General features: G+C 37.3%; 2 protein-coding genes across 2 annotated transcripts; one reads left to right on the top strand and one right to left on the bottom strand.

The window, feature by feature from the left end:
• The first annotated feature begins 6135 nt into the window (after positions 1–6135).
• Positions 6136–23829, top strand: TDO2 (tryptophan 2,3-dioxygenase). The gene is made up of 12 exons (XM_032862956.1): positions 6136–6253; positions 6476–6581; positions 7836–7926; positions 10253–10323; positions 11493–11620; positions 13221–13407; positions 14654–14761; positions 17782–17893; positions 19084–19141; positions 20696–20775; positions 21526–21616; positions 23267–23829. The coding sequence occupies exons 1-12, from the start codon at positions 6162–6164 to the stop codon at positions 23418–23420; spliced, it is 1278 nt and encodes a 425-aa protein (XP_032718847.1). The 5' UTR covers positions 6136–6161; the 3' UTR covers positions 23421–23829.
• A 2606-nt stretch (positions 23830–26435) lies between these two features.
• CTSO (cathepsin O) lies at positions 26436–49583 on the bottom strand. The gene is made up of 8 exons (XM_032862969.1): positions 49418–49583; positions 41043–41151; positions 40342–40481; positions 38250–38417; positions 36658–36779; positions 31251–31414; positions 30594–30686; positions 26436–28107 (listed from the first exon to the last, which is right to left on the bottom strand). The coding sequence occupies exons 1-8, from the start codon at positions 49568–49570 to the stop codon at positions 28073–28075; spliced, it is 984 nt and encodes a 327-aa protein (XP_032718860.1). The 5' UTR covers positions 49571–49583; the 3' UTR covers positions 26436–28072.
• Positions 49584–72089: the final 22506 nt, after the last annotated feature.

Below are 72089 nucleotides of genomic sequence, written 5' to 3' on the forward strand. Positions count from 1 at the left end.
CATGGCTTTTTGTTTGTTTGTTTGTTTTTCTTTTTCAAAATTATTTGAGAGAGAGAGACAACAGAGAGAAACAAAGCAGTGGAGAGGAGCAGAAGGAGAGGGATAAGCAGAATCCATGCTGAGTGCAGAGCCCAAGGTGGGACTCGATTGAAGCTTCACAATTTTTAAACAAACCTCATTGACTGGTTATCTATGTTTTACCTTCTTCTATCCATGTTTTACCTTCTCATGTGTCTCAGTATTCTCAATAAGCTACTTCTCTGCTTGATACATGAACTTTTAAAGGCATCTTTGACTCTGTTGAACAAAGGGTGATGAAAAGATGAGATTCTGTTCGTTGAGAAATAGTTGTGTCTTTATTTACCTGGCTTGAAGCAAAAGTCAAGAGGAAGAACACACAGCACTACTTGTCTCGAGGAAATACGACCTAATAAGGAAGACAGGCAGAAAACCCAAAGATAACAATGACATGGGATTAAGTCTAAGAATTTAAATACAAAGTGTTGTTGTGTCACTGAAGAGGTGGTAATTATGTTACCTAGGGTACATCATTTTTTTAAAATATATTGTTTTTATTTTTACTTTTTAAAAAGATTTTATTTATTTATTTGACAGACAGGGATCACAAGTAGGCAGAGGGGCAGGCAGAGAGAGAGGAGGAAGCAGGCTCCCCTCTGAGCAGGAAGCCTGACTCGGGGTTTGATCCCAGGACCCTGAGATCATGACCCGAGCTGAAGGCAGAGGCTTTAACCCACTGAGCCACCCAGGTGCCACTACGTAGGTTACATTAGAAAGAGGAAGTGATATTTAAAATGTCTTTTAAAGAATGGGTAAGAGTTCAGTAGGTGGAGGGGCAGAGAGATTACTCTAAGTGAGGAGAATTTAGAAGATTCCAGAACTTAGTATCTCTGCTTTGGATTTATTTCAAGACCTTTGGGTGGGAAGTGATAGAGAATGAAAACTGAAAATTATACAGTCTAAGAGTGTGAAGTCTTGGGTTCTCTGCTAATAAATTAAGGCATTATGTATATTTTGTTGAATATTTAGATACAAGTTTATTGCAGTAGCATCAGAATTTGCTTCCTTCTTCTTTTTCAAAGAATAGACTTGTCTATTTGAGCATTTTGCAAATTTTCCAGAATCAAAACCCCCTTTAATAGTATTTTTATGCACAGTATTAAATATTACTTTAATGTTAATAAGATGAACCATATGAAATTGCTGATATCAACCATTTGGACTTAAAAAAGCAGTAATTTCAGATGATTCAAACTATATTATGGCTACTGTACTTAAGCTTTTTCATCATTTCATTGATTTTATTTGGTCAATTGATTATAAAGTATGTTCTTAATGCTTTCAAAACTTATTTATGAAGATTTTATCATAGTTTGTTTCTGTACAAGTCATACTAAACAGATAATGTTAAAATCATTTCTCATTTATATTACATTCATCTAAAATTATATTAAATTTGATAATGAAAAACATTAATTTGTGACAAATTTGAAATGACAACGTATCTAATTTGACCTGGGGTCAAGAATAAATGTTACAATGTCAATTGGAGTTTTACAACACTTTACATCATCAAAGTGAACAAAAACCAGTTTTTATAACCTTGAATTTGAAACTACTACAATTTACTGGGATGCCTGGGTGGCTCAGTTGGTTAAGCAACTGTCTTCGGCTCAGGTCATGCATGATCTTGGAATCCTGGGATCGAGTCTCACATTGGCCTCACTGCTCAGTGGGGAATCTGCTTCCCCCTCTGAGCCTCCCCCTTCTCGTACCCTCTCTCTCTCTCTCTCTCATTATCTCTCTCTTAAATAAATAAATAAAATCTTAAAGAAACTATTACAATTCACATTTGAAATATCAATGGAATTATTTTTTTAATGTCCATGGTTTTTAAGAAATAAGGAAAATAAGGAAATAAAATATGAGTTTATCTGTAAACATTTTCCACAAATATCACATTCCATAGTCCAGGATAACAAAAAGGTCACCTGGTTCACAGCTCTTTTCTGATACTTTTGCTTTGTGAGATACAGTTTTCTCACCTACACAAAGGCTTAAGGCCACCCTTACATAAACACATCTCCCAATGTATTCTTTTTTCCCCTTGGAAACTAGTTACCTTAAATCCACATGAGTAAAGAAATAATCTCCTAATTGATCCATAATTAACATTATGAGTACCCCTTCCCTCGAAATTAGTGTCCTAATAGTTTCTTGTTTGTCTTTTCTTGGATCTGTCCTAATAATAACAAGCAAATATCACTTATGCATGGCCATACTCAAGTTTATAGGATTGACTTTGGAAAAAACTTCTGTTGTATAACTAAATCCCAGTAAAAGGATTTAATTCTCTTCGGGCTGCCTTCTTTGAGAATCAAACAAAACAGCAGCAACAACAAAACAGCATCAACAACAAATGACTACTTTATACAACAAATGGTAACTCACTGTATCAAACAAATGAATGGCTTCTTGAATGGCTATGTTCACAGAAACTTCTTAGCTGGGAAATTAAAAAATATTTTGAAAAATAAAAAAGTAACTATTCAGTTCCTAAATGTATTAGATCTCACAGTGAATAAGAGCTGTATGTATTAGTTTGGCTTCTCCAAAGCAACGCCTGAGACAAGGACCTGGGAGACATTCCCAGGAATAATAGCGAGAGAGCAGGGAGCGTGAGACAGGAAGGGAAAGAAGAAAAGCCAAAGGATTCCTTAGTGAGGTCCGTGCTGTGAATAACTGGGATTCCTCCAGGATATTTGGAAAAGAGTGCAGAGTGCCTTCAAAACTATCTTCTGAAAAATAAGATGCTGGAGCATTTATCCATGAGAACTCCTTTCTTGGCTTACGTTTCTGTGTCTGCCATAACACTTAACTGTTGACTAAGAAAAAAATGTGAACAGTTGGGTTATAGGGCAGGGGTGAAAGTTGCAGGAATTCTAAGATTTGAGGGTTATGGAATAGAAGAACATGTAACATTTTATAACTGGTTACATAGAGACATTTTTTGGGGAAACCAATACTGTGATGGTTGAAGGAATAAAGAAAATTCCTATTCACTTTGCAAATTTAGCCCAACACCTGATCCTGCTAATTCTTGTCTTTGTTTCATCTTCCAGGCTCACTTCTCTATATCCTAATCTTAAAAAAACACAAGGAAGAACCAGAGATGTCTGTTTTGGTTTTAGTAGTCTTAATTTATTGTTTATATTCTTTTATGAGATAAATTTTTTAAAAAGTTTCTTTCTTTTTTTTTTTTTTTTTTTGGAGAGGGAGAGAGAGGTGTCAGGGAGGGAGGGAGGGGGAAACAAAGAATTTTTAAGCAGGCTATAAAGAGCCCAGTGTAGGGCTCGAACCCACAACCCTGAGATTATGACCTGAACCAAAATCAAGGGTTGGACACTTAACCGACTGAGCCACTCAGGGTGTCTCTCAGGTTTTTATTACTTTTACTTCTAAAACAGATTATGTTGCTCTTAGGCTCAGAATTGGTCATGCTGTGTGTCTTCCAAATAGGCTTATCAGTCCATTTTACCTTTAACATAGTCCTTCTGTAATCGATGTGTACACAGAACTCAATGCATATACAATGAGTGTAGATCTTACCACAATGGTTGCCTTTTACCCATACGTTCTCCTCTATTTAATTGCTATAAAGCCTGAGGCTCTCATCCTTATATTTGATTCTTTGAGTGAGAGTGTATTTCTAGGAAGTTTGTGTAAAATATCTGTACGTAAAATATCTTGGGGGCAGCAAATACTGTATTGGTTAGATGTTTTTCATCTGATCATTAAGGAACAATTTTTTAATCTGAAGTAAAGATCAGATTGAGAAATTGGCTTCTGGGGCCCCTGGGTGGCTCAGTGGGTTAAGCGTCTGCCTTTGGCTCAGGTCATGATCTCAGGGTCCTGGGATCAAGCCCCGCATCTGGCTCTCTGCTAAGCAGGGAGCCTGCTTCTGCCTCTCTCTGCCTACCTCTCTGCCTACTTGTGATCTCTCTTTCTCTGTCAAATAGATAAATAAAATTGTTTTTAAAGAAAAAAGAGAGAGAAACTGGTTTCCAAGTGGCAAGATTTAAGTGTTGGCGAGATGCTGACCATATATTTATATATTTATAACCAGTCATAAATCTTATAATACTTTCAAATGCAAAAATTAATGGGAATATATGTATTTGAGGGCACTCCCATTATAGTTACTGTCTCGGCTAAAGGCAACAATACTTTCTTGGATTAATTTATAATTTCTCTAATGCATTAAATTTAAATCTTTGAAAAATTGGTTCCTGTGTTGCTAACATTAACTGCTGAATTGACACTACTTTGAAAATCCAAGTGGAATCCTATTTCAAAAGAAGAAGAAGAGGAAGAAGAACGAGAAAGAGGAGGAGGAGAAAGGGGGAGGAGGAATAGGAGGAGGAGGAGGGAGGGGGAGGATGAGGAGAAGAAAAGAAAACCGTGTTGCTTTGAAAATATTTAATTTTTCTAATTTTTAGTGAAAATAACATTTCCTTGTTTCTTTCACTAATATGTTCACCACGAGGGGAAGTCCTCTTCTCAGCGCCAAAGACTTAAAGATAGTAGAATCAATTATTTAGCTGTATTCTTTGTAAACACATACCTAGTTGAACAATGATGTGGGGGAAAGAAGAGTTATTAAACATTTCCTGCCACCAAACACCATGGGCCAGGGCCCTAAGGACAGTGACTCCAGCTCTCCCACAAAACCCCCTCTCCACTGTATGAGCAAGGCCAGAGTCACCTGTAAAATCCCCAAGGGAATATGAGGGGTCCAGGGTATGGTTTTGATGATTTCCCAGTCCTCTTACAACACAGCACTTTCTTATGGTCTAGCATTCTGTAAACTGCAGCAAACATGGTCATTTATTAAGAATTTCATACATCCTGGGATCGAGTCTCACATCGGGCTCTCTGCTAGGCGGGGAGCCTGCTTCCTCCTCTCTCTCTCTCTTTCTCTACTTGTGATCTCTCTCTGTCAAATAAATAAAATCTTAAAAAAAAAAAAGAATTTCATACAATCAGGATTTTGGGGTGGGTCAGGATCTTTGAAATTATGATCCGTTTGGAACACTTTCATTTCTTTGGGTAAGGTAGCTGATACTTGGAGAAGTTAAACCACTTTTCCCCGAAGCATATGATTCATCCGTGGCAGAGTGAGGACTAGAAATAAAGTCTAGAATTTTGGTTTAGAACTGAGACCAATAAATAATGTGTTCTAGGAAAATATACCTTATCACTGACATTGTTCAGAACTATGGGCCCTTCATTATTTTTCTTAACATACCTCCAAAGTACCCCAGTGTGGATGACCCCCAGGGTCCTATAATTGCTGTGCTACAGGTAAACAGTAAATGAATGATGTCCATGTAAGTTCCAAAACAATACAGCAGCCTGCAGGGCGCCTGCGTAGCTCAGCAGATTAAGCATCTGCCTTCTGTTCAGGTCATGAGCCTGGTGTGCTGGAATCAAGCCCCCTGTTGGGCTCCCAGCTCAGTGGGGAGTCTGCTTCTCCCTCTTCCTCTGCTCCTCACCCTGCTTGTGCTTACTCGGTCTCTGTATCTCTCTCAAATGAAAAGGTTAAAAAAAATTAAAAAAAAAAACCAGCAGCCCAACTGCTGCTAATTAGATGAGATTTAGGCCAGACGAACAGTAAAAATGAGATGGAAATGGAATTTGTACATGAACCCTGCCTCTGTCACGCTCCAGGTCAGCTGCTGGCTTAGTAGTTACAAGAATATCCCAATCTGAAACTGAGAGACTAAATATTTGTTTTTTTACAAGCTCACTATATTATATATGCTAACACTATGCCAAGCGTGTCCTTGGAATAGAATAACTCAATGTCATTTTTTAAATTTGGCCTCTGTTGATTTATTTAATGTTTGTTATTTTGTATATAAAAGCAGAACTTAGCTAGTCAAATGATTTGGTCTGGCAGAATGCTCACATCTTTTAGCAAACATACTGTCCCCAACACGGATCCTCTCCAAAGTTTACAGAGTTCAGCTTCTGTCCCAGTTGAAACGAGAGCCTACCTAAGAGCACACAGGAGGGCTGATTGGCTGGCTCAGAGAGAGCAGGAGAGATAAAAGGCAGCTGTAGAACATCTGGGAAGGTCAATGATATCATCGCTCCAAAGTCAAACCTCAGTGCTTCACAGACGGTGCGTTTTCACCATGAGTGGGTGCCCATTTTTAGGAAACAACTTTGGGTGAGTATTTACCTCTATTTGAAGCATGGTCAGGATCTTAGAAATGCCAAATAAGAACACTGCAATTTCTGAATTTCAAAAACATTCAAAATTGCCATCCTTCTTCTCTTGTTAAAAATCTCCTTTAAAATCAATTAGCAAGAGAATTTTGATCTTTCATCTTATTAGTTATTATGCTTTCTCAAGATCTCCTGTTTTTCTTCTCCCTTATTAAATCTGCAGAGGGGCTTTTAAAAAATTATCCATAGAAGGCAATGAAGAAGACAAATCACAAACCGGTGTGAATAAAGCCAGCAAAGGAGGACTTATCTACGGAAACTACCTGCATGTAAGTGGTAGAGCTTAGCTTTCACGGTTAGGTGATAAATTCTGCAAAGTGACATTTTCATGTTTTGGATGTTTTGTTTTGTTTTGTTTTTCTCAATCACCAAAAAGTTTTCTGGATGTAAAGACACAGATGTATGCTTTTCAACCTTTGTTAGCATAATTCAGGTGATTCCTATATGAAAATTCACCTCTCTGACAGAGGTACGGTCCAAGCAGAGTGCAGAATCTTAAGCAGAATAGCATAAATGATAAGATAAAGTGGAGATAACTGGCAGACATTGCACAGCTCGCATAGATAGGACATGGTCTGTATATCCCAGCCTGGATCATTGCAAATGTATCCAAAAAGATGATGTTTTTTAAATCCCTTATTGGAAAGTAGAAATGTTGAAGACACATGTTTTCTTGAAATCATTAGTAAATGCAAGAAGGATATTACAAATGCAGTATTTGGAGACCATAAATGTGGCCTGTTTGTCCTCTATATTTTTTAAGAAGTAAAATGTTTAGAGCCTTTGATGCTTCCATTGATGGGTTTCTAGGGATGAGGTGATAAAGAATGTTAAAATATTCTTAGAATAGGCTCTTTGGGGGATAAAAGAGTAGAAGATAAACAGTGAGCTAAGTAACTTACCAAGCTTTTATCATACTCATTTCAAGAGATAAAAGGGTTAGGATTTCTCGCTGAGTACAGTTGTATTTGTTACGTAGAATCCTACCCAATACAAGTTGTTCTGAAAAGAATAAAAATCATAAATTTAACTCATTCTTTGTGATTAAGACTCATGAATTGTTTAAAAGATTGCTTCTGGAGAATTTGGGAATTTGGGAATTTGGGGATTTTTTTTCGATATTGTATTCTACTTATTAAAATTGATTAAAAATAAGATTTACAATTTCAAAATTAATTTTTCTTTTTTTAAAAAATTTTCAGCTTTATTGAGATATAATGGATGTAGAACATTGTGTAAACTTAAGGTATATAACATGTTAATTTGACACACTTATATATGGCAAAATGATTATCACCATAACATTAGCTAACACTTGCATTGTATCACATAATTACCATTTCTTTTTTGTGGTGAAGACATTTAAGACCTACTTGCTCAGCAACTTTCAAGAATATAATAAAGTTTATTAACTATAATCACTGTGCTGTACATTAGATCCCTATAACTTGTCCAACCTATAACTGGAAGTTTATACAAAATTAGTCTGTCTTTTTTTGTTTGTTTGTTTGTTTTGTTTAAAGTTGGAAAAGGTTTTGAATGCACAGGAACTTCAAAGTGAAATAAAAGGAAATAAAATCCACGATGAACATCTTTTTATCATAACTCATCAAGGTAAGTTGCACAAAAGATTGGATGGTAACTATTCCACATGCATTTCCTGATGATAATGAGGAAAGCATGCTGACAGATCAAGGAATCACTTCCTTTAGAAACACTTCAGAATATTTTGCTGCTGGGTAAATTCTCATAAGGCATCCCTCTAGAATTTATAAGTCTTCTTTATGTTACTTCACTGCTAATTGGATCAGGTAGAAGTTTAGCTCTTTCTTAAATCCAAGGGAACTTTCTATCTCTTGGAATTCACAAGGAATTTGCAAGATAAGATGGTACTGTTTTTCAGCTTGGAACTTTAAATCAAAGGATGTGTGGGTGGCTCAGTTGGTTGAGCGACCAACTCTCAGACTCCTGATTTCAGCTTGGATCATGCTTTCAGGGTTGTGGGAGGGAGCCCCACATCAGGCTACTTGCTGGGTGGAGAGTCTGCTGGAGGTTCTCTCTCTACTCCTTTCTCTGCCCCACCCCCTCCCCAAAAATAAATAAAATATTTTCAAGAATTAGACATTCAAATTTATTGTGACTTTACATAATTATATATAGATCTAGTACTAAACAAAAATATGAAATTTATCTAAAGTGTGCATTTATTCTCTCCAGACTTCTTACCTCTGGGCAGTGGTTTTTAATGTAGGAATCCATGATTTCAGGAGTTTGGAAAGTACCTGACTCATTGAAATTGTGCGCAGAATTTCATGAATATGTGTCTTAAAGAGGTCTGTGACCCCAGCATATTAAGATTTACTCTAAAATTGTTGGAGGCATAATAGCGTCCTCTGTCTGACCAGGTCCAACAATTCATACTAGTCAGTGCTCCATTTCTAGACATTTTTTCTTTCCCTACCTGTTCTTTGTGTCTTTTCCTCAACTGGTTGCTTGCTACACTGACTGGTTAAAATGATCAGCTCCTTGGAGTAAAAAGATGAAGGTGGAAAATAATTGAGTTGATGTATTACCTCTCCTGTTTTCATGTTTACATTTTTATTGGTGATTTAGGCTAAGACAAAAATCAATAGAAGAGGAATCATGGCAGGGTAGCACATACTTGGAATCAGAAAATTGTTTAGAATCCTCTCTCTACCACTGTAAATTTATGTGGCCTTGATCAGATTTCTTGAGCAATAATTCTATTTCTCCATCTGTAAAATGGAGACAATTATTTTATCTTCTTATTTATAGAGTTTTGTGAAGATAAAATGAGCTAATGTTCATTGAGCACTTAGCACAAGATAAGCATACAACAAATGGGAACTATCATGATTTGATAAGGAGACTGTCTTCCCATCCTTCAGTTATGACACATGGTCAGTGGGTCATGGAACTAGTCACACAAAGTTAAACCTGAATAAAAAGATACAGAAACTGATTAATAAATATTTGATTTTCTCTTGGTCCAGATATGAAAATTAGATTCCTGGAAGTCTTCTTAAATATAATTTAAAATTATGATCTGATTCCTCCACTTAGCCATAGCCTTTACCCATACAATAGCACCAAATAGAACGCACCAGATATTTCTAAGATTTTTGATATTCTATGCTCATATAATGACTACACTGGCTATTTAGTTCATTTATTCATAAAATGATCACCTGGGGCACCTGGGTGGCTCGGTGGGTTAAGCCTCTGCCTTCAGCTCAGGTCATGATCCCAGGGTCCTGGGATCGAGCCCCGCATCGGGCTCTCTGCTCAGCAGGGAGCCTGCTTCCCCCTCTCTCTGCCTGCCTCTCTGCCTGCTTGTGATCTCATCTGTCAAATAAATAAATAAAATTAAAAAAAAAATGATCACCCAATGTTTATCTTATGCAAGCACTGTGCTAGGTACTCAGGGAGATAGATAAATACAATGAAGTTTTAGGCTATTCACAAGCTTGTCCTCTCCATAATATTCTAAGCATCCAGAAAACAAAATTTTGTCATATTCTTCAGGTTAGTGATTATTAATATCTCAGTATAGAATGGAGATGAGTGTCACTTCTGCTTTCCCATAAACCTCCAACTTCCACACAGGAAATTGGAATTAGATTATGTGCTATATCTTAAAAGACCTAGACAATTTATTTGTTGAAAGAAGTCAAAATAATAATAATGAACATGAAGCATATAGAAAACATGGCTGGCATAGTAAAACATTCAATGAAAGAAGACTATCATAACATTAACACTAATGTTTGTTTATAGTATAAATATAAGATTATATTAGTATTTATTGTTTTAAAATTACATTTATTTCTTTTTTGATGTGTTAACTCTGTCTTTTATATAATTATGGTAAAAAATGCTACCATAACTTTCAAGTGGACAATGATTTTTCTCATTACAGCTTATGAACTCTGGTTTAAGCAAATCCTCTGGGAATTAGATTCTGTTCGAGAGATCTTTCAGAATGGCCATGTGAGTTCTCATGTCACAATGTTGGATTTATACTTTTTTTTTGAGAATGTAGAATACTGTTAATTAGAAAAACTTATGACTAAATGATGGAATTATTACTTAATGGAAACATTTAAAAAACCCTTCTGAGTGGACAAGTGTGTAGTCATACTTTCCCAGTGCCTGTTACCCTAGAGCTACACATTGCTTTAAGATTCAAATTTCAGTTTCAGTCCTCTTGTTTAGAACTCAATTTTTTTTTTTTGCCCTTAAAGAAAGTTGTTATATATGATGGTAGATTGCCAAGATAGCTAATATAGATCCTTTAAATAATAAGGACCAGAATTGTATTTCGTGTGTGTGTGTGTGTGTGTGTGTGTGTGTGTTTTCTTTCAAGAAGTTATTTCTAATGAATACTTGCTATGGGGAGATAGGAACAATGATGAGGAAAGTGAAACAAAAAGAAGAAGAGAGTGGTAGAAGAAAGAAAAAGAGGACACCTGAGTGGCATAGTCAGATAAGGGTCTGCTTTCTGCTCAGGTCATGATCCCAGGGTCTTGGGATGGAGCACTCTCCCCACTTATGTTAATGGCCACTTTGAGGCTCTCGGTAAAAAGCAGATTTATCCAGGTGTTGCTTAATCTTCACCCAGAAGTTGCCTATGTTTCCTCAACCTTTATTCCTCAAAGCCAACTAAGGGAGAGATTTACTTTGACATCAGTGGCTACTGTGTTCCCGAAATTGGCCTCTCATTTGCTTCCATATAATTTTCTCTTTTTAAAGAAATAGAAATGACTCCTCTTTTGCAGACAGTCTTCACACACAACTCAAAGTGGCTATTAATTCAATATATGTTTATGGCAATTTTTAATTCCCACGTTCTTCTTTAAAATAGAGAAAGTTCGGGGCGCCTGGGTGGCTCAGTGGGTTAAGCCTCTGCCTTTGGCTCAGGTCATGATCTCAGGTTCCTGGGATCTAGCCTCACATCAGGCTCTCTGCTCAGCAGGGAGCCTGCTTCCTCCTCTCTGTCTCTGTCTGCCTCTCTGCATACTTGTGATCTCTATCTGTCAAATAAATAAATAAAATAAAATAAATAGAGAAAGTCCATAGAGGTACACTGTTGTTGATAGTCTATTGTATCTCCCAGATAACAGGATTGATTACTTGATGTTTCATTTCTTAACCATCAGGTCAGGGATGAAAGGAACATGCTGAAGGTTGTTACTCGGATGCACCGGGTGGCGGTGATCCTGAAACTACTAGTACAGCAGTTTTCCGTCCTGGAAACCATGACGCCCTTGGACTTCAACGACTTCAGGTATGGACTGGGGGCTTTGTAAGAAGGGTGATGGACATTAAGGAGGGCACATGTTGTGATGTGCACTGGGTGTTACATTGAACACTACATCAAAAACTAATGACATTCTAGGGGTGCCTGGGTGGCTCAGTGGGTTAAGCCTCTGCCTTCAGCTCAGATCGTAATCTCAGTGTCCTGGGATGGAGCCCTACATGGGGCTCTCTGCTCAGCAGGGATCCTGTTTCCCCCTCTCTCTCTGCCTGCCTCTCTGTCTACTTATGATTTCTCTCTCTGTCAAATAAATAAATAAAATCTTTAGAAAAAGAACAGAAACTAATGACATTCTATATAGAGACTAACTGAACATAATAAAAAAAAGTTGTTAACTTAAAAACAAAGAAGGTGGCAGTGCGTTTACCCTTTCATTCCTATGGGGTAAAAGAGGAGCATGTGTTTTGTATAAAAAGCCTGTCCCACTGACACTGTGTCACTACAAACATGAAGGAGTCTTAATCACAAAGCATTTGAGAAGTTAATAAAAATATTCCTTCACTCACTTTTACATATGAACATAATATGATCGATTAATTTCAATTCATTGTTGTGTGCCCTGTTTTTATCTAAAAAGGATTTTATGCTTGATCTTACCCAAAGGTTGAAAAGCCATTAAAAAGAATTTTAGATAACTTATCAAAATGGCAACATCACTGACACAATACATATAACTAAATTTTTTAAAAATTTCAAACTAAAAATAAAAGAGAAACAAGAGTTGACAGGAAACCTGTCAGCAAAAGTGTCAGTTTAAATTATGGATTGAACTATAAATGTTAGCACTGCATTTCCAGGTAGCCAAAGCCATATAAATATGTATTTTTTTTAAGTTTTTTGTACCAAAATCATAGAAGAGCTTTTCTTAAGAACATTGGGTGCATTTAATCATGTAATAGGCAGTGTCTCAAACATGTGTGATAGTCAAGTAGAATGTAGTTTTAAAAAATTGAAGTCTTAAAACCAATTAGATGAAGGAAACATAGAAGGGTATAAGAGTTTGGGTGACTGTGGGGTGGAAGTAATAACATTTTTTGATTGCTTATTTTGTGTCAGGCAATATCTCATTTGTTTTACTGATAATATCTCATTGTGTTCATAATGATGCTAGATAGTGAGATCAATCATGATATCCAAGAATATAAATTTTAGGATGGATTTAATCTATAAAGAATCTTTTAGTACTATAGAATAGGAAATATTGCACAATGTCCATGTTTCTTTATCTCAGGAAAAAATTAGTACACAAACACATAAACACATATGTGTATATATGTATGTGTGTTTATGTATATACATGTGCACATGCATATATGACATTTCCCACACTGTGTACACACTCCCATCTTTAAATTGATTAATTGACAGCAACAATGATGTATAGGGGGCTCAATTTTCTTTCTCCAGGAAGATCAAATCGCAGGTCCAACTCTAGGCAGTGGTGTCCCTGTTCTTGGTGATACCTAAGAGAATAAAACTGAGGACCTTTCAAGAGAAGAAAGCATAACAGTGATTTACAATGTCAACCCTCCTCTTCTTTTTCTTCTCTTGCCTTCCTCCATTTATCCAGAGAGTACTTATCTCCAGCATCAGGCTTCCAGAGTTTGCAATTCCGACTCTTGGAAAACAAGATAGGTGTCCTTCAGAGTTTAAGGGTCCCTTACAACCGAAGGCATTATCGTGATAACTTCAAAGGAGAAGATAATGAACTGCTACTTAAGTCGGAGCAAGAGAAAACACTACTGCAGCTAGTGGAGGTACATACTCAAATATTATCTTTGAAGTCTTACTCCCACGTCTTGTTAATTTAGTTTCTGTTAGATCAAAATTTTGAAACTCAAGTGTTTTGTCACATTCATTGTAAATAAAAGCAGAAGTTATAATAATACTTAAACTCAACTAATTAAAATATTTAACTATAAAGAACTCTCCCGAGAGTTTCAGAAATAGTTATATACTCAGCTGTGTTAATATTTAATAACTTCATCTTATAAAAAATAATTCTTTTAAACAAGCCTACTAAACCACATTTAATTAGTTGATTTTTAAGCTGCGTGTAGTTAATTATTAAATGAGGTTTACTTCTTTAAAATATTCCATTATTGAACAGTTCTATACATTGTGTATTTTTCTCAATTAACTTAAATTACTAAGAGCATAGTCTTCAGAATTTGTTCTCTTCATAACTTAATTCCCTATGGGTCTATAAAAGGTCTTAAAGGATTACTGTTTCTTCATAAGTAAATTATTAAATAAAGATTATATGGTCCTAATTTCCTTCACAAGAGGTTTTTTTTTTTAACCTTTGCAAATTAACATTTTCTTCTAGGGACTTCTACTCTGCACACTAATCCCCTCAGTATTGTAAATGTGGATTTAGGTTAATATGTTGTATCTAATGCCGAAAACAACTCATAAAGACTGAGGAAGAAAGAATCACAAAGCTAATTTCAAAATGAAAAATAGGTTAAATGAGAATCCACAGAGATGCATGAATTTTGTTTCATTTTTACATTAAAAAAATCTTGTATATATTCACTCTCCTGAAGTTAAAGTACATTTTTAAAAAAAGTCTTATGGACTCTTAAAATAATCAAGTTGTTAATTGATTTCAAAGTTGCTAAGTATACCATGCTCCTACATCCTTCAGCTCCTAAGCCATAAGGTATTTTGAGAATAAACCAGAAGACTTCATCCAAACAACATTTAGATAGGTTCATAGATTTATAGAACAAAGTTAGGATTTCTGTAATAATCTATTTCTTAACAAATAAAGAGTAAATACTTACCGATATGATTGCTTTAAAGATTAAGAAGTGAAATATAATAAATTGCTGTTCTTTAAATGAAATAGAAGGGAAAGATAATATTTATATACAAAAAACACGTGATATATGTTTCTCAAAATTAAGAAAATATCCTGTTTCAAGTTCATAGATGTTAGGCACAATGTATTTTACATATTTTAAATTTCATAATTTATTTACTTAAAAAATACTTCAGGCATGGCTGGAAAGAACACCAGGTTTAGAGCCACATGGATTTAACTTCTGGAGAAAGTTTGAAAACAACATTGTGAAGGGCCTGGAGGAAGAATTCACAAGAATTCAGGTATTTATGATGCCATAACTAAATATAAGTTTATTACAGATGAAATATTGAGAATTTAACAAATTTCCAATTTTCTCTTAAACTTCCATTTTCCTTATATCATTTTCCTTTCATAAATGTATCTGTAAGAAATAAATTACATAATAAATTTTATTTTATTTATATATCATAAAAACTAAATTAAGAAGTTCATTATAGATAAGATTTTGTTTTTGGTAAATATATCAGATTAATAAACCTTTTAACTTGTATTGAAAATTGGATATTGTGACCAATTCTAGACAGAAGTAGGCTCACAAAAGACCAGTCAACCAAATATATTTAACCATATAGTTTTCCCAGGACTCACACATATTTGCAGGGCCCTTCTTACTGGCTCTCAGTTTGAATTTCTTTCATCTTAAGAATGTTATTGTTGATTCTTCATTTCTCATCTTCTCTTCATGACTACATTTCTTGAAAGAATTGTTCCAATTCTATATCTGGAAAGGCTGCATCAGGTAGTACTTAAAGCTGGTACTTTTAAGTCAGTCATACTGCATGGATTCAAGTCCCAGCTTCATACCTTAATGACTGACATGGAACTTCTTCTGTTACTTAAACTCTCTTCGCTTCACTTTCACCAATGGTAAAATAGAAAGTAAGAGTATCTTCCTTGTAGGACTATTATGAGCATTAAATTAGGTGAATATCTGTAGGGTATTTAGAACATGGTTAGTATAGGTATTTCTTTATCATCTAATTCTCAACCCAAACCAGTCTGTCTTCTTGTCCCCTCATTCACTGATGGCCTCTAGGTATATAAATCCGATGGCCATTTTCATTTTACTTCATCTCCTAGTGGCATTCAATAATGACTACTTATTCTTTCTTGGATATTTTCTTTCCCCTTGGTTTGGCATGACATTGCCTTCCTTTAATTCTCTGGCCCTTATTGTCTTGATTTGTCCCCTTTACTGGCTCAATTTTCTTCTCTGACTGATAAATGGTGGGATTTCCCAATGCATTGGCTTAGACACTTTTTATTCTCTCTCTGTACTCTCACCACATAGACTCATTCATACCCACTGTTTTAATATCTGCTTCTAAACCATAATTCTCAAACATTCATATCCAGCATAGATAGCTCTTTAAATTTCAAATAACATATTTCACACCCTACTTTATAATTTCCTCCTGGTCCTCTCAAAAACATAACCATAAAACCACACTTAAAAAATTCCCTCCTCCTTCCATGCTCCTATCAACTCAGTCTTCTACAAATTGAAGACATTTTTCCCCTTACAAACCACCTAATTTGTCAAGTCTGCAATGTATAATTGATGGTTGGCACCTCCCTCTTCCTCAATCACTTCTTCAACTTATCACCAAATCCTACCAATTTTACCTTCTGAATAGCTCTCAGGTACCTCCATTTTATCTATCACTCTTAATCAAATACAAACTGCTCTTGTTTTTCACCTGGTCTCATAATTTCTCTAAACTATCCTTTACTTCTCCCCAGTATGACTCCATTCCAATTTATTTTGCATATCACAGTTTGAGCAGTCTTCTCAAAATGCAGATCTGATCACTTTCTGCTTTTGCATGAAATGTGTTTATTCCTCCTTATTGTTTTTTTTAACAGTAGGTATTTTATTTTTTAATTTTTTAAATTTTTAAAAATTATTATTAACGTATAATGTATCATTTGTTCCAGGGGTACAGGTGTGCGAATCATCACACTTACTCATTTCACAGCATTTCCTTCTTATTGTTTTTAAAATAAAGATAAAAACCTTTAACATAACCTTTCTTCAAAGTGATTCATGATCTCATGTGGCCCAACCATATTGAATTTCTTTAAGATGAATTTAGTTCTTTAATTTATCACCACAGAATCTTTTTCATGTTATTCTCTGGGCTTGAAATATTCTTCCCCAGGTAACTCGTTCCATTCTTCAAGTTCAAGGAGAATTTCTTCAGAAAGATCTCCCCCTGGGGCGCCTAGGTTGTGCAGTCTGTTGAGAATCCAACTCTCGATTTTGGCTCAGGTCGTGGTCTCAGAGTTCTGGGATCAGGCTTTTTGCTCAGCAGGCAGTCTGCTTGAGATTTTTTCTCTCTCCCCCCTCCCCGCCGCTCTCCTTGCACTCTCTCTCTCTTTCTCTTAAATAAATATATCTTTACCAAAAAGATCTCCCTTGACCTCTTCACTACTGTAAGTTATCATGGCATTATATGGCTCCTGCTTTGTACTGTCCACACTTGCAATGTAATGACTAGGTGATTATTCAATGTCTTATTCCCACCAGATGATGTACTGCATGAGATCAGAGAACTCAATTTTTGCTCATGATTTTATCTCTATTACCTTAGCATGACATTTACTAAATAAATGAGTAATTAATTGATAATAATGTGCTTACAAGTTCTCACATGAGTGATTGTTCAAACTAAAAATAATTGACTTAACTGATTTTTGCTTCAGCTGAATTGAGTTGTAAGTAAAACATATGTAGTAGGCAGAACTATAAGAATTTCCTTAAATGAATCAATAGATAGCAAATGAAAAAAATATCTGAGGGTGGAAAAAGTCTAAAAAATCATACTTACAATATATAATACTGAATATAGAATTTTAATTGGATAGTTTTTTTGACTAGAAACTCTTATTTTTTCCTAAGTAGAATTACTTTACTTTCTGTTTTAAAAAATAGCTGTCTAAAATTAGAACATTATCAGTCACTTGTCGTTATCTGCAGTTTTGTCCATCTGAGTCCATTTCTCATGATATTTATGAAAATAATATTTGAGATTAACAAGTCATATAAATGAGTAGAAGGATAGAACTAGTAAGTGTGAGGAAAACCCATCTCATAAGCTACAGGTTTCAAGTTGTATTAGATGATGTGGTAAATATTCCAAGTGCACCCTTTCTGCTCCTGGTGAGTCTATTTCTCAGAAGACATGTTTTCCAAAATAAGAATCTATGAAATGAGAATCCCCCTTTGGGGGATATTAATGTGATATCTTCCTCCAAGGCTAAGGAAGAGTCAGAAGAAAAAGAGGAACAAATGGCTGAGTTTCAGAAACAAAAAGAGGTGTTACTCTCCTTATTTGATGAGAAACGTCATGAACATCTCTATAGTAAGGGTGAGTATTTTATTCTAAGGGTCCTTTCTCCAGGATGTATGACTATGAGATCAAAATATCAAATCTTACATGCCCATGAAATAAAATGAAAATTTATATTACACTCACAGAATCAAGAACTGGTTTAATTTTATCTGTTATAAACTTAAGTGGTAAGTTTACATGCCCAATCTATCTCAAAGATGTTGTAGTCCGAAGATTTCATAATATGTGTCAGACATGCAGGATACCAGGAGAAATCAGATATGATTTTGCAATTTAGTTCACAATGTAATAGGCATGGAAATGAAGAAAAACAGTGTAATTGTAAACAGTACAGTAGTGGAGAGCAGAGGAATAAGTATTATGAGGGCAAGGGTGGCTTTGCAGAGGAAATCAGTTTCCCAAGCAGACCAGAGAGAGCACATATTTAGACTTTCTAGCATAATTAATGTAAGGCTATTATTTTCTGAAGTTCATTGACCAGTGTCATCAATACCTTCATATTTAACTCTTCTTTTATATGTTTGAAATTTTTGTGTTCATTTGTATTTGGAACTTTTTATTACAAAGCATTTAGAAATCTTCTGCAAATAAGCAGAGGTAAAAATTTTTTTTTTAACATAGGTACAAGGCATAACAGTATATGAAATTAATGTGAAATGCTACAAACTTTAAGGTTGTTAGTCTCAGTTTTCTATACAACTTCTGTGAAGAATAGCAAAATCTTACTTTTCTGCAGATAGAGCAAAGCCTTTTAGTAGAACACACACATGAGATTTTATATAATGGTTGTACTCCTTGAAGCCAAGTGATTCTAAGTAATTAAGTAATGTTAAGTGAATTAGAAAAAACACATTTTAGCATAGAAGTCAAGTATTTTCTATATCAAGTTCTCCTAGCATGATACTTAAAGATTTTGAAAATTTAAAATGCATATATTTTTATTTTAAATGCATATGTATTATATAAATAAAGTGTGTATATATATAGTATGTATATATATTATATATATTTGAAGTTTACATATATATATATGCATATATAGATATACATATTAGTTTGTTTTTTGAATCTAAGGAATAAAAAATTTAAACCTACACATTGTTTTCTAAAAACACATAAAACTTAATTATTTAAGGTGGTGATGCCAAATTAATATGACTTCCCTAAATTCCTCATTAAATTGAAACTCACTGTGTATCCTGTAGGTGAAAGACGACTGTCATACAGAGCACTTCAGGGGGCCTTGATGATCTATTTTTACAGGTAAAAGCAAAATAGAAGAGTAGAACAGAAGTTGAGGAGTGGGTACAGATAATGTATCAGGTATAAAGCTTATAAACTGCAATCATAGTTTTAAAAAGTCATTAAGTTTTGGAGGGAAGCTTAGAAAATAATTGTGAAGATTCATTAGTTTTTGTCTTTTAGATAGTAGGAGTATAACTTTATTCCTATAGTGGATAGAAATATACATATATACACCCACTAATTAATTAAATATCTTTTTTATTAAATTCTACAGTATATTATATGACATTAAGTGTCCTAAACTGCCAAAGTTGAATCAACCTCAGAAACTGTCACAAAATATCTTCCATCATTAAACGATGTTGTAGTTATTTTTGTTTTATGAAATTAAAAAAAGTGGATAAAGTGGAAACAACTTTATAAATTGTTATCTTCTTTATTTTGCAACTTCAAGTAAAATTGTCCTCACTGTCTAAAGTGCATGAGGTGTCCCTTAAATGTCCATATACTCGCATTCCATGTGTATGAAGGCCTCATCTTCATGTTTCATAAATTAAATGTGTCAGAACAATGGAGAACACACTAGCAAACATTAAAAACAAAACCTCTGTTTATTGGACCTCTTGTATTTATTTGAGTTTTTAATCTTCCCAAATTCTGGGGCGCCTGGGTGGCTCAGTCAGTTAAGCATCTGCTTTTGCTTCAGCTATGATTTCAGGGTCCTGGGGCCAAGCTCTGAGTCAGGCTCCCTCCTCAGCAGGGAGTCTGCTTCTCCCTCTACCCCTCCCTGTGGCTCATGTCCTCTCTCTCTCAAATAAATAAAATCTTTAAAAAAACTTCTCAAATTCATTTCTTCAGAAACATCAACAAAACATTTTTGACTCTTTTCCTAAAATCCTGCTCAGTTATGCCTCTCAAGTTTATGTATCTGAAGAGGAAAATGTACTGAGAGTATTGAATAAATGGATGAAGAAAGGAAAAAAATATGTATTAGAGGAAATTAAAAGCAATTTTTGTTTTTGAGTTTTTCCTAGAAGAAGCTGGTGAATCTGAGGTAGAATATATGTCTACTTTTTTTTTTTTTTAAGATGTATTTTTATTTGAGAGACAGAGCGAGAGAGCATGCACAAGTTGAGGGGAGGGGCACAGGGAGAGGGAGAATATCAAGCAGACTCTGTGCTCAGCTTGGAGCCAGATGCAAAGTTGATCTCAGGACTCTGAGATCATGACCTGAACTGAAACCAAGAATTGGACGCCTAACCAACTGAGCCACCCAGGCGCCCCTATGTCTACCTTTTAACTAGAATCAATGTTGGGTGTGATTCTGCCTGGTCACTTCACATATATTACATGGGATATTCTAGACCCTTTAAACAAATGCTATAAGTTGAGTAATAGTATCCTCATTTTTGAGATGAAGAAACTAAGTTTGAGAATAATTCAGGGCTGCTATAGCTCTCAAGAGGCAAAGTTGACATTTGTTTCCAGAGCCAACAGATTATAAAACTTATGGCCTCTGAACACATTGGGTTTGCTTCAGTAGATTTCTTTTCATTATTATTTCTTCTTTAGGGAAGAGCCTAGATTCCAGGTGCCTTTTCAGCTGCTGACTTCTCTCATGGACATAGACACACTCATGACTAAGTGGAGATGTGAGTCTCCCCACCCCTTCCAGCACTACCACCTCAACCCCAATAATCCTTCCCTCCCATCCTGTTCCTTTGTTCCTTTTCTTCATCTGTCTGCTCTCCTTCCCACTATCTTTTCTTTCCCCCTTTGTGGGTGAATGAGTTTGTTTTTTTGTGTTCTGTTTTTTTTAAAATCAACCCAACATTTATTCTCTCCCAGGGCCATTTACCCATTATACACAACAAGCATAGTGCCTAGGGCCCAGACTCTCTGTGGGGGCCCATGAAAATGTTTTATTTAATAATCAGAAGAAAAAATTAAATTTAGGTTAAGTAGAATGTCTTCATATATAATCATAACTTATTCATCTTTATGCCAATGCAATTTTAAAATATGATTCATATATATATATATATGTTTATGTACACATATATATGTATTTTTTTTTCTTTAAATGGAGGAAGGGACCCATGAAGGCAAAGGCAGTGAGGGCTTGTGAAAGTCATAATATTGCCCTTCTCTTCCCCTGTTGTGTCCACAGGCTGGTCCATCATTATGTTGGATGGAGTCACATGCATATAGCCTGAACCAAGTCGGGTGCCAGGCAACCTACTGGTCTCATCTGGTTCTCCCATGCAAACCTTCCATATGGCTAAGTGATAAGGGCTGAAGCTTTTCTCAGATGTAATAATCATTACCAACCCCTTGTTTTAGAAAACTGTAGAACTAATGGCAGAAAAATATCCATGGAGTTAATCTGTGTGTTTGCCTAGATAACCATGTGTGCATGGTCCACAGAATGCTGGGCAGCAAAGCTGGCACTGGTGGGTCCTCTGGCTATCAGTACCTGCGCTCAACAGTGAGGTAAGATGGGGGAAATTCACCTGTTTTTCTTGCTAGAATCACTGATTTTTGGTTTCTCTACCTACATTATCTAGGAAATGTGATTTATACTTGCTTCCATCTGAACTCCTGACAACACATTTATACTGGTTAGATTAAAGTATTCCTATTAGAGAGGTCATTTTAAAAATCCTTAATTTTGGAACTTCGTAATTCTGATCCTGAGATGAAAAGGGACATGGTACCTGTGGTCGCACGACTTGTGAGGATATGAGAGAGTTCATCCAGGGAGGAACATTTTCAAAAGTTCAGACTAGATTCAAACAGTTATCATTCATTCCACTAAAGTCCTCTTGCCTGGTGGATGACACAGCTGAAAAATAGTTTCTTGCTTTCTGGTATAACTCTATTTTATAAAAACTACTCCCATCTACTGCAGAGAGTTCCCAGAGGGTGTTTTCAAGGAAATGGGTTGAGATTTATTTAGCATTTAAAACACACTAGAGAGATTTATGGGACATTTATATTGTTAATTTATTTACTGTTCCCAACATTATAGATGGAGATAGAGATAGTTGCATACATATGGAAACCAGGAAACTTACAAGGCCCCTCGGAAAGGGAGAATCAGCTCAAGAACAAATTAGATATTCACACTTAGTCTCCAAAATTCATGTTGCACATGGTTTTCATTCCTAATGTTACTACAAGATTGACAGTTATAAGACATGCAGGTTCAATTTTTCATCCTTTTTATACATTTTCATTTTCCCTAGGGACAAACTCAAGACTAAACAACTTATAAAATTCATTGGTTTGAATTTTCACGATCATCACCTATTTTCTCTTTCCCTGGGGATAAATTCTGTAAGCATGAAATAGTCAATGATTGTACCACATGGACCTATACATCAGTGGATGGTGGGAATAATGAACACTTGCAACATTTCTAGTGTTCCATTGTCTCATGAAGTCTTCATAAAGGCCTGGTCAGAGGAAGGGCTTGTAGTTTTTATTTTACAGAGTCTGGAACCAAGACACTGAGACAACTTGTTCAAGGTCACATGGGTTCGCAAGTCACAGAGCAGAATTTGAGCTCTCATTCGACCTCAAAGGCAAATGCTCTTTCTCTATAAAACTGCAACAGTTAAAACAGTTGGCTAACACACACAAGAGTGATTGTGAATGTTAAAACCACATTTGTAGATATTTACTAAGAATCTAAGTTGGTATTTCAATTTATTAATCCATTCATGTCAGTTACCTGACAGCTACTTTTCAGGTGGGAAATATTTTCTAAGGAACAACTAGGAATTTTGTATGCTTAAATGTTTTTGAAATTTGCATATCATCTTTTCAAAGTCAGAAACAAGAACATACCCTTATCTTCATGAAGGTAGCATGACAATCATAAGACTCTGGGTTTTAGTCTGAACCAGCCTAAACCAACATAATACTGTTTTATGGGCATGAACTTTGGATGTGGAATGAAAAGGAAGTGATCTTAATGGTAATATTCCTTAATTCCTTAATATTACATATATAATATGCACAAAATATAATACATAACGTATAATGAAGCATAATATTAAATACTAAATCATTATCTGAGAAATTTTAAATATTTCATGTCAATAAATCTGCATCATCTGTATATTTGTGTTTTTCCAGTGACAGGTACAAAGTATTTGTAGATTTATTTAATCTTTCAACATATCTGGTTCCCCGACACTGGATACCGAAGATGAACCCAAGTATTCATAAGTTCCTTTACACAGCTGAATACTGTGACAGCTCTTACTTCAGCAGTGATGAATCGGATTAAAATAATCTGCAAAAATCTATGAAGACATCGATTTCTCAGCCTGTCTTTTTAAAAATTTTCTATGAATTTTCATGATACACAAAGAGTCCTACTGTAGTATATGTATATATATAGGTAAGCACTGTGGTGCTCTGACTTAATCCTGTAAATAATTTTATTAACCCATTTTTGTGATAATATTAGACTAAACATTAAGATAAGAAGTGAATTCAATTGAACGGTAACATTGTACATAGAAGATTTTCCTATTGAAGCTCAGTGTCCCTTGATACCTTAGTATAACCACTTAACACAATCATTATCTCATTTCATAATTTAATGGGCTTGTAAACTTCAGCTGTTTCAAGTATTTTATGGAGTAAAATGTGTCATTGTGTACAAAGACTTACACACAAAAAAATTAAGAAATAATAAGTCTCTTTTCCATATATTGTTTTGGAAACACTGCTTGTATTTATTGGGACTCTTGATGACCAAGGGCAGAAATCTACCTGAAGTTTGCCTAGAAAGGACTTGCTGGACAATTCCACTAGCTCGAACAACTGGGAGCAGCCTGGGGTTGGAGCCAGTTTCTGGAATACTATATTCCTGGAACACTTGGAGGAGACTTTGTATCTCATCTCTTCTTTTCTCTAGGGGTTGGCTTTATTCTTCCTTGCTGTAGACCAGCTCCTTCCTCAAACAAGGTCCCAGCTCCCAGCACCTCTGGACCAGAAGGTCAAGGGAGCTCTTCCCAGCCCTGGGAAGCAGTAAGTGCAGGATTGAAGTTGGGAAAGAATGATAGTTCCTTCAATTGAAGAATGTTGTTTCCAGAAGAGAGAAGAGAAAACACTAAATAGTGATTTAGTTCATTTCTAGTAACAGGTACAAGATTAAGAGTTTAGATCAGACAGGAACTTTATTCTTCTTTTTCTAGATTGGCCTGGATATTGGCAATACTTAGCTGAATTTCTTTTACAAAGGAAGTGCAAAATTTTATCAAAGGAATCCAAATGTATATCAACCTTGACCTAGGGTGATTATAAGCAAGCAGCAAATTCTTGATGGAATTGAGCTATTCTTTGGTCTCAATTATGTTTTTTTCTTATGAGGATCATGTCATCTAGTTTGTCTCTAGATAAACAATTTCATATAATTGCTTTTACCTATAATGCCCTGTGCGTGTGTGTGATTGTGTGTGTGTGGGCATGTGCACATGTACAGAGTGCCTGAGAGTGGCTAAGCTGAAAAATACAGAGACAAGTAACATGGTGGCTAAAGACAATGGCTTTGAAATCAGTGAGCATGGAAACAAATTCTGGCACTGCCATTTACTAACTATCCATTCTGGTACAAATTCCAATTTAAGCCCCAGGATCTATCTATATGATGGGGATAAAAATATTTATCTCAAAGGGCATTTGGGTGGCTCAGTTGGTTAAATGTCTGACTTCAGCTCAAGTCATGATCTCAGGGTCCTGGGATGGAACCCCATCTCCAGCTCCCTGCTCAGCAGTGAGTCTGCTTGTCCTTTTCCTTCTGCTTCTGCCCCTTCCCCAGCTTGTGCTTCTGTCTCTCTCTCTCAAATAAATAAATAAAATCTTTAAAGAAAATACTTACCTCAATCTTTACTTGACTCATGAAGTAATAAAAAATATATGCTAATAGATGTTCTGTCACCAAGATGTCTTGGAATCTTAGAATAAATGCTATTTGTCAAGGTTTATTCTTCTAACAGACTAAATGATTTAACTTAACTCTTTTTATTTTTATTTCTTGCTGTGACTAAACTAGGTAGTTGTAAGAGTTTTTTTCCACCCCCTCAAGGGATATATCAGTAATTCTTAATGTAAAAGTCAAAACCATTTATAATGCCAGTTACTACCCTTGCCCCACTCAAAATTGCTTCTAGTGCTAACGATCCACTTTAAGTTTTAATTTTTAAGCAAGTTGCAAAGTCTGTGTAAGGTTGCCTAATTTAGTATTCACTTTGAGATCTTTGTGAAATCACATCCAGGAACATCCTGATGATTTTCATTATGACTCCGAACTGTTATGTGTATGACTCCTAACTATTATGTGAAAATCTCACTGCTTTTCCTTTAGCCCCACTGGGGGAACTTCAAGTAGCTTACTATGGCTGGAGCACAGCATATGTCCTCATAGAACAGCAGAGATTGAGGCAAATAGGTAGAAAGGGGCTTCTCTATGAAAGGTCATTCAAAAGAATTGGCATGTTATCTTTTAGGCATTGGGGAATTCCTGGATGGTTTAAAGCAGGGAAATAACATAATATCTTACAGAAATGCAAATCCAGGGGACACATAGTAAATGGATTATAATAGCATCCATCAGAATCACCTGGAGCACTTATAAAAATAAAGTGTCTTGGGGTATCTGGGTGGCTCAGTCTGTTCATTGACTGACTCTTGGTTTCAGTTCAGATTATGAGCTCATGAGTCCTGGGATGGAGCTCTGCCTTAGGCTCCACATTCAGCAGGGAGTGCTGTTTCTCTCTCAAATAAATAAATAAAGTGTTTTATAAGTCCTCATGTGGCTTCGGGTCTGGGGACTATACTTTGAGAACCTCTGTGTTAGGGGACATAGGGTTTGGTGACTACTGACTAGTATAGTTGAGACATAACTAAAGAACATGCATCTAGGAAAGGAGCATAGAAACAGAGCGAAGGTAGGTGATTAAGTGATGGGTTACTAAAGTGTAGTTGGCCTGATTCAGTAACATTTCCTTCACTTCTACTGACTGGGTGATTATATAATATTGATGCTGTTAACCAAAATAGAGACTCTAGGAGGTATGGAAGTTTTTTTCCTTTTTCTTTTTTTTTCTTCTTTTTTTAGAAGGGAGGAAGAGAAGGGGGTAATTTTATAGACATTGAGGTTCAGATGTCTATAGAGAAAACCAAAACTTGAATATATGGATTTGGAACTGAGAAAAGCTTATGGGAATTAAGCACATTAACACTGTTCACAAAATGTAGGTCACGCTCTTATCAAGAGTCTTCTTCAATCAAAGTAAAATATAGATTGTTTTATTATAAATGTCATCAATATCCAGAACAGCTAAGAGGTATTAATCATTTTGTAATTTAAAAAGTCTTTAACATTTGAAAAAAAAAAGTATCAGGAAAGCACTTACAGTGTATAGAAATCAGTAAATAAATACAAGCTAAAACAACCAGCGCACAGTCCCCTTCTGACATATTTGGATAATTAAAATATTAATCAGAATATCAATGTTTTTCTTCCTGGAACATTTCTAAATTTGAGTCAACAGTATTTTTTTTGAGATTGCTTCTGGTTGGTGTAAAACAAAGAAATACAGTGTTTTGCTTTTGATTTTCACTTTCTAATAAAGAGGATAGATAAAGCTCAAAAGTGAGAGGAAAAATGGGAGGGCTTCAATTTTTTTAATGGTTGCTGTTACAATTAAAATTTTGTTTTCGTTAAGATAGTCTACATTAGAAAGCAACCATAAGTTTCAGAGAAGAAATGTTTACATATGCAATATTTGATATGATTTTCTTACATTAATCCATTGAATATTGAATAAGTACTTATTGTACTTATATTTAGTCAGAAGATCAGCTCTTCTGCTCTGAGGTTCTTACACTGCCACACACCCACACATGATGACTTCTGCAAAAGAAAACATTGGCATCAAGAACTGGAACCACGTAGAAGCCAAAAGGATACATAAAAATGTGGTTAGTATGGGAGTCTGGGAAAAGTAAGCAGAAAAGTGGGAAAACAGACAGATTGGGAAAGTCAGTTTGACTGATAGCCCAGATTGCTAGGCTTGGGCTTTGAAAGGGGTGGTGCCTAGGAATGAGGGGAGGAACAGATAAGTAAGATCCTGACTTGATAAAGGCTTAGAGGCAAATGGAGCCAAATAAATGGTTATAAAATAGAAATGGAAAGTGAAAAATGAGACTTCTTTAGCCAGGGAAGCCAAACCACCTGGAATGTTTAGGAGCATTACAGTAAAGAACAAGAAAAAGAGTAGGAGGCATCCTCCTCAATACAGGGAGGACAAAGGAAGAAATAACACCCTCCTGGAAGCCTATTGACAACAAAATTTTCCAAACAGTAGTTTGTCTCTCAGGCAATGCTCCTGGAATTTTTCCTACCACACAGTTGCCATATTGGTCCTTTAATTTCAATCAATTTCTCTTAAAAATTGGTTTTGTCCTTTTGTTGCTTTCTATATGACCTTTTTACTGTTTCAAGGGTAAGCATCTTTTGTGGAGGTAAAGCAATTGGCCTTTCAAAATCTTTAAGAAATTCCATCTCCGAGGGCTGTGATTGTAACTGTGAGAAGCACACCTTATTCTAGGCTGACCATTTTTGTATATAAATGTAAGCTATGGCTGGTGATGATATTGTACAGAGGAAAAGAAATTCTTATCCCCTCCAATCCTACTGGAAGTATATCATTAAAGACAAACAAAAACAATCAAGCCAGATAAAATCCTCTTCAAATTGAAGAGATTCCTAAAGTGACCTTCATCCCAGGGTCTAGAAACTGTTCCACAGAGTCCTCCTAGGCCACGGAGCCGGTGGTCTGAAGGCGAACAGCTCTGGGAATGGAGTTCTTTGCTACATCTCATTATGAACCTTCATTTTTGTCGCTGTCCCTTGATCTTCCCAACATATCACACAAATACAGCAGAAACAGAATCTGCAATACCTAGAGAAAAAGAAATTATTAGTTCTAGTCTATTTCCCTCTAAAAAAAAATGTAATGCTTATAGCTGGCAGTATAAACATGGCAACTTCAAAAACAGATATTAGAAGAGATGACTAACATTTTTGTTTCAAGAAACTACAGGGGCACCTGTGCGGCTCAATCAGTTAAGCAACTGAATCTTGGTTTGGCTCAGGTCATGATCTCAGGGTTGTGAGGTCGAGCCCCACGTATGGCTCTATGCTCAGTGCGGAGTCTGCTTGTTCCTCTCCTTTCCTTCTAGCCCCTCCCCACACTCATGTACTCTTTCCCTCTCTATCTCTGTAAAATTAATAAATAAAATCTTTTTTTTAAAGAAACTACAAGAAAAAAACCCCAAAAAACAAAGACTTACTATCTAAATAGATTAATGTATCTGAAATCTTTATGGCACTCATATGTATTGCTTAGAGGAATACAGTAATTTATAGGATTGTTTTAAATAAAATTTGAAACTTCAAACTCTTAAGATTTGAACTTTAGCAAAATTTAAATAAATCACAAATATGCTAGGCTTTCTTAGCACCTAAGACCATAGATCTCAATATCATGGTAAAAGCAATAAATAGTCCATTTGAAGATTGGATTTCATTGTAATTAGCTATGTCTTTAAAATCTCTTGGAGCCATGAAGTGCTATCTGTGTTACACTGTTGTTCATAAGAGAAATGTGATCATCATCAGGTATTAACTTTCAGGAAATATTCATTTTCTGGAATGATTTGGATCCCTGATTAATTACTAATCAGGCAAGCACGTGGAGGATCCCACTGGAACACGAGAAGAGAGGAAAAATTATTCCAACTCACCCTAGTAGCTGGGGGCTGAAGAAGAGGTGGTGGGGGAGGATACGGAGTCATAATGGAGGCAAGTATGAACGAGCATCTGAATTATGTTCTTGCAACTCTCTTGCCAGAGCCTTGAGAAAGCCAACCTTCGTCCAGGTCCAAGTATCACCACTTTGACAGTTAGAGATAATTTGGGTTTAGCAGCAGAGGCTCAATGAATGGCAGCGGTAATATATCTTCAAGTTCCAACAACGGAAAAGCCCCCATGATGCTAAAAAGTAGAGGCCTGACTGGTTTGCTAGTGCTCTGGCCAGAAGACTTCTTTAATGTTGACTCTCCTTCATAAGTAATTTCAGAAAAATATTTTATTGGGGTGATAGGCCAGACTGCTGATTAACTCTCATGGATTCTACGTTATGATACCTTTAGCCAGTGTTCACTAGATTGAATCAAAATATAAACTCTTAAGACTTTCTTTCTTTCTCTTTCTTTCTTTCTTTCTTTCTTTCTTTCTTTCTTTCTTTCTTTCTAGGTTTTATTTATTTGTCAGAGAGTGAGCACAAGCAGGGGGAGGGGTGGAAGGAGAGGGAGAAGCAGGCTCCCTGCTGCACAGGGAGCCCAATGCAGGACTCAATCCCAGGAACCTGAGATCATGACCTGAGCTGAAGGCAGACACTTAACCGACTGAGCCACCCAGGCATCCCAACTCTCGAACTTTTCTATAACTCTCTATTCTCAGTCTCACTCTCTGGAGGGTTCTACAACTTTTAAAAAAGTCGTATGTATGTTAGGAATCATTGTAATAAGAAATTAAATGATTGCTTTCATATGCAATATAGTTTAGGTCAAACTTGATTCATTAACTGTGTTGATTTCCTAGATTAAAAATTTTAGAACATATGTTTACATATAAGTTTTAGAATACAGTTAAAAATACGTGACTAGCTACTTTAATTTGGTTTGTGGTTAACCAGAAACAAAATTGTTATTCAGCAAAAAAGCATATTTGGTATTTGCTTCAGCCCCTCAATTCCGGTGTGCGTTTTGCTTGAGTCTGTAGGTAACAAGGGACATATTAAAACAGAAACAAGCCTAATGCTCAGATTTTCATATATTTTGATACAAAGAAAAAGCAATTCTTGATACCCTTGAGCAGGTATTGTGGTGCAAAAATTAGGAAAATTGATTCAGTTATAAAAAATAAATAAGGGAGGTGCCTGGCTGGCTCAGTCAGTGGAGTGTGAAACTCTTGATCTTGGCATTGTTAGTTCAGGTCTCAGGCTGGGTGTGGAGCCTACTTAGAAAAAATGAAAGAAATAAATAAATTTTGGATATGTTTTCAGAGCATCTCAGCCTCTTGGTAAATTAGTACTTTATCTTATTAGTACTGTATCTTATTGTATTTTGCACGTTATACTTGTTATCACTACAAGCTCTCTTCCTTTTCAAAATGTGAACATGCGCAATGTGTCTTTTCAAGGAACACTATTTTATGTTTATCAGTTGGCTAGAGAATGAAAATTATTACTGTAAAAATGGTCTGAGTCCATTGGAAGCTGACTAGGGACTTAGATTACGAGCATACAGGTTTGTAATTTTAATATTTTCCAAGTGTCTGCCTGGACATTTAGCCTGAAGTTTTAAACATGAATTCACTACTCACCACAAATATTGCCTCCCATTTTAACATGGGCGTAGCCATCTACTCCCCATGAACTTCCCCATGAGTTCCGCACAATCCAATATGGAGTACTTCCTACAAAACATAAGATGGTGACAAACCATGAAAAGTTAAAATTTTGTTGTGAAGCATATTCATTTAAAGAGTTAGTTCTTGATAGGTATAGCAGCTCTGAGCAAAAGATTAAAAATGTAATGTGATTCTGGCTAAGTAAACTTGAGCTGCACTTAGTGTCACACTCCAGGTAATAGAAAAATATATATTTGAATCAGATAGCATGAAATGAAAACATATACACAATTCCAGGGAATTAAGAAAAGGAAAAAAAAATAATTTTTAGAAAAATATGATTAAAATAACAAAGACTTCTTTTCCCCCAACAATTATTCTAAACATTCCAGGTGGATAATGCACATTATTTAAATCAAGAATTATTGTTATTTTAACAAGATTGTCCTCAAAATTGATAGGGGGGACCATGACAGGGTATTTATACCTGGAAGTCTACTGAAAAGTTGTAAAGGTCTTAGGAGGACTTAGACATGGAAGGACCAAATTTCAGCATTTTAAAGGATGGTGATCATTTGTAAGTCAGAGTTCAAGCTGCAAAGCAACCAATCAAGTCTTATCAGCACTTACCTATTTTATCAAATCCAGTTATGAGAACTGCATGATTTGCTTCTCCACTAGAGCAATGGTGCTGTATTATTCCTCCCAAATAATCTTGCCAGCTTACTGCATCTACTACCACTACCAAGGGGCCAAAGGTAAGAAGTGCTTTTGCCATTTCATCTTCTTGGTCACTACCGGAGGAGGAAATCCATGATTAAGGAGTTGTTTTTAAGGTAGAACTATTTTATAAAAAAAAAAAAATCTATTTAATCTATGTATGGTTAGGAGTAGGTTTGATTGCAATTACAGAAGACCTAAAAATGGGAACTAGAGGTCTGAGAGACTGGGTAGTCTAAGACTTCTATGGGGCTCCAAGGTATCAGGAAGCCAGAATCTTTCTGTATTCTGCTCTACCATGGGTCAATTAATGGTCCAAGATTGCTGCTGGAGCTCTTGCCATTTAACATATATTCCAGACAGCACAAAGAAGAAAGAAGTACAATATTCCTGTTGAGAAGACTTCCCAAAAGTAAAACACATGCTCTGCGTATGTCTATATAGATAACACACATGCTCTGCATAGGTCTACATAGATCTCATTGGCTAGTACTCAGTTAAGAGGCTAAGTTTAGCTTTAAGGAAGATTGGAAATGGAGTTTTGTAGCTAGCTGGCAAAGTATCAAGTTATAATAGGGGGATTCTGTTAATAAGGGAAGTGAGAAGCCTAAATGCATTAGATAACTGTGCCATACCATGTGAGAATCAAGAGACTGACCAACTTCTGTGAATGAACGCCAAATGCAGAAATCAGAGGGGAGCATTACACAAAAGTGGCAAATGTCGTTATACAACAGAAGCAGGGATGTACTATACAGTGGCTAACAGAACATAATTAAAAAAAAAAAAAAGAGAAAAGATCTAGAAAAATCGGAAGTGATACCAGTCAACTTATTTATATGTCTCAGTTTGGGGAAAATAATATCTTTTTCATAAACGTGTGTTACAGGTTGCCATGTAATGGGTTCTTTGCTATTATTTTAAAATGAAGCTATAAATGCAGATTAAAAAAAAAAAAAAGATGCCAGGAGAACCAAGGCTAGATTGTGAAGTCTGTGAAAGACCCAGTGTTTGCTCTCACACGTGGACATCTACTGACAATGTCTGTTACATAACATTTGGTCATAATCGATCTTGGAAGTATGTGATTAAACTATTATTTACCCTTTTAAAGGTCAGCCTGATGAGTGAAGGACACTAAAACCAAATTACTGATATTTCAAGCCATTAAGATAGCATTTGGTATTTTATTGCTGCAGCAAGCCATGAGTAAATTAGTAGCTCCAAAGAGTAAATAACCTATTATAACCTGCTGGGGATCAGTTTCCACCAAGGGGACATTTTGCCCACAGACGGGGAAAAAATTGAGTGCATAAGAGACTTTATTGAGGTAGAAACTGCATGCACGTTCATTCTAAACGTTTATTCATATGACCTGTTAATGTGAAGATCTTTTTCTGGATATCTATAAGCAGTCAATTCTAATTTTCGCTGCTGTAATAATAACCTGTATTCATTAAGATTATCCCAAGACAGGAAAAATTACAAAATTCCTATAAGGCATCATGGTAGGGTATAGGCATTGAAGTTCTGCATAGCTGGGTTCAAATTACAGCTATAGACTGGAGTCATTCTAGTCACACTGGAGTCAGTGACTCTAGCAGGTGACTGAAGTCACCTCTGTCACAAAATCAATCTAAGGAGAAAATTGCAGGTATAAACTTATAGCATGCCTAACATAAATTACACTCTGAATTTAAAAGAAACAGCTCCCTTTCCTCATTTCTAATTACCTGGTAAACCAGTTTTGTTCAGCATATGTTTTAATGTAAAATGTATATTTTATTATATTCAAAGTTTTGAACATTTTGTTATCCAAATATGACAAATAGGATTACCTACGTTTAAGAGTATACAGGTGTCTCTACCTTTGTAAGATGACAAAAGATAAACTGTAAATACATGATATCAAAGCTCCAGGGACAGGGAGAGCATGATGGAAAGAGAAAGATCAAGAAGGAAAAATATTTTTTTAGAATGTAGAGGGTAATTAACATGGTAATATCAAAGAAACAACCGAGTAGTAGTCTCTGCTTTGAGGCAGAACTAAAAAAAGATATAAAAAATATGAAACAGGAGGATATAACATAGTCCAGAAATGTTCCATTTAGTCCCAGAATGACTAGCATTGTTATCTCTTGTGTTTCAGAAAGATGTTGGCTGTTAGCAAGTTAAAATATACTCCTAACAGCACTTTTATTTCCACTATTAGCTCAATAAAGAACTACAACTGACCACTGAACTGGGGGTTAAGGTTGCTGAACCCCCACACAGTCAAAAATCCGCAATTAACTTTGGACTTCCCCAAAACTTAATAGTCCACTGTTGACCAAAAGATTGACTGATGACATAAGCCATCCATTAACCCATCTTTTGTATATTATATATACTTAACACTGTATTTCTACAATAAAGTCAGAGAAAAAGTTATTATGAAAATCACAAGGAAGAGAAAATACTGTACTATACTGTACTTTTTGGGGAAAAAACGCTTATAGGTAGAATGTACAGTTAAAACTCATGTTGTTTGAAGGCCAAATGTACTATCAAAATCCATATTGTTGATAATGGATATACTATCAAACCTTTTTCCAAATGCTTAATGTGGCCCTATAGTTACCTCACTAGTTCTGTGACCCTCCCTGAGTCTCAGGAACCTCAGATGTGTCAGGGGCCTGGTCCGGGGCCTTACTACAGCAGTTGTTCTTGGAAAATCTTCCCACATCCTTTGGCCCTAACCACGGTGGTATAATTGGCCAGGTTTCCAACAAGGAGGTCTGAAGCTCTTTTCCTGAGGCCCTTCTCTCTTAAAGAGCCAGGAAATCGAGCTCGCCCCACATCTCTTCCTTAGTAGCACCCTCAAATGACATGGAAGGTAGTAAACATCAATTTGGGTGTGATAACTCTGAAATGCCTATTTACCTTGGCCCCAAGAGCTCCTCGGTAGGATCAGTAAGTACCCTCAGTACTAATTTGTTTGGTAAGAAAACCCTGCTTTCCTTGTTAGTCTCATTTCTCTATTTCCCTACAGTGTTTCCAGGGATCACTGCTTGAGGTCGATATTCCTTCCTGAATTTGTTCCTGTCTCAGACTTTCATGTCTCAAGTAAGAGTTTATTCCATTCTTTCAGTTGTTCAGGCCAAAAAGCCTAGATTCGTCATCCTTGACTATCTTTTCTCTCATCCCCTCCATAAAATCTGTCAATATATTCTGTGGGGCTTCATATTCTATGAGGGATAATAACCTATGATGTCTCAGGTCTAAGACCATTTTTCTAACACTGCTCCAAGGGTATTACCCGATAACCTTTATTGCCTCATCTCCGACTAGTCTTGTCCATCTACAGTCCCATTAGCTTCCTCATTTTTCTTTAAATATGCCACACATGTTTCTGTCCCTTTGCATTTATGGCTCCTTATGCTTGGAACAGTTGTTCCTCAGATGTCTAGATGGTTACGTTCCCTCACTTCTCTAGGTCTTTGCTCAAAAGTCATTTTCTCAAGGAGCCCCTCCTGGCCATTCTTTTTAAGACTGTATACCCCCCTGATGTTTCCTCTTCCTCCCACTGTTTTACTTAGTTCTCTGTAGAAATGATTACATCTAACGCTCGGTACATATTTTTGTTTGTTTTCTTTATTGTCTGTCTCTATCACTAAAATGCTGTCAGGGTTTTTTGTCTGTTTTGTTCACGGTTGAATCCCCAGAACCTGAAACAATGTTCAATACATATTCAAATGAATGAGTAAATCAATGAAAGATCTTCGTGCAGAGTCTAATACCATTTAGCACTCTATTACCAGAATGTTTATGTCCAGTGTAAACAGAGTTGGTTTTTTGTTTTTGTTTTTTTTTCTAATCGGGACCTCTTTCTTCTTAACCAAAGGGTTAGACAAATCATGCTTCAGGTCCAGTGCCAGTGACTTTTACATTCTCTCTCTCCAAATCTCTCTAATTCAGATTCATGCCTATTCTTCTACATGTCTCCCTATTTTGTTGTTGTTGTTGTTGTTATTTTGCTACTCATGATGAGGGATTCCCTGAAGTTTTTAAGTGACATTTTTTTTTAACCTTTTAAGTGATATTTTGAAAATCTATTTACTTCTTGTGTGCATGCTTCACTTACACTCTTAAGGAATGGACAGCTTATAGAGACACACTTCCTCATTTTTGAGAGTGTGTTTCCCTCAAAAAAGATGTAGGACAATGTATTCGGTGACTCTGCACATTTTATTACAGACTCTGTGTAATCTGCCATCTGTGGAATTGGGACTCTCTGGTGTGTGGTTCCTAAGGTCACCCCGAGAGCCCTTGTTGTAGATGGGAGCTGTGCTGACAATCTGTCAGGCCTCTGGTACACGTATGCTTACTTAGACGGGTTCCATTTTGTTCAATGATCCAATTTCACCCTTGATTTCCTTCAGATATCATGGGTTGGCACCATCTGGACCAAGAGATTCTTTTATATTCTGTATTGGTATGTTTTGGGGTAGTCTGTCACCTCAGCTGAATATAATTTACTTTCTGCTTTCTCTGTTTCAAAAGACTGTGCTAAGATTCCTTTATATATTTTTTTTTTAAATGAAAAAAGAAGCTATTTGAATCTTCCTTTGTCCTATTATCCCTGAACCCGTTTTGTACTATATCAAATGGTCACAATGGTTTTCTAGTTGGCTTTCAGTGTTTCATGCGTTTTTAAAGCATTTCGTAATGACTCTTTGTCCCTGAACCTATTCAAAGTCATCATGCCATTCAACTTTCAACACCAGTCCCTTTCCTCTGCCTGTCCTTATCTGCCCTGCACGCCCATCATGCCCGTAGTGTGTGCCCCATAATCCACCTCCAGTAAGATAGTCTTACTTGCTTCTAATAAGAAAGTTTCAGTTCATGCTTTTCTTATAGTTGATGCCTTAAAAAAATGCAAGCATGTTCAAAAATGATACTTCTTGGTAAGGAGACTGCTTGATACTCACTGGAGAGTCTATACAAAGCGATTTTGGATCACTTCAACAGTGAGACTGAAATATACAAATGATAATCACGGCAACTCCATTTGTTAGAAGGAAGGTGGTAAGGATAACTTTTACCTTACACAGATTTAAATGTGTTAATTCTATTATAAACACAAATGGAAAAATAAGATCACATTTAAGAAACAACATCTTTAGACAGCCCTCCATTAGTCTCTCTAGCAAAAGGGTAGGTCTTAAAACAATGACTCGTATTCAATAATGCCTTCAATCCAGTTATTGATTCCAAATGGTCAATAGATCAGAGACTATGAAATGCAGACAGAGACACAACAGAATAAGACAATTACCTGAAGTCATATGCAGAATAACCTTTGATTGAAAATCCAGACTGTGAATCAGAAAAGTAATGGCACAGGCCATTCTGTGCTTTAAATGGGTACTCTGAATCTCTCACCAGTCTTACTTGTGTCTAAAAGAAAATAATCATCCACAGGGTTCTCTATTTAAAACACAGTTGTTTTGGAAATCAAACAGCAATTTCTACAATGTGTCCAAATAAGATTCAAGTTGGCCACATCCTCGTCATGTGGCTATTTTTTAGGTTATCTTAATAACCTAAATTCATAAATAACCTAAATTTTTAAATTCAACCTTTAGGTGTTATGTACATACTAAGTTAACTCAGTATCTTTCTCTTCTACTCTTGTTTTTCCTCTAACTTCCTTCCTTAGAGCCTCTTTACATTTGATAATAGTCTTACCATTTTTTTTTTTTTTCCTCCTGAGGTTGCAAAAGGGCAACTCATTTTCCTTCCAGAGCTTCTGGTTCCATCAGCAAGTCTCTGAGACTCACTCAGCCCAGGCAATGGCCAGATGAAGCATTCTTTCCACCTACATCTCTCTATGCCATACATCTAGCATATGTCACATATTTTTTAGCTGTTGGTAGACAATCCTCCTTTTCTGATTCTGGGCTTATAGAAGCCAGGGGACACACAATTCCTTGTTGTCCCTGATGTGTACAGAGAAGCTTCTGACATGTAGTAACTCAAAATACAGCAAGCGAACAAGGAAAGAATATTCCAATTTGGGAAATTCCAGCTTGATGACTTTTACAAACCATAACAACATCCTCATGGTTTGGCTTCATGCAGTTGGCCCTGGATACAGGACAATGTCAGAGAGTCTCCTAAGAAACGGAGGACACTCCGGAGTATTGGATAAAGCCCTCCATTGAGACAGAAGACTTAAGACACAGTTCTGGCACAGCTACTGATTTGGCAACACGATCTCACCTCTCAGGTCTCATTTCTTCACCTACATAAAGAGTTATTAAATTTGCTGATTTCTATTGTCTCTTATAATTGCAATATTCAAAGATTCTATAGAAATAAGTAATCATAGGCTCTCATCTTTCTGGGACATTAGGTGATCTATAACTATGAAAGAAAGTATTCACCTACTGAGAAATGCTGAGAAAGAAACACACGTACTTTTCTGAAAACAAATGCAGGCAAGATTTTCCACACTTTGATCACTTAGTAGCTGACTTGCCTGAAAGCAATTCATTTTCAAATCTTCTGAGGGATTCAGACTTTGGCCATCAAAATTTCTGAATTTAAAAACATTCTTTGGGGGTGCCTGGGTGGTTCAGTCATTTAAGCATCTGCCTTCGACTTGGATCATGATCTCGGGGTCCTGGGATGGAGCCCCTCCATCGGGCTCCCTGCTCATCTGGGAGCCTGCTTCTCCCTCTTCCACTCAGCTCGTGCTCTCTGTCTCTATCTCGGTCTCTCCCTCAAATAAATACATTAAATCTTCAAAAATAAAAAATAAAAACATTCTTTGGTATATATGAGAGTAAACTGATTTAATTCTGAAGGCATGTTAACTAAACCAAGCAGGAAACGAAGAGTTTAGAAGGCTGAGAAACTAGTCACCTTATTCAGCCAGTTCAAAGCACTGAGAGTGGAGCCTCCCTGGCAGCCGTAGTTATTATAGGAGCAGTCGATGACCTGCTGTACACTCAGGTCCTCCAAAGGCTTCCCTTTTATTGCATATACTGATTCCATGGCACCCACCACGCTGAAGGCCCAGCATCCTCCACACTGTTGAAAGAGAGAAACAGCATTGTATTTATTATCAAATAATGTTCAAACCAAGTTCGTCCACATTGCTAATTATCACGAGTTAACAAGTCAAGTAAAGTGGGCAGAATCTGGAGGCCTACAAAATATTAATGCCCAGCCTATAGATTTTCAAATAGACGAAAGAAAAGAAAAACCAAAATTCTCACTTCAGTCCCAAAATGTAACTATTAAAGATGAACGGGCAATCACCCTGGTCAGTGAGACAATGCAAGATGAAAGCGAGATTCAGAGATTGAGAGAACACCTGGACGGTCTTTTAAAGACTCATCAGTTCACTGGACATGACTTCTGTTTCTAGGAAGTGTGCCAACTCCCACCCACTCTTCAATCCCTCTTGTTTCTCCCCTGACCCTCTGCCTCTATGGCATCCACCATCTCCACCCTAAAGGGCAGAGGCAGTGATAAGGTGATATGGGGTGAGGATATATACATCATCCAAGCTGTGCTCATTATTTGATTGACTCAGGAGCTGAATGAATTACTTTCTAGGCTGCCAAAGTGCCAGCATGGGCATATCACAGATATGCATAGAATGTCATAACGATCAAAACCCATACTGGCCATTCCTCATTGAAATGTCAGCTGACAATCTTCTTCATTCTGGATCTATTAACTTGATTTTATTGGACTAACTAGAATGAAAGAATGAAAGGGTTCATCCTGAAAGAATAGGGAGAAAATGGAGGAAATGAAATCAAGTTTCATGCACAAGGAAGAAGGATCCATAGAAAAGGCAGAGGTAAGAGTTAGATTTGAAGTTGGGCAGAACTGACTTCATCCCAGGACATGTACTACACAGTGAGGCAAAGAAAGGAAGAACAGTTGGTTATCTTTGTGGAGTCGTGTTGAGTGACTTTATGGCTTTAAGGGTCTTATTATGTCTTTATGCCCAGTGCCTATGGCATAGGAAAATAGGCACTAAGGAACTCTATGTCCGGGTCTCCACCATTTGAGAAAAGTGAGTACAGGTTGCTGACACCATACCTAGAGCTAGATTTAGTTTATCTCCCAATAGCTGCCCCAGGAGGGCAGTTTCTACTCAAAAATATCTCTACAGTATATTTCTTTAACTCAAGATTACTAATGAAATTGTATTCCTTTAATACAAAGTAGACACTTCCTGGAAGGATTCTGTTTCTGACTAATTCACTCTTCTTTATGAATTCAATAATAAAGCAAATGATTCGGTGGTAAAACTTAAATCATAATAATACATATATTTTTAAAAAAGCGATAGATTTATATTCTGAGGAGAAAAGAATCATCCTAACTAGACGGTGACTGAGAAACTGCTTGGCTAAAACACCTTAAATGGGAAGGCTGAATGACATGGTAAGGTTTCCACTCAGATAAATTGAGACTATACCTCTGCAGTTATGGGGTCGATTTTCCCCGGTCAGCTGTCATTCCCTATGCCAATGGAGTATAGAGGAGTAGGTTTATCTTTAAAATAAAAATTGGCTTTGGGTGGCTTGGGTGGCTCAGTGGGTTAAGCATCTGCCTTCTGCTCAGGTCATGATCTCAGGGTCCTGGGATCAAGCCCCGCATCAAGCTCCCTGCTCAGCGGGGAGCCTGCTTCTTCCTCCCCCTGCTCCTGTGCTCTCGCTTGCACGCTCTCTCTCTCTCTCTCCCTCTCAAATAAATAAAATCTTAAAAAAAAAAAAAAATCGGCCTTGACATCTGCCTCTCATTTCATCAGAGATTCTCCCTTCATTGTCATTTCTGGGTATTTAGAGTGTGGTTTTACCCAGAGATATGGCTTCTGTTACAAGTTTGATTGAACTGGACTTCAAAGATGACTTCCCATGCATGCTAAGATGATTTACAAAAGAAAAAAAAAAAAAAAGAAAGAAAGAAGGAAAAAGAAAACCTCTAAACTCACAGTTTTCTGGTTCCTCACTTGGGTTACAACATGTTTGTCCCGCCAGTCAAATCTTGATGGTAAAGATACATTGGGTATGGATATTTGCATCTCTGTTCGGTATCTGGGCAATCTGGAAGACTTGCTTCTTAAATAAATAGCTGAAGAGAAACAGGAAATGAAAAGACAGCCAACATAACGTTATAAGGAAGGCCTCCTGGGATTCTTTTTGGAGGAATTTTTCAAACACAAACAGAAGTTTTCTAGTAGAGCCTGCCATTTGTGGTTTTCCTTTATACATTTTCATAACTCAAAATGTACTCACTGAAAACTAAGGAATTCCTACAACAGGAGTAGAGCTGCCATATAAAATGACTTGTCTGATAGAACTCGGTCAATAATAAAAATGAGTATAATTGATATCATTAGCTTTATCATAACCCATGGAACTGTGGATGTCTAGGATAGAAATAGCACTAAAAAATGCAGAAGGGGTGAAACATTGGCCCTTACAGCTACATGGAAAAATCGATAACATTTAGATCTTAATTAGAAGATAATCACAAGATAGTAGCCAGGTATTTACATGCTTGACATTTAATATTTAATAAATGTTAATTATGACTCAATTTACTAGATTCACAATTAAACAATTCCTCAAAAATTAAGGAAACAAATCAAAATCAGGAAACCAAACAACTAATAGCACAATATCACCGTACCTTTAAACTCTTCCGGAAACAAATAAGAAAATTGATTTATTCCATAGATGGCACTAGAATTGTCATGAGGGAATATAGAATTCAAGTATTGATGTCTATTAAGGCTTTCCTAAAAGAAGAAAAAAATTAATTCACATCACCTATGTTCACTTATCAGAGCAATGTATGTGTAACTAACTTGGACATATTTTTCAGGTGTTAGAAGCAAAGCTTAATTTATTTCCTACCGATCACAGTGAAAGATTGCATAGGACCTCTAGATCAGATTTACAAACATTTGTGTGAAAACTATCATCTGGTTTCAGGTATATTTTTGAGGCTGGAAAGGTATGTCTTATCCATTATAATTCCTCTTTACCAGCATGTTGAAAGCACTAAATACGTGTTTGTTGAACACAGTGGAAAAAAAACAAAGTGAATTGCAAATAAACACTAGATCCTAGTAGAAACTGTCACAAAGAGATACTCATTAGATTAAAAAATTATGAATTTGGAATGCATGTATCTTTGAATTTCCCAGCACTATATAACAAAGCACGAAAAAAATAAATCAGTAAATAATAAATAAATATGATTCTATTCCAGCTTTATAGCTCTCTCCAGCTCATTATGGGTAAAAAGGCTTTGTGACAGCAATGCAGCTGCAGATGTTCCAGGAAGATAGATTAACTTGTGTATCTGGAGGGAAAACATGACCATTATTTACAGATTCCTCAGCTCTGAATTTTGTAATAATTTATCTTAAGCTTGTCTTTTGTGAGAACATGCCTCAATTTCCTGATGCTAACCAACTGTGTAGGATAAATACAACTTCAGGAGACTACCATTAGGTAAGTTTCCAACTCTAGCTCATACGTATTTGTTTATGGATCTACGTGTTTATTGTGTGTCTGTCTCACAAACCTCTAAGTAAAATGAGGGCGAGACCTGTCTGTCTTGTTCATCAGTGCACTCCCCACCCTGAGCACATGCCTGGCACACAATGGATGCTTAATTAACATTTTTTGTGGAATAAATACACCAATGACATTTTATATACATCATGCCCGTAAGAGCTTGAAGCTATTTACTTTGAAGCAAGTTATTACTGGAACTTATCATCTTCTTACTACATCCTTATTGACCGTGCCTGGAAGGACTGTTAATGAAATAATAAAGAGTTACTAAATGAATTTTATGTACTTAAGAATAATCTTGATAAAGCAGAGTTCTGAATATAATTTAGAAAGCAGATGGATGAATACAAAAATAGAACAGAAATAACAAAGCACGTATCTATATTCCATGTGACAAACATGAGCCAGAGACTGCTAGCTGCTAAGGAATTTAAAATTCATTCATTTTCTAAGTATTGGTTGAACATCTTTGTGGGTTAGACTAGCTAGGGCATTGAGAATGTAGGACACTAAAAATGCATAGGAAAGCAAGTGGTAGCCATGAGAATGAGCCTCACAGACTTCCATCTATGGGGGGTTGTGTGCTGCGTGCTGAATTACCACAAGAGAGGCCACGGTTCCCACAAGCTGCCTGTAGCCAATGACTGAGCCCTGAGGGTCTCTCTGACCCTTCCTTTGGCTGCACAGCCGTCTAAAGCACTTCCCCCAATCTATCTTCCCTCCCTCCATCACTCTAGATCAGAGTTGCGTTGCCATCAGGTAGCTCTCCCAACCTGTCCCCATTTCTCTCAGCCATTGGTCTTGTGATAAGGAAATGAAAAAAGAAAGGATAAAACACAAATGATCAACATCAAGAACAAGGAAAGGGCCATCACTATGGATGCTTCAGTCATTAGAAGAACAGTATTTTGAAAACGCTAAACTGGGAAGTTTTATGAATGTGTGTATGAAATGGACACACTCCTCAGACATCACCAATTGCAAAAACTGAACGTACGAGAAATAGAAAACTCTAAGCCCAGATGTCTTGTTTGGTGAACTCTACACAATTAAAAAAGAAATAATATCAATTTTATACACATTCTTTGAGAAAATAAAAGAGAAGGGAATGCTTTGCAACTTATTTTATTTTAATTAATGAATTAATTAATTAATTAACTTACTTACTTGAGTTAGAGAGTGAGTGAGAAAGAGAGCACAAGTTGGGAGACAGGGAGAGAGGGAGAAGCAGACTCCCTGCTGAGCAGGGAGCCCCATGTAGGGCTCCATCACAGGACTCTGGGATCATGACCCGAGCAGAGGCAGACACTTAAACGACTAAGACACCCAGGCGTCCCTACAACTTATTTTACAAGGTCGGTATTACACTGATTACAAAACCAGGCGAAGACAATAGACCGACGCACCAATGGCCCTCCCGGCTATAGATGTGGAATACTTAAGAAAGTATTAGCAAATCAAATCCAACAATATATAAAAAGGACAACGCTTTATGACCAAATGAGATTCATTAAAAAAATGCTACATTGGTTTAATTTTTGAAAACCAACCAGCATAATATACCATATTAATGGCATTTTTTAAAAAAGCAAGGAAAATCATATTTTCAGTTGATGCAGAAAATGCCCTTGACATAATTCAAAATCTTTTCGTGACAAAAATCCTCAGCAAACAGTGCTTGAGAGCAAATTTCTTGGTCGTGATTGAGGGAATCTACGAAACCCCTATATCAACCAGAGGCCAACTTCTAAAAGAATCCCATTTGTGGATTTTGTATGTCATTCCAGTGCACGGATTCCTGTCATTTCATGGCTGTCCACAGCCCACGCTAAGGATATCTGATATTTACAACGTGACTTCTTGCAAAAACCAAAGACCTCTAAACCCCAAAGTGCTCCGTTTTGCCTTCTCCCCACCACTAATCCTCATCCTCCCTTTTCTGATTTTGCAAGACCACTAATAATATTAAAAGTACTTCCCATGAGAATTCTGAACAAAGCGTAATTCTCTACATTTATATACACACACAGTAAATTTCTCCAATTTCTTCTCAGTTTTGCAACAAATGTCTTAACCACATTGTCATGCAATATTTGGGTAGCTACTTAACCTCTTGGGTCCTTATTTTTTTCATTGACAAATGGGGTAATTCCGACTTGACAGAATGTGAGAATTAAATAAGATAATGTTTGGAAAATGCAAATTACAGAAAAAATGTTAAATTTAATACTCTCATGCTGTATCTTCTTTTCCCCCTTAAACACAGAATATTTTTCCCCCTTTAACCACAGAATATTTGGACATAGAAAATGTCCTTCAAAGATCATGTTTTCAGGTTTTCTTAGATTAATATGGAGCTAATCTTTGTCATGCAATTAGAAATGACCAATTACCAATCTGAAGAACCAGCTTTCATAGTAAAATGATATTATCAGTATATCCAAGAACATTTATTCTCTTATTTGCTAGAACAGTAGGACACAAATTAAGTCCCCCTAACAGAGTTTCAAATCACTTAAATTTTAAAAAAGCTCTGTATTTCATTTCTGGAATTGACTACTCTTCCAAGTGACTTTTCTGGTCTACTTCGATTCCTTCTGTGAGAGCAGATTTCACAGAAGCATCACAAACTGTGAGTCTGTGGAGCTCCTCATGTTAACAGGCTCTGTCACAGAATCAGTCCTAGGTAAAGGACCAATTACCTCATGCTCTTAAGACAATGGAAGAGACCATAATGGTATTATAGTATGGTAGACTATATCTACAGTCGAGTCAATGTGCCTAAAACCATATAAAATATTAAAATAAAAGACCTGAGCCTTAAGGTCGCTTATGAAAGAAGACAGTCAAGTTCTGAGGAGGATACAGCACACAGCATTAGTAGTTTTGAAACACGCAAATGCGTGAAAAACAGACGGTTCATAGGATGGTGATCTATTTTGTACTTTGTGGTGTGTGCTTCCTTAATGAGTTCATGCTTTGCTGGGATAAGCTGGACACTGAAATTACTGCAGAAGCCACGGATGCTCTGTAAGGCGACTTTTCGTTTAAGGCTCTAAACTCACTCCCACGTCTGTTCTTTAGCTCTTCCCTCAACAGCCCTCACTTGGAGATTCTGACCTTTGGTGTAGGACAAATCATACACACGGATGGATTTAAAACGTTCTCCTTGCTGGTGCTTTCGTTTCTGGAAGTTGCAGTAAGTCTGGGGATGGCCCAAGAGGCAAAATGTTTATATGCGGTGTGGGAGCATCGCTGAGAATTTCTCTTAAGACTTGAGAGTTGTAAATCTTTGATCAGTGAATCTCAGCTGAGGGAAACTCCCTCCTTCCTCCTCTTCCCTCCCAAGGATTTTTGGCACTGTGTGCAGACAATTTTGATAGACACTACTGGCACCTGGTGGGTAAAAGCCAAGGACGCTGCTAATCACACTGCAAGGCACAGGACAGATCCCCACAACCAATAATTATCAGTTCCACAATGTCGACAGTGCAGCTGTTGGAAGGCCTCTACTAGAACAATAAAAATATATACTTTCATAAATTCCTACTTTACAAAAGTCACCTGCACAAAGGATTTTGTATATGTTGTGCTGACATCTGTGTAAAAATAATACGCATGTATGTTTATCAAGCAGAGTAAAATAAAAAGAAATATGTAGTCATTTAGTATTTGCTTGTACATGCACATAAAGACTGAATTAAAGTGATACTCCTTTGAGAATTGGTTGAAAGAATAATTTTTACTCTTTATATTTTTCTGTTTGTTCACTGAAAAATGGATTCTAGTACAATGTTCAAATATACAATATCCATTTGTTAGGCTATAATTCTTTGAAGTTGGCACATGTCTTATTCCCCCACGGAATCAGAAAACCCAGATCAGCTCCTTTCACATAGTGAATATCAAACTATTGGATAGATGGATGGACAGATGGACAAATGAATGAACAAACTCTGATCCAAGATTTTAAGTTCCTGATATATTTTCATTTTGGCAATGCAGGCATTAAAGTTAGAATCATTGAAAATGGTCACTTGAACAACAGTACCTTACATCAAATTCACCTGTCTATGCTAGGTAGAAAATGTGCGTTAAAGCATTCTTGCCCAGATTTCATTTGGAGAAGACAATCCAGATTTTAAGGGGTTGATTATGGCAAGTATCTGTGACTTATTAGTTAGGATTATTTATTGTAAATAAATAAACTGGTGCTCCACTTTCCAGTGATGTGTTTTGAAGTCTAAACACTTTCGTTTCTGGGCATCCATTTTGTGAAGTAAACTCCCACTAGAAGCAATTGGTTTGAAAACTTTCCCAGGCTTTTTCAACTCAAGATTTCTAAATGTACTAAAAGTCTTCAGAAGATTGTAAAATCTTCTGTTTATACATAAACTACTATTTTCTATTTATGCATAAACAACATGCCTAACAGTTATATATAATTTTAACAATGTAGCATATATCATTTTATGCCAGTAATTTTAAAGTGAAGATTCTGAAATTTTATGCACAAATCCCATTTGTATTGGCACATAAACATCATTCTGAAGTGAGTACATATGACTTTTATGGGTCTGTGACTTCTCGAAGGCATAAGAATATGAACTTTTCTGTGGTGAAATAATGAGCATCAGTAAATTATCAGTGCGTGTCTGGGTTTCAGCACAAAGAGGAGCAGGCTGAATCCTCCATTCTGATTTTCCTCAGCATTGGAAGTTTCTAAAGCAGTGGAAGAGCGCAGATTGGGGCTGCTATCCGTTTTCCCTCCATCAGTTATCCTGAGAAGCATACCATAACAAACCAAGGAGTGGCCCAGTCTTCACCCAACAATAATGTGGTGATAGTTTGTGAACAAGTGTCATAGATGCCATCTAACTTCCATTTAAGAAATAGTCCTAGGAACTTATGAAAATACATAAGGCAGGGATGACAAGACTCTTTCACAATTCTCTGAACCCAACACCGTGAAAGACATTACTAATCAATTAGACATTTTCTCCAACTGTCTCCAACAGCAATTCTCTGAATACTTTCCAATGCCATATTTCAGGCAGCCACTATTAATCAATCCATTTGCAAACATGATGAGACCTATTTGCTATCCCTAAATAAGAAACAAAGATCCAGAGATTACAGCTCTTGGTCCTCAGGATTTGTCTACTTTTTATAGCATCTATAGATTTTGGCCCAACACAGTGTTTTACGATTCTATTTTAATTTTTAATCTTTTTTTTAAACTTTTTTAAAAGACTTATTCATTTGCGAGAGAGAGAGAATGAGAGCGCGCGGATGAAAGAGAGTGGCGGAGGAGCAGAGGGAGAGGGAGACAATCTCCAGCAGACTCCCCACTGAGCGCAGATTTCCTCATGAGGGGCTGGATCCCATGACCCTGAGATTATGATCTGAGCTGAAACCAAGAGTCAGAAGCTCAACCAACTGAGCCACCCATGGGTGCCCCTATTTTTTTTTTCCTCTAAACTTTAACTTCACTGTGAAACAAGGACATTTTCTAGATTCTGCACATAATTTACCAGATGGTTAAGAAGTGGGGAATCTCTGCCAATTCATAACTTGACATGATCTTATAGGAGTAAAGCGTTGTAGAGTTGTAGTTATGAGTTTTAGTTATCACATACTTTAATCTCTCCTGCCTGGCCAGAAGAATTCTTCCAAATGCTCATGGGTACCATGGAAGCAAGGCCTTTTCTATCTTTGCCTGTTTCCAGCCCCCTACTCCAGGTCCAGACAACTAGAATCTAACACCACGAGGTGCTCCACTTTCCAGTGATGTGTTTTGAAGTCTAAACACTTTGGTTTCTGGGCATCCATTTTGTGAAGTAAACTCCCACTAGAAGCAATTGGTTTGAAAACTTTCCCAGGCTTTTTCAACTCAAGATTTTTAAATGTACTAAAAGTCTTCATAACTGACCTCCCCCACTTAAATGTTCCATTTCCTGTTACGGATCCTTGTATTTTTCCTGAGAAGAGTTGAATTTGCAGACATTTGTCTCCTGGGTGCAGCCACTTCACAGGACCAATATGAGTAACTATATAAGTCAATAGATATATATTACATATACTTTTTAAAATTTTATTTAATTTTTTTTCACTGTTCCAAAATTCATTGTTTATGCATATATTAAAAATATATTTATTATTCTTGCCTCCTTGTGCCTCCAATCTTCCGACATGATTTTCTTGAGGAGGACAGCAGTGTGTTTATTTATTCAGCCAATGAATAAATTATCAGTAGAGATAAGATTGACTTTTTTTCCCCTAAAGGGTTTGGGTCACCACCATAGGCAACCAAGCCCAGGACAGGGGCAGAATACAGGGACATAAAGTTTGTTTTCCAGCAATTGTGCCAGTGCTTCTGGTTTTAAAAGCTATAATGTAACTCAAAAGCAATAAAGCAGAGACAAGAGTACACATCTTGGTTTGGGCCAAAAACAAGAGCGGGCACAATCAGGCAAGGCTGCAACTTCCTAAACACTGGAATATTCTAGGGAAGACAGGAGGAGCAGAAAAGAGTATAGCTACATAACTCCAGGAGAAATCTCAAGACTATACCAGCAAAAAACTAAATATCATTCCAACAAACAATATTCCTAAATTCTTACTTTTGATTCAGAATGAATCAATTTTCTTTTATAATAAAATGATGACATCTTTCACGATTTAAAAAATTGTTAAGTGGTCTCAGATATATAGAACACAGTGAGGCAAGCTTTCAATCAGTATCTCTAGGTTACAGAAAAAAACCTATTGATACTGCGCTAACTCAGTCCATTCCAGAAGTTTAACGCTGGGCTAAAATCTAAGCATTCTTATGAGGTTTTGAAAATAATGTGAAAAGGAAATGAAATGCTTCCCTTTTTTCCAAATCCATCTCCAGCAAGTGAAGAAGAATTTTAAGGTTGCTGCACTAGTTTAAGGAGCCCCAGCTCAGGAAAATCACACATAGGCAGGGCTCTGAGCTTTCCCAACGCGGGCTCTTTGTTTAGAACAAGCTGATCACAGGCGGTCACCAGCGCCCCCCTGCGGAAGAAAAACACCCATCAGGCTTCTTCCGCTTTTAATCAGGTTCCGGAGACTCTGAAAAGGAACCGCTTTGGAAGGCCATGAGGACGGTCCAGGGCACTTGCCAAAAGGGGTGCTTCTTCCAATCGAGAATACGTTGAACATATCCATTGATTACTCTGGGCTCATCCCATAGGTCCGCGGTGACAAATCTAACCTGCAACATCCCCTCTTTCGGTTAGCCCAGATGGGGGAGGGCTGGCACGTGCGGAACGGAGGGTGAAGTTGGCCTAGGAACTTCTCAGGAAGCCCAAACCCGTCACCGAAGTGCGGGCAGGGTGACCACCTGGAGTGGCGGCTCTCAGTGACACCCCGCCACCCCTCAACCCGCTGCCCCAGCCCAGACCCCGGGCAGCAGGGGCGACTAGGAAACAGAGAGCGGCGCGCGCTCGGTACCCGGAAGGCGGCTGCCTGTCGCTCGCGGCTCCGCGGCTCCGTCGCCGTGAAGGTGGCGCTGGGGTCCGCGGGGAGGCCGCGGCCGCAGCAGCAGCAGCAGCAGCAGCAGCAGCAACAAAGCAGCCAGAACCGCCGCAGCGCCCGCAGCTCCATCCCCGCGCCCCGCGCCGGGCAGCCACCAGTCCCCCCCACCCCCCGCCTCCCCCGGGTTTCTCTTTCGATTCCTCGGCTCCTCCCCCTCCTGGGTTTGCGGGGCGGGAGCAGCGGAGCAGGGTGCACGGTGCTGGGCACTCTGCCGCTCCCTGAGTCCCCATGGCCCCGGACCTGGGAATGCGATTAGCGGGAAACTGTGGCGGTTCCGCTGATGTTTGTGGCATCTTCATCTCCCAGCTGTTAGCGGAAAGCTTGAGAATCATTCTCCGTGCGATGCGGGAGAACGCAGACTGGTGTGTCACCTGCACTTCGAGAATGAAGTCCTTTGTTCTTCTTCCTTTTATCTCAAACTGAAAGATTCAGGCAGTATTTGAATTTTTCTTGGCCTTGTTTCTGCTGTTCCTACTGCGGAGGTCTCTAACGTTTAGGACCTAATTCTAAAATGTTAGCGAATTGACAGAGTCATTCATTCGTTCAGCAGATGTTTATAAATACGTAACAGGAATTTGCAGTTATGAAAGTAAGGCACACTTTATCTGTTATATGATGGCCATTTCAAAACCTCTCAAGCCTTTTTTTCCATTTACAAAGGAAGGTAGGGGTAGAACGTACTTCTGAAGTTTGTGGTGAAATTTAAATATAATAATCTACCTTAAACACTTTGCAAGATGGCTGGCATATTTTAAGTGTTCAGTTTTAGCTATTACCTGTTTAAGGTAGCTCCCCCCCCTTTCATTTTATTATTGTAATTGCTTTCCACCATCTCAGCTTAGTTCGTAATAACCCATTCTTCATGGGTTATTACGTAATAACCCTTTCTTCTTTTATTTTTTTCAGACCACATCAATTCATATTAACACAATCCTACAGAATGGACCGCAGAGGGAACAAAAGTAATGTTCAAATCAGTTAGCATCTCAATCTGGCAACTTCTCAGATTAGAAATCTTCCAGTGGAAGGGGGAAAAAATAAAGACCCCTTGAAGGGAAAAAACAAACAAACAACAACAAAAAACCCCAAAACCAACTCCTTAGAATTTCCATTATTGTGGGTGTCCTGGATTACTCTTGGAACAGTACGGGTCAGTCTCTCAAATTTGGAGTGTATAGACAATGTAAATTCTAGCCCAGTAGGTCTGGAGTGGATCCTAATTCTGCTATTCTAACACCTCTCCCGCCCACCCCCAGCCCCAGGCTGCTGCTGGCACAGGCCCCAATTTGAGTAGCAAGGTTTATCCCACAACTACTTTTTTTTTCCAGTTCTCAAGGGAAGGGGGCTGTGGGAGAGGGGAAGAGGACTGGGGTATGTAGCTCAGAAATTTCTGTATGCTTTTCTTGTCATTCCACCTCTGTTTCTGTCCTTGGGCAATGAGTAGTAACTGAGTAATATTGTTTTCTTTGGGCCTCAGAACCAGCTGTGTAATTTGTAGCACCCAGTGTAAAATGAAAATGAAGGGTCCTTATTCAAAATTATTAAGAATTCCAAGACAGCAACAGCAGAGCATTAAACCAAGTAATGGGCCCTTCTAAGTACAAGGCCTGTGTGACTGCACAGGCCACACAACCATAAAGGCAGCGTTAATGGGCCTTTATATGAGAATCTTTTCTAAGCAAGGCTTCCAGAAGTCTTCAAAATTGATGTCATAGCCCTTTTAAACTTTTTAGAACCACCATTTGATTTATGTCTTTAGTTTTGTCTAGGTAAAGGGAGTAATACTATTCTTTGATGCAAACTTGGTAATAAAAGTAATATACATCTCTTTTGAGTATTGAGAAATATGAAAGTCTTTTTATATGCACATATGATGAGATATATTGCCCTTAGAATGTGTCATGATAAAGATTTAATTTAGATAAGAAGTTCACAGATTAATCCCCATCTCAGTCTCTTTAGTTCTTCTGTACCTGGTCCTTTCTGTGAGTCACTTAAGCTAACAATTCTTATTTTTAAATGGAGCTTTGCTTTTAGATCATAGCTACTGTTTATGAACAACCTACTGAGTCAGAAAATTTAAGTTCAGTAGTAATTCTTAACCCAGGGTAGTTGGTACTATAAAAAAGCTATTTGAAGTAAATTTACTCATGCCAACCAACATTTATTGAGCACCTATTAAGTGCCAGGCACTTTTGTAGGTAATGAGGACATGTCAGTACAGTACGCGACTAAAAAGACAAATAAATCCCTATCGCATAGAGCTGGCACCCGGTGAGGGGAGATACACAGTAAACTAATAAAAGTGTTATGGAGCAATAACTTGGGATAAGGAAAGTCAGGCATGAGAAGGAGAGGGGTTGCAATTTTAAGTAAGGTGCTTGGGATAGATCTCAGGGTGGAGGAGACATTGATTAAAGACAGGAGGTAACGTGAGGTATTCAGGTATTTGGGGGAAGAGAAGGTAAGATAGAAGGTATAATCAATGCAAAGGCCTTAAAGTGGAAGTATGCCCAGCATATTCCAGAAACAGAAATAAGAACTGAGTGTGGATAGAGCGGAAAGAAAGAGAGGGGAAAAGTAGAAAGAAATGAGAAGCATACAGACTCTATAGGTCTTTGCCAGCTAGTTGAAGGGAAATCAAAATAACCTATTAAAAATGGAAAAACAAAAGGAATTTGAAAGACTTATATCTTGAAAAGTGAAGGTCACAAGTATTTGCCTATTTTAAAATAAACATTATAAATGGCATCTATATGAGAGGTGTAAATGCTTTTATTAAATTTGCAAAATAGCACATAGGGCTTCCTTCACCTGCATAGTGGTTATCTGTTGCTGCATAACAGTAACCCCCAAAATTAGCCTCTCAAAAACACTGATATTTTTAATTCCACGTGGTTTCCGTGGGGCCAGAATCTGGAAACAGCTGAGCTACGTGTTCTGGTTCAGGCTCTCTCCCAGGGTTGCCGACAAGCAGTCCACGGGGCTGTAGTCATCTGAAGGAAGACTTAATTTCAAGTTCAAATGGCTTTTGGCAGGAGTGCTTAGTTCTCTGGCTTTTGAACAAAGTCCTTAGATCCTTCCCTCCTGGGATCTTCAGACGGCTGCTTGTGGCATGACAGCAATCTTCTTCCAAGTGAGTGACTAGAGAGAGAGAGAACGAGCCAGGGAGTGATGGGGTTGGAAGGAGCAAGATCTTCCGCGGCATAACCTTGAGAGTGGAACGCTGTTTTCACAGGTGAAGCCTGGTGCATTGTGGGAGCTGGGGATTGCCCCGGGTGGGCACACCAGAAGGTGGGCCTCCTCGGTGTTATCTTGAAGATCACCTAACCAAACCTCATCTTTCTTTGATTTTAGCAGCCCAGTGACAAAAGATGGTCTTTGGGGATTTTGTTTGTTTGTTGTTTGCTTGTTTGTTTATGAAAACAATTCGGGACCTCATCCATTTTCACAAATGCTTCTCAACTTCTAGGATATTCCAATCATTATTTATTGTTTCCTACCTGTCAAGAACCTTCTGGGTTTTCTCCAGTTTTTAATCATTCTACTTCATTTTAAAATAGCTTCGTTATGGAGTTATTTTGTTTGTTTTTATTCTCACTTAATAAACCCTCATGTGTTTGTTATGATTTACCGAGCATGTACTAAGCACTTTACTTCATTTTATCCTCATAACATGTACTTTCAGTAGATAGTATGATCATTTCTATTTTATTGATGGGGAAACTGAGGCACAGAAAAGTTAAGGTGTTTGCTGAAGCCTATACATCTAGTAACCAGTGTAGCTAGCATCTGAGTCTGTGCTGTCTGGCACTAGTCTATGCTGTGCAACCTCTCCTGTTCATCATCATCGTATCTATAGACTTCGTGAAATCCTACACCTTCTCAGATATGCATTATAAATCTGATATCAGTGATCACTGTAATTGCATGAGATATCATAATTCAAGTAATCAGCTTAAGATTGTCAAATAATTTGAAACATAAGCTGAGAAAGATGTTAGCATTAAATTGGGGGAAATAATTGAATGGATATTAATTTTACAACAGATTAGTTCTTCAGTGAACGTTTTCATGATACGGGGAAGTTTGTGTCCCCGCAGCCCTCACAGCTGCAGAGTTTCAGATAATGAATGCAATGATAAGGAAGTTTGTCCCTTGCCTCTAATACTTAACAACAACCGTGCAAGGTAGGAATTATCTTCACTTCACAATGAGGAAATGGACTTATATAGCAATTAAAGAACTTATTCAAGATCCTATGCGGTAAGCAGCCGCAGTAAGATGTGAGTTGAACTGGGAGATTTCAGAGCTCACGTGTGGTTTTTCAGCTACCCCAGGCTGCTCTCAGTTACTCCAAGGCATATTATGTGGTTGTTTCTTCTTCTTTTTTTTTTTTTTTAATTTTGTGTTGTCTTTTCCTTATTAATCCAACCTTTCACAGTGCCCTATGAGCTTTCTACGTTCTAATATAAATTATAGAAAAATATGGCATCCGATAATGTACTTGAGTCATTGTATTACTTCCATGTTGAAAGGTTGGCTTTTTCTTTTTAATTTTCCTCCCTATGTTGTGGGAAGGGATATTATTCCTCCAGGCAGCTAATTAACTAGTATATGGATTGCAAGATTTGATTATCTTCAGTCTTGGGCTTACAGTGAAAATCTTACTAACGCCACGAAATCTCACAAACACACCTGCCCCCTTTTCTTGTTGTTGTTTGTAGTCATTGCTATTGTCCTTAACCTCTTGGATTGGCAACATATTGGAGGGATTTCGTATAAATTTTGCCTAAGAAAAGGTGTTACGTAAATTTCCAGATTAGAGACTTTCAAATTTCCTCTCTGGCCAAAAGAGAAGAAATGCTGTCTGAACAGCTACTGCTAATGGGCTCGATTTCTCGGGCTTTAGAAGTAGCTCATTCTAGTTTCTCAGCTGGAGGGGAAAGGCTGGCACAGGCTGCCAAAAATGTGGTAAAACAAAGGAGAATGTGGGAACTCCACCGACCAGCTTCTAACAAGGAGGGGAAAATACCATTAATGAAAAGCCATAATGCATACCTTCTTTCTCCAAACAGCCTTGAGAAACACCTGAAACCACAAGTGGTTTCTATAGAAACCTCAACCCATTTCTATTCTGCTGACATTTGAATAAACGTGAACAGAGCAGTGCTTTAGCTCTGCTACATTGCTGCACTGTGGAGACAGAGCTAATGGGTTATCTTAGAACCATGATTAACTACCAGAGCCAAATAGCGTCTGTTCTCTGCATCGGCTGACTATTCCGTAGGCTTAACTATTTCAGAAAAATCCGGGACTCACAGGTAAAAACAATGCATTTTGCACAACAATAATATTTTGCAGGAGCCTAAAACTCCCTTTCTTTCTCATATAATCATTTCAAATAGAAATTTATCATTTTCATGATATAATAATTCTGGTATCCTTTATTCCGAGTAGGTCATTAATACTAATGTACATTCTGTTTTATTAGCTCTCCATTCCCCTTAAGCAAGATGGATTCTGTGAGAAATAACATACATTTTGGCTTCTATTGCCTATGCAAAAATCACATTGTTCCAAAGATGAGATGTAAGAGAAAAGGAGGACTCGCAGGGAGGGGACAAGCGTAGAGAAAACCAAGCTTTAAGTGAAAATTGTATAGTTGAGGGTGACTCATCCTCACTAGAAATTTAGCTTCACACTTAGCAATGATAGAGAACTGTCGCTCAGGCAGCATGTGAAAAAGACAGCTACTTACATTCTAACTACAGACACAGATGCAGAATGATTTAATTGTATTGCTTTGAAGGATTATCTGGTTTTAATAATTTTTAATTTATGGAAACTATTGCTTACAAATTAATAAACTGTTTTTTTAGAGCAGTTTTAGGTTTGGAGCTAAATTGAACAAGAAGTATAGAGTTCCCATATACTACTTGTCCCCACACATGAACAACCTTGCCCAGGATCAGCATTCCCCATTATAGGGGTACATTTATTACAATCAAAGACCTACATTGACATACCATTATTCCCCATTGGGGTTTACTCTTGCTGTTGAATATTCTACAGGTTTTGACAAATGTGTAATAACATGTATCTATTGTTATAGAATCATACAGGATAGTATTACTGTCCTAAAAATCTTCTGTGCTCCTATTCATCCCTCCCCGCCTTGACCCTTAGTGACCAACAATCTTTTTACTGTTCACAGTTTTACCTTTTCAAGAATGTCCTACAGTTGGAATCAGACAGTATGCAGCCTTTTAAAATTGGCTTCAATTTCCCTTAGTAACATGCATTTAGTTTCCTCCATATCTTTCCATGGTTTGATAACTCATTTTTTTAGTGCTGAATAATATTCCATTGTTCAGATATACCACAATTTATTTATTCGCTTCCCTGCTGAAGGATATCTCGGTAGCTTCCAAGTTACCAAGTTTCAGAGCTCATGCATGGTTTTTCAGCTACCCCAGTTTTGTCAATTTCTAAAGCTTCTATAAACATGTGTGTGCAAGTTTTGTGTGCACATATATTTTCAATTCCATTTGAGTAAATACTAAGGAGTACAATTGCTGTAGGTATATATATGATAAAAGTATATTTAGTTTTGGAAGAATTGTCAGCTGTCTTTCAAAGTGAAATTACCATTTTGCATTCCTACCATTAGTGAATAAAAGTTGGTCTTGCTCCACATCCTTGGACATAGTATTACATCACATCACATTTAATGATGTCAGTATTTTGGATTTTAGCCATTTTAATGTGTGTGTGTAATAGCATTTCATTGTTGTTTTGATTTATAATTCATAAATGACATATGATATTGAACGTTTTTTGAATGCTTACTTGCTGTTTGTACATCTTTTTTAGCAAAGCGCCTTTAAGGTCTCTGGCTCATTTTTAAATGGCGTTGCCCATTTTCTTATTGGTGAGTTCTAAGAGTTTGTTTATATATTTTGAATAACATCCCTTTATCAGATGTGTGCCTTGCAAATATTTTCTCCCAATCTGTGTCTTATCTCTCATTCTCCTGACATTGTTTTTCACAGAGCAGAACTTTTTTAATTTTAATAGAATTTACCTTAGGATTTGTTTCTTTCATTGTGCCTTTGGAGATGTATTTAAAAATCTCATCACCATACCCAAGGTCATCTAGGATTTCTCTTATGTTACCTTCTAGGAGTTTTGTAATTTTGCTTTTTATATTCAGGTCTATGATCTGCTTTGAGTTAATTCTTGTGAAATGTATAATATCTACGTCTAGGTTTGCTTTCCTATGTGTGGATGTTTAGTTGTTCTGGCACAACTGGTGTAGAGGCCAATTGTATTGCCTTTGCTCTTTTGTCAAATATCAGTGGATTATATTTATATGGGTCTATTTCTGGGGTTTCTATTCCATTCTGTTGAGCTATTTCACCAATAGTACAGTGTATTGATTAGTGTACCTTTTGCAAGTCCTCAAGTTGGTTAGCGTCAGTCCTGTTACTTTGCTCTTCTGCTTCAATATCAAGATGGCTCTTCTGAATCTTTTGCCTCTCCTTATAAACTTTAGGAACAGTTTGTTGATATCCACAAAATAACTTGTTGGGATTTTGATTGGGATTGTATTGAATTCACAGATTAAATTAGAAAGACCTAATATCTTGACAATATTGAGTTTTCCTATCCATGAACATAGAATATCTTTCCTTCTATTTAGTTTTTTTTTTTATATCTTTCATTAGAGTTTAGTAGTTTTCCTCATATAGATTTTGTATGTGTTTTATCTTTAGGACTACTAATATAAACGATATTGTGTTTTTAATTTCAAAGCTTACTTGTTCATTGCTAGTATTTAGGAAAGAGATTGACTTTAGTATATTAACATATTTTGCAACCTTGCTACGAACACTTATTAGTTCCAGGCTTTCTTGGGTTGATGCTATTAGATTTTCTATATTGACAAATCTGTCATCTGTGAGCAAAGACAGTTTATTTTCTCCCTCCCAATCCGTATAGCTTTTATTTCCTTTTCTTGTCTTATTGTATTAGCTAGGATTTTAAGTATGATGTTAAAAAGCAGTGCTGAGAGGGAACTTCTTTGCTTTGTTCTTGATTATTACCATATTTATACCACATTTGTGCATCACAAAGTCTTCAAAGTAATCATTGGGCATAGGCCTTGGTGAGTGGCATAATATAGTGGACAAACCACAGTCTTGAATTTGGATAAACATGGGTTCTTGTATTTGTTCGTGTGTTGTCTGTGTGACCTTAAAAAATCATTTATCCTTCTTGAGACTTGATTAAATTATATACACACAGGAAGTAATTTCTAGTTCTGGTATTGTTAATGAGAATTAGAGGTAATAGATAAAGAGTTCTTGGGTCAGAGAAGATGATTCATAATAGCTGTAACTATTTCGCTGTAATGTTTTCCTTTTGGACAAGATTAGGACCAACTAGTACACTTGTAGACTTTTTATTCTCTTCACTGTTAAGTCCTTAGACAAAAATATTTTCTTATTTGAAGATTGTAGCTCTTCCTTGTTCTTTCTGCATCTTAGTGATCTTTCCTGGTGCCAACACTGTATTCATATTCATATAGTTTAATAGCTAGCTATCACTTTTTTTCAGAGAAATAAGGAAATTTCCTAATGGCTCTAACTTTTTAGGTTTTATAAAGACAGCCATAATCTCCTCTTAGAAGATCTCCTAGACCCAGCAAACTTGGGGAATTTTTGTTTAAGTTTGTATTTCTTTATTTAGAGATATTTAAGGAAATAGGGTCCTTGGAGTTTGGAATAGAAAAGAGAGGTAACATGATAGCAGAGCATGCTTTTCGCATGGAATTTGGGGAGAGAGAATATTATATGAAATTGAACCGCTAGTTCTCTGTGTCTGGGTGGTGCATTAAAAGAATCTGATGGCACGTACTATCTTGAAGATACTAGAGGCAGAGATAAGACCATTAACCTCAAGTCTCACAGAGGTGGTTGAGAAACAGCTGAGTAAATTAAGTAAAGCTTAACAAAATAGAAGCCCTCTGCCTATTGGGCTTTTTGAAACTTAACCTACAGAGCCAAGAAGTGATTGTAACATTGTTAATGAAAGTGGGCCAAAGACGAATGTGGCCTAAGACTTTTTAGAATGGCTGGGACAATGGAATGAATATAGAAGCTGGCAAAGTGTATGCAAATCCTAGAACCTGGTCCCTTTAATTAGGAACTGAGGAGACAATTCCTAATGAGATGAAGAACACCTAAAGTCACATAGCCGGCTTTCAGAACTCCAGAAATTAGCAAGGTGCCCCGGCTCCTGTTATCACACTTCTAACGTCTTTTGCTGACCCTTTGAATGATTATACCCTCCCGTTTCTAAAATTGAAAATGTTTCTTTTTTCCCTGCAACTTGAAACACAGCCTCTACTGATCTGCCTTATGAAGTCATTCAATACAGTTGTAAATCTGAAAACAAAATCCCCTTCCATTATTAAATTTTTAACAGATCTTTTTGCATTCACCCTGATAACTTTTTTACAACTGAGAAAATGAGTACTCATTGATTGGTATAAGATATTTAATCTCTTTATCGATTCACATCACTATCAAAATTGAGTATTAATTACTAAATAATGGGTCATTATGCTATCAGCAATAGGATGCATAATTAAAATAAGTTAACATTCTTTGAGCTCTTATTTTCATATCAGGCATTGCATTTTGTAGTTTTCATATATATTGTCTCATCAAATTTTCAAGAACTCTTTGTCAGTTCCTTAGGAATGTCTCCCAGAACAAAGGAATGTTAGGAAATGAAATCTCATAAATATATAAGGGTTGGATAAGAATACAGCAGTGAAAGAGTTTGGGCTCTTGGATTGATACTGGTCTTCCCATTTATTTACTGTGATGTCCTGGCACTTGACCCAATTGTGTTTTACTTTCTGCATTCTGAAAAAATGATACATAAAAAAAAAACCTATCTTTGAAGAATGAAGTGGAATAAAATATGTAAAATATGGATAGGGCCCAACATTCAGATAGTGCTCATTAATGTTAACTGACATTAGTATTTCTGTTATTATTCCTACATGAAAACTCGGCATTACTGTGAATGGGTAAAACCTGAACAGTTTTAGTGAATAGGTGATTCAAACTGATTTTGTTACTGACCATTTATGAAGCTTCATTAAAACAAAACGAAAAAAATGTATTTACTGGTTTCAATAACTGTGTATTATTTCACGTCTGACCACATGAGGGCAGCATGGTACCTTTTAAGACAAGGATATAGCCTGGCAGGAGGAGGAAAAAAAAAATATTAAAGCTTTAGGAATCATAGATACAAAATTAAAATTAGAAGACTCTTTAATGATTCCCTAATCCAAATTTTCATTTTATAGTTGAAGGAACTGAGCTCCAAAGAAGCCAGTTAGCAGGTCCCCGGTCACACAATTGATGTCTATTGGCAGTGGAGCAGGAACTGGTTCATAACATTATTATTAGCAACAATAGCTGTATTATCAGAGCACCTAAGGACTCTAAGAGACTACTTATTATGTACTAATATTGTGCATGACAATATTGTAAAGGAAATCAAATAATTCTGATAATGAATTCGCCACAGGAATGTTCCTTCCTGGTGAAATAGAAAAATAAAAAGATCGAATTTTATTTCTGGAAGACTTAAGTGTGAACTTGAAGGCAGAGGATTGAACTGTATGACTTCTCAAGGTTGTCATTAGTATTTTGCTCACAACTTCGTATTTGTGAATTGCCTTGAAATTGCGACACTGTCTCTAAGAAGCAGGAGCTAGCAAGGGAAGAGGACCCATTAGTTTTGCCTGGTCAGTGTCCTCATTTCTTAACCTATTTTTTCTCTACATCCCAAACCCCAGACATATAGTCATGTGAACACTATACGCATACAGTCAGTAACGTGCAAAAAAGCCCACCAAAAACCAACCAACCAACCAAACAACCAACAACCAACCAACCAACCAACAAAAAAACCAAACACCACCACCAACAACATAAAAACAACTCTCCAGGGCCGGTGCCACAGTGGGCATACTCGGTAGGGGAAGGGTGTTTTAACTTTGCATCCATGGTCATCTGAAATGCTTGGCATTTAGTGGGGACTTAACAAACATGTGCTGACTGAATGAATACCTAAATTCTTTTATTTGTCTTGTGAAAGAATTTTTGTTTCTATCAGAGCTCTAACATTTTACCTTTCATTTGTATGTGAGCATTTTAAAGTAATTAGCTTAGTATAAAGAAAGTGCTAATTTTTTTTGTCGGTAATATACTACTTTGTCCATCTACAAAGTTATGCCTATTACGGTTTTAGGCTGAAGGACAAACAGATTCCAAGTACAATTAACATAAAATAAAGAGGCTTAGTAAAACAGTGTCAGTTGTCAGTCAATGTTAGACCATTAGATTTTTGTTTAATTTAATTTTTAAAGCAATAATAGCATCTTGACAGTATAGATTCCTATCTTCCCAGGGAAGAAAAATGAGATCCGTAAGACTGGTTCATTCAGTTAAGTTTGCATAGTTAGTGAATGAGAGAGCTATTACTGTAGATAAGGTCTCCAAACACCTGGTCCTTGCTGCTACTTCATAGGCAAACTGCTTCTCTTTGTTGGCCTGTATGTATGCTACCCCCTGGAAACCATTATCATTTGTGCCAAAACTTCCTTGAGACATGACCCTGCCTTTCACCCTGAGAACTCCAGCTACTGTGCTCCTCCTTGCTCACTGGGCACCAGCATCTTGCCTTGTCGTTCTCCTGTCTCTTGGACACCAGAGGCTCCATTCCCACATGAAGGCCTTTCTCTTATTCCTCCAAGCCTAGAGATCTCTTCCTGAGATGTCTATATGGCTGCAGACCCACATTGCTTATCCCTGTATTCTTTTAGATTTCAGCCTAAATGTCCTTCCTGAACCCCTAATTTGAGTAGCACACATTCTAGGAGTCATTTTTTTTTTTAATTTCTCTGTGTATTTTCTCCATAAAACATTGAACTATCCAAAAATCATTTTTTTTCTTTTTCATTTATCTTGCTCTTTCTTATCTGCCTTCCTGTCAGATAATATCCAAAATATAACTGATGACAGAAGCCTTGTCTATACTGTTGGTTGTTTTAGTGTGTAATGTTCAATGCTCAATATATGGTAGATGATCTCTGAATATTCTCTGGAATGACTCACTCTAAGTCAGTGAAGAAAAACAATAGGAGAACGTAGTTCATGAGAATAAGACTTTTATATCAGAGGCTCATTGAAAAATATGATCCAATAAATAATAAATCTTCAAATGTAAAGCACTAACTAAATCAGCAGTTGTGTCCTTTAAATGTCTTTGTTAAATTTGTATGGAATTTCTAAACTTTCAAATTGGAGGGATTATATATGTGTAACATTGGGATTAGTTTTGAATAAAAGATGTATTTTGTTAAAGGTTTATTTATTTTAGAGAGCTCACGTTCATGAGCCGAGGGGAGGGTCAGAGGAGGGAGGGACAGAGAGAATCCTTAAGTTGACTTTGCGCTGAGCACAGACACCAACACGGCTTGATCCCAGGAACCTGAGATCATGACCTGAATGGAAATCAAGAGTCAGATGCTCAACTGACTGAGCCACACAGGTGCCCCAAAGATACATCTGTCTTTAATTAACTAACAAAGATAATATTATGGCCTTGTCTCAGATATTTAGCATCAGTTGAGTAGGATTGTACGAAACTTCAAAGGCTCATCCAGTCATCATTCGAATAAGGCTACCGAGAGATCAAAAACAGAGAGATACGTCATGTGAAAGGTAGACTATAAGTCTTAATGACACAGCAAGGATAAAAGCATAAAGTACCTTATTCCAGCACATCTCATGGCTTCTCTGGTATTTAGTAAGCCCAATAGCTTCTATTTGATCTTTGTTTTCAATAAAAATGAATATGTAAATATGAATAAATGAATATATAAATACAAATAAATGAATATCTAAAATCAAACCACAATTTTTCTTCAAGCATTATTGAGTAAGCAGTCCAACTTCATAATATCTTTCCACTGACTTATAACCTTCATATTTTGAGCATACACATTCTGAATAAAAAGTGGGACACTTTCAAGGTAGAACACCCAGTCAGCCAGGAGTCTTGGTTGCCTGGTTCTAAGTACCAAACACTTCTGGTGAAAGATGGGATGCTGGGAATACCTGACCCGGGCTGAGTGAGTAAAACTGGAGGGTTGATAAGAATGACTATCTGACAAAGAGGCCAGAGCTAAACCCAGAAGAAAAGCTTCTGTTTGGGAAATCATGGCAGAAATCCCAACCCAAAGGAAGGAAAACAGGGTGTGTTAAGAAACAGAGTCAGGAAAGCTTCCCCACCCATGTCTTAAAGAGACAACTGAATAGGTATGCAGCTGCTTTGGGGCTGGGTATGAGCTTGAGTCGTCCTCACTGAGCAGTTTAAATTGCTACATCCTGACTTCTTTTGCAATTGTGATTTTCCTAGAGGCATGGTTGCAGTTAGCCCCAGACATCAGGTTTTACTATCTTATCTCTTCTCTTACATTACTGGTATGGATTGTATTATGGGTCTATAGTTCTTCCTCTCTCACTGCTGTGCTATCACTCACCTGTGGATGAAGTATATTTCCTTACCCCATTGACTTTGGGCTTGTCCAAGTGACACCTGCTTTAGCTAATGAAATATTGGGCAGAAATGACCATGCGTCTTTTCCCAACTTGTGCCTTAGTGACAAGATTCAGCCAATACTCTTGGAACAGCTCCCCTTTGCCATAATGTATCTCAGGGAGCTATTTCTTCTTCAGCCTGGATCCTGAAAGGAAGATTCAAATCAATCTGAAGCTTGTGATCCAGCCTAGTCCAGGAAAGACAAGACAACCCCAGCTGAGAGCACCGGAATGACAGATCACCTTCCATTTGGGGGAAAAAAAAATTTGTAAGCCATGGAAATTGAGTGGATGTTTGTTATATAGCATATTTATGGCAAAACCCTAATTTACCCACTGATAAAATACAGCCAGCTAGAAGAGTGAATTGATAAAAGAGAATTTACAGAAGAGAAAAAAAAAATCATTGAAAAATGCTTCTAGGAATTGAGAAATCACACCCAATATTATTGACAAAATAATCTAACCCCTCCTTTAGATAGCCTGCTAGATCTCTTTAGGATGACTCCAATAATTGATCTACAAGGTCTAAAAGCAACCCAGGTTCAATATGGCAACTCTGGTCTGTGACCTGTTATACCTCTTTCTCCAGGCCAGAAAGGAGTCCTGGGTTCAGATTCTATTTTAGGGAAGGACAAACCATATACTTGCACCAGGACCCTGGTATCTATACATGGTGGTTTTCTGAATTGGATTTTCCTGGGGAGAGAGGAACACTGTATTACCAGTTTGATTGAACCATGTACACACTAGTGTGTGGAACTGTTGGTTCCTCTCATGTGGAGAGCCTATGGTTAGTCCTTCTGAATTACAACAGGATGGTCCTGGATCAATTTGCAGCCTACTCTTCTTTCTTAAACTGTGTTTATTGCAAACAAGTGAAGAATTGCAGTAATATTCGCATCTCTGAAAGTGTGTGTGTGACAAATACAAACTATGTCTGCTGTATTTGTATCTAAATTAGCTTTTTTTTTTTTTTTTTTTTTTTTTTTTTAGATTTTCCTATTTAATTTTAAGCACTATGAAGGTACAGTCTGTTGCTTTTTTTAAACTTACCTATAGGGCACACTAGAAAATTCTGTGAGAAGTGAGTACTCAGTAGTTGTTCCTAGTTGCTTCTGTTCTCCACCTCACTTTGCTCCAGCAGACCTGGCCAAAAACTCCTCGAAAACGAGTCTCACTTTTGGTCCAGTCAATAATCATCCTTTTGGAAGAAGCGAATATTGCTAATTAAAAGAAGTAGTAAAAATGCATCACACATTGAAGGAAAGCTGTAGTTAGTATATGTATTAAAAAAATCATGATCCAAAATAAGTCTGATTTATTTTATTGTTCTGAAAATTTTTAAAAAATCTAGTTTTTGAGACAATTTTAGTGATTGGCTTAACATACATTCCTGCAAACATCAGTAATTGATGACTTTATTAAAAAAAAAAATAGGGGCACCTGGATGGCTCAGATGGTTAAGCATCTGTCTTCATCTCAGGTCATGATCTGCAGGCCTTGGGATCGAGCCCCACATCGAGTACCACATTGGGCTCCTGGCTCAGGCAGAGTCTGCTTTTCCCTCTCCTTCTCCCTTTTCCCCTCTCATGATCTCTCTCTCTGTATCTCTCTGTCTCAAATGAGTAAATAAAATCTTAAAAAAATTTAAAAAACAACAAAACTGACCAAACCTGGAAAATTTATTAACTTTAAAAATAAACTGTTTAAATTAAGATAAGCATATTTTCAAAGATAGTTTGGGACATCGATACTTCTTTTTTTTTTTTTTTTAAGATTTTATTTATTTATTTGACAGAGAGAGAGATCACAAGTAGGCAGAGAGGCAGACAGAGAAAGAGGGAGGGAAGCAGGCTCCCTGCTGAGCAGAGAGCCCAATGCAGGACTCAATCCCAGGACCCCGGGATCATGACTCCAGCCGAAGGCAGAGGCCCAACCCACTAAGCCACCCAGGTGCACCCTGCTTTCAGTTCTTTTGGATAAATACCAAGGAATGGAATAGCTCGATCATATGGTGGCTTTACTTTTTAGCTGTTTGTTTGTGAAACCTCTATACTCTTTTCAATAGTAGCTGCAACATTTCACATTCCCACCCACAGTGTAGAGGGTTACAACATACTTCTTAAATTTACTCCAGCTACAACTTTGAAATACTGGCTTGAGGCTTTTCAAATTTGTAAACTAGAGGGTTTACCAGGAAGTATCAATTAAAGAGGTGGGATGACATTAATTTCTTTTTTAAAATAGTTCTTATGATCTATTTTGGAATTTCTTGGGAGAAAAAAATGACCTTTAGCTCAAGTATGTCATTTTCTAGATGTTAAGTATATTCTTTCAACTATCAAATTACAGACCATAGATTTGAAAACTCTAAATGATGTTAATGTATCTTTTTCCATAAAGAAGAAAACGTCTATAAAATTTGGAGAAATTTAAATTTTAAAATTTTTAATATTTTTATTTATTCATTTGAGAGAGAATGAGAGCCAGAGAGATCACAGAGGGAGAAGGAAAAGCAGATTCACCACTAAGCAGGGAGACGGATGTGGGGCTCAATTCCAGGACCCTGAGATCATGATCTTAGCCGAAGGCAGACGCTTAACCGACTGAGCCACCCAAACGCCCCATGGAGAAATGTTTATTTTTTGTAGTAATTGTAATTATGCTTTAGTGCCATTTTTATTTTCTGTACCATAGATTTCTATAATATTTGCCTATTACCTATATATTCCCTCATAATACAATGGGGACACAATAACCATTTAGAACTTTGTGGTTATTGAAAACTTTTTTCACCATTTCTCTGTCTTTAGCAATCATACTACAATATTGTAGTAAGATTTCTTTATATATTAAGGTGAAGCAACAAATCATGTAACAAAATGCCTACTAGAAATTACCAAGTAAATAATGATGGCTTTTTTCTTCTTTCTGCAGCTACATTGGAGGTGATGGCCGACCTGGACAATCTCAGGGAACTAAGTATCTGGTAGGTCAGTCTCTTACTCCAATTAATATAGAAAATTTCCAGGAGAAACTTAACAGTTACACAGAATCAATGACAAAAACACACACTAGTTTTAAAAAATCATCCCACAGAGGACAGAGGAGTTACTAGTATCCTCATTAAGGGTGGAATAAAATGGTCAGATGGGACAGTTCTCACAGGCATTTCCAATCCCATCTGGTTCCCACATGTGATAGATGCTGACTACAAGGCCAGGGGGTCTGTCATGGCACCGACCAAGGTAGTTGGGACATGAACCTGCCTTAAAGCTGTAAGGGTCAGGGGATCCGTTGAAGTTGTGGGGTATCTAGCTCTGCCCAAGCCAAGTCAGGTAACTGGCCATGGCTGAGCTGGGCACTAACAGATCTCCAGTTAGCTGCTGATTTAGCCACAGATGCTAATTAGAACATTCCAGGGATGAAATCAGGAGCTACATGCACCCAGAAAAGATCCGGCTGGCCATTGAACAGTGAAGACTGAGGTGGACCTTGAGAATACTGTATAGATCTGAGAATCCATTCCCCATGCTTCCCCCAGGTCCCCTGAGAGTCCTTGCACTCACACATCAAACACAGTCTTAGGAACATAAAGGAGAGCATAAAGGAGAGCTGGAGAACAGAACTAATAGGCTGAATTTCTCCTACTACCTTGTGTGGGAGTGTGTGAAGACTAGACCAGTTATGAAGTTGAGTCGGAGTAAGTTTGCAACAACACTACAGAAACTGTGTATACATCAAATATTTGTGTTTCTTGCCATGTATTCAACCTCATTATTTCTCAGACCTTCCTTTGCCATTTTTTTTAAAATTTGTTATGACATTGCAATCCAATACTATTAATGTTTTTCCTTTTACCCTCAAATTGGGGGCCTGTATCCATAGCTGAAAAGTAACAAGGGCATATTCCCCACATTTCAAAGAGAACTACTAACACTGTAGCCAGAAACCTGCAGAAGCAATCCCATGAAAATGAGAAGACCTGGCCTTCCAAGACTGAGGGGATCCCCAAGGATGGGAAGAAAAAGTCATTATCCCTCTAAGAAGTATAGTATTAGTGGCGAGTACTGAGTCCTTCCCTTCCCAGCTAAGGAAGAAGCACTCCAGTCCCAGTCCCCATGTGTGTTGACACCAGGGAGGGTTCATGGGAAAGGCATAAAAGAGGGCTTCCCTGCAAAAATGGAAAACCAGGGAAGGCTGGTATTCTGATCTGCATTATTGCCTGCTTAGGCTACACATCAGCCTCTCTACTGGGTGTCCACCTGAGCAGGGCTAAAGGTGATCTGGGAGAGGAAAAGTAGGCCAGAGAGAGAGAGAGAGAGAAAAGAAATGGAAATGGCTGGCCCCAGCATTTTAGTATAACAAGAATGTCTGTTTTTCACGGGTCAAATGGAAATCTCTAGAAGGATTTGAGCTGAGCTCGTTCTTGCACATTTACCACATAAGAGGATCCTAGTAGCAGTGGGTTCAAGGTGGACCATCAGGGGCTGGAGCTGGAAAGGATTCTAGAGACTGTTGACTGAACCCACACCAGTTTCTCATTTCAGGGAACTGTGGACTAGAGGGCATGGGAGAACCTTCCAGAGACCTACAGTTGGGCTCAAGGAGTGGGCCAACCCCAGGATGTCTTCATCACAGAAGACAGTGACAGCCAGTTTGTGTTAGCTAGAGGAGCAACAACATACTTCCCACCATAGAAGGATGGTGGCAGATCCCTGTTACAGGGATCCCTTCTCCTATCCCTTCCCCTTCCCCTTCCCTTCTCCCTTCCCCTCTCCCTTCTCCTGGTCACGATGATCTAGGACTTCAGGTTTCCAAGGGCATGGGTCAGTGAGGAGTAAAATTGTTGGCCATTTCTCTTTCCTTAGACCATTTCCCCAGCATAGCTAGAGAGAGCGCATGGGAATGCACTGCATTAGATATGGAATTTTAACTCAAATGGCCTGAATTCTGGTAAGGGAAAATAGTAAAAAAATTCCAAAATCTGCCCAAGATGCCACTCAAGGTTGAGAAAAGGGATTCAAATGAGCAGGACCAAAAGTAGCGACTAGAAAAGAAAAATAAAGCTCTTTTATGGTTCAAAGCTAAATAAACTGCTTTTACAACAAATGAGCAACTGTGAATTTCTTTTTTTTTTTAAGATTTCATTTATTTATCTGACAGAGATCACAAGTAGGCAGAGAGGCAGGCAGAGAGAGAGAGAGGAAGCAGGCTCCCTGCTGAGCAGAGAGCCCAATGTGGGGCTTGATCCCAGGACCCTGGGATCATGACCTGACCCTAAGGCAGAGGCTTTAACCCGCTGAGCCACCAGGCACCCCCGAGCAACTGTGAATTTAGATCAAAGTAACGGACACTATTTTATAAGGAGAGCAGAAAGAAAACCAACATTTACAGAGCACACATTAACTGGTAGGTAGTTTTCAGAGTCCATATCTCTTACTTATTCTTACAGGGAGTTGCTCACTGTTTCCTCCTTTAAATAGTGAAACTGATGCTGACAGACATTAAGTGACTTACCCAGGGACCATACACGGAAGGAATCATGGATCTAGGATTACACGTGGGTAAATATGATGTTAATGCCATATTTAGTCTACTGTTCTCCACTGCCACCAACCAAGGTGGGCTGCTAGACATGCTCCATATTAAAAAGTCCTTGGCATCTGCTTTCATGTTCATGTCTGATCTAGTATAGAAGTCATTCTTTGAGGTATGATATACTTTACCTCGATTTGTCAAATGTATACGATGAGTCTTTGGCAGTTCTAGTACTAATTCCCTATTAAAAATGTGCAGAGTCTTGCTTTTATTGTGAATTTCCTTTGTTTGGGCGGTGTACTTTGGTGCTATGGAGATGATATTCACAGACAGATGTTAACACGTCATTATAAACACTGCCTGTTCCTGCTCTCTGCTGAAAATGAAGAGCTCTGTTAGCCTTTCATGGCACATCGCCATCTGGATTTGACTCAAACCTTCCCTCTTGACACATTTTCACTTTGAATGACGAGGGGTTTGGGGGGTTGTTTGCTCTGGTTTGGATTTCTGAGGTCATGTTGCAATTTCCATTTTGAAGAGTGAACGGTGGGAAAAGAAGAGACAAGATGAAGGGTGAGGCACAGAAAACAGCCCTTTCAAAAATGTTCGGTACTGGAGATTTTAAGAGAACAAGTCTGAAGGCAAGCGCTTGACTGAGTGATTTACTCAGATTTTCCCATCTTAAGAATTCTAACATCCTAAAATCTCCAATGAAATTTTCTGATATTCCTCTGTTCCTTTGGCTCCCCTGCATTAGATAATTTCCCAATTTGTCCCTGTGCTTAGTATTTGATTACATCTCACTAGTACATTCATGTTTGGCCCAAATCTACTTAAAGTCATTAGTTTTATCATTAGAGCTAGGGCTGAATTATATCAAATGCCTCTTATTCATCCTGTATTTTAATATCTTCCTCCTTGGAAACCACTCAAGGACATTTCCTCTTATACTGTAGTTATTCAACAGTTTCCTACTGTAAGAACTCATAGGCTCATAGTCTTAATATTGATAACCATTTGGAGCTTATTTTTTTCTAATCGCATCTCTATAGTGATTTCAGTAACCTGATATTCATTTCAATCAGTGAATAGTCAGTCTCATGGCAGTAGGCAAAGCTTTAATCTCTTATCAACGCAGGAGAGATTAATAAAAAAAAGAGAGAGAGAGAGAAAAGACCTATACAGTCTGTATTAATAATATATCATAAATTTAAAGGTTTAATTAATGCAGATGGCTGCACTGGAGACAAGAAAAAAAGTAAATAAAATTTGTGTTTAGATTGTGTCTAATTGTGTCTAGAAGTTTCAAGATACAACTTCAAAGATGTATTTCTTACATGCATATGTCCCACACTTTGAGCTCTGCTTTCAAAGTTGTACTCCTGGTTGGTTAATTTAAGGACCAGATGAGTGAGCTCACTGAGGAATAATCCCACCCATCCTTGTTAAGTTTGTGAGACTATACTCCTTATAACAAGCATCATCCCTCTTTTGTTTTCTAGTCTATTTTTACAAAGCAGAAGTTCAGATCACACAAACTCTGCTTTGTTGATAAAGGTGGGGATGTTCTAATATTACACTGTTGACCAAAGGACCATCCAAAGGGAGATAGCTCAAAATATTTAGCTGCCAAATACTATACCATTGTCTACCTTGGGCAAATGGAAGGTGACTTCATGTTATTAGTGAACAATATATACAAGGATAGTTTGTGTAAAATTGAACTTAAGAACACTTCAGTCTAAGTTTTCCATGTGCATTTTACCTCACAGAATAAGTCTAGGTTTTGCTGTGCATCCAGAGGAAAAAGAAGTTACAGAAATCCTACCTAGAATATCTTGAGTGACCTGCTGTCAACTCTAAGGCCACGTGTGGTACTCTTCCTGATCTCATGTCTGTAGAAGGTGAAGTTGAGAAGGTCACAGGCTATAGCCAACAATAGCTGGTTGAGGGAAGAGAAAGCATGGGTTGGTTGATGCAAAGTGAGTTTGATGAAACTTGCTTAAAAGCATCTATTCTAAATTCACTTCACCAGTTAAGTGACCATGTGAACTGTGTGACTATATTATCTTTACCAACTAATTACTCTTTTGAGGTTATCTATTTTGCACTTTTGAGAAGCAATCACCTGGATTCATTTTATAAAAATGATGACAGATATTAAGTTCTCTTACTATTCCTATGAGCCTTCTGTTCCAAGCACTATGTCCATCCTCCTGAGTGGTTATTTGAAAAGCTCAGTGGGTAGAAGCTCTTTGAACTGTATTTTTCCTTTTAGCTGAATGAGAACATCTGAAAGTCCATCTCCCATTTTCTTTCATTGACACTAACTCAGTTTGACAGTCTGTACCCAAGAGAACTATATATCACAATGTGAACTAGAGTTGGCCAGACATTTAAATGCTCTCCCAGCCCTGAACTGACAAGGACATTTTTAACTTTTATTTTGTTTGTAGACTGCTGTTCAAGGTAAGTTCCCATGTAAAGTGCCTGCCTTTGTTCCATATGGAGTTCCCTTCTATTTGTTAGACAGACAACCTAATTTCTTCTTCTTTATTGCAAAACACTTTAGGAGCCCCAGAAGCTAATTTTAGTCTACTTTTCTCTTTAATAGTCATCCATTTGTAAACTTGTGACAAACTGGGTGTCCACCACAGCCATGACAATCAAATGATATTTGATAAATAAACATAAATTGTGCACATAAAACGAGGTGGAGTTTTATTGGTGAAGTAGAATGCACACTTAGGCCTTCAGGCAGTTCTGTTTCAATCAGTCTAAATTGAGGGATCCCAGTTTTCCACCATTTTTCTTGATACTTTGGAAATTGCTCCAAAATTGAATTCATTGCTCTTGGGTACCACAATGATATGAAACCTAGAAATTCATGTACTTTATGTATATATTACTTCACTTCACTTGCTGGGTGAAATCACACTTACTTTGTCCTTCTGTCCCTAACTACATCATGACATTCTGTGTGTTCCCAATTTTAACACACAGCTCTAACTTGATGAAACCATCTTTGATCTCTTTGTATTCTAGTGCCTAACATTTGGATCGTTGCTTTGTTAGAACTTCAGCTCTTAGTCTAAGCAGTTGTTTCTAAGCAAAGCCTTTAAATCATTCTTTAAAAATACCTCTTTGTATCTTAATGTACAAGACATTGTTTTAGGAGACATGGTTTCTGCTGCCGAAGGATTTCCTTCCTAGAGGGAATAAAAGACACACACAGCACAACACAATCTGTGGAATTCTTTGTTATCATAAGGTAAAGAAGAAAGTTTTGGAGTGCCCAGAGGGAGGAGAGATTGTCATAGGAGTCTTCCAGTCTAAAAGAATGTGACATC

Source organism: Lontra canadensis, unplaced genomic scaffold (genome assembly GCF_010015895.1).
Source record: "Lontra canadensis isolate GAN:19392208 unplaced genomic scaffold, GSC_riverotter_1.0 scaffold1, whole genome shotgun sequence".
Lineage (NCBI taxonomy): Eukaryota > Metazoa > Chordata > Mammalia > Carnivora > Mustelidae > Lontra > Lontra canadensis.

Excerpts from the sequence above, each read along its gene's own strand:
- TDO2 (XM_032862956.1), top strand. The coding sequence starts at position 6,162 with ATGATATCATCGCTCCAAAGTCAAACCTCAGTGCTTCACAGACGGTGC. Across the intron at positions 10,324-11,492 it reads AGATCTTTCAGAATGGCCAT|GTCAGGGATGAAAGGAACAT; the intron begins GTGAGTTCTCAT and ends CTTAACCATCAG. Across the intron at positions 20,776-21,525 it reads ACTCATGACTAAGTGGAGAT|ATAACCATGTGTGCATGGTC; the intron begins GTGAGTCTCCCC and ends GTGTTTGCCTAG.
- CTSO (XM_032862969.1), bottom strand. The coding sequence starts at position 49,570 with ATGGAGCTGCGGGCGCTGCGGCGGTTCTGGCTGCTTTGTTGCTGCTGC. Across the intron at positions 41,152-49,417 it reads GACAGGCAGCCGCCTTCCGG|GAAAGCCTTAATAGACATCA; the intron begins GTACCGAGCGCG and ends TTCTTCTTTTAG. Across the intron at positions 36,780-38,249 it reads CTTTGAACTGGCTGAATAAG|ACACAAGTAAGACTGGTGAG; the intron begins GTGACTAGTTTC and ends ATTTTCTTTTAG.